General features: G+C 35.3%; 4 protein-coding genes and 1 long non-coding RNA gene across 7 annotated transcripts; 1 reads left to right on the forward strand and 4 right to left on the reverse strand.

Moving 5' to 3' along the window:
• Positions 1-4158: 4158 nt before the first annotated feature.
• LOC108865950 lies at positions 4159-6961 on the reverse strand. Its single transcript, XR_007251183.1, has 3 exons — positions 6628-6961; positions 5079-6215; positions 4159-4547 (listed from the first exon to the last, which is right to left on the reverse strand). It is a non-coding gene; the product is annotated as an uncharacterized LOC108865950 (long non-coding RNA).
• Positions 6962-9619: 2658 nt separating this feature from the next.
• Positions 9620-11293, forward strand: LOC103932271. Its single transcript, XM_009341835.2, has 3 exons — positions 9620-9684; positions 9804-10052; positions 11206-11293. The coding sequence occupies exons 1-3, from the start codon at positions 9620-9622 to the stop codon at positions 11291-11293; spliced, it is 402 nt and encodes a 133-aa protein (XP_009340110.2).
• On the reverse strand, positions 10969-16784 carry LOC103932266. Of its 2 annotated transcripts, none has more exons than XM_009341827.3 (7): positions 15745-16784; positions 15346-15559; positions 15009-15075; positions 13160-14830; positions 12896-13044; positions 12240-12426; positions 10969-12147 (listed from the first exon to the last, which is right to left on the reverse strand). In XM_009341827.3, exons 4-7 carry the CDS (start codon positions 13854-13856, stop codon positions 11507-11509), a joined length of 1674 nt encoding a protein of 557 aa, XP_009340102.2. In that variant the 5' UTR covers positions 13857-14830; positions 15009-15075; positions 15346-15559; positions 15745-16784; the 3' UTR covers positions 10969-11506. The 2 variants fall into 2 exon arrangements, with proteins under 2 accessions (XP_009340102.2, XP_009340103.2); XM_009341828.3 differs by having other exon boundaries at positions 15346-15569.
• Positions 13877-15496, reverse strand: LOC125468823. Its single transcript, XM_048565282.1, has 3 exons — positions 15346-15496; positions 15017-15075; positions 13877-14851 (listed from the first exon to the last, which is right to left on the reverse strand). The coding sequence occupies exons 1-3, from the start codon at positions 15494-15496 to the stop codon at positions 13877-13879; spliced, it is 1185 nt and encodes a 394-aa protein (XP_048421239.1).
• Positions 16785-49924: 33140 nt separating the features above from the next.
• On the reverse strand, positions 49925-54202 carry LOC103932265 (putative recombination initiation defects 3). 2 transcript variants are annotated; one of them, XM_048565728.1, is made up of 12 exons: positions 54061-54202; positions 53044-53191; positions 52660-52813; positions 52320-52454; positions 51986-52038; positions 51693-51896; positions 51355-51426; positions 51210-51259; positions 50881-51034; positions 50525-50606; positions 50291-50393; positions 49925-50089 (listed from the first exon to the last, which is right to left on the reverse strand). In XM_048565728.1, the coding sequence occupies exons 1-11, from the start codon at positions 54123-54125 to the stop codon at positions 50293-50295; spliced, it is 1218 nt and encodes a 405-aa protein (XP_048421685.1). In that variant the 5' UTR covers positions 54126-54202; the 3' UTR covers positions 49925-50089; positions 50291-50292. The 2 variants fall into 2 exon arrangements, with proteins under 2 accessions (XP_048421685.1, XP_048421684.1); XM_048565727.1 differs by having other exon boundaries at positions 50881-51079.
• Between the last annotated feature and the right edge of the window lie 12984 nt (positions 54203-67186).

Below are 67186 nucleotides of genomic sequence, written 5' to 3' on the forward strand. Positions count from 1 at the left end.
CACGAGAACTTCCCAGTAGGTCATCCATCCTGAGATTGCTTTCGTGCGAACTTGCTTAACTTCGGAGTTCCTACAGAACCCAAAGCTAGTGAGCTCCCAAAAGGCCTCATGCTAGGTAAAGATGAGAATATACATATAAGGCTTACAATATCCACTCCCCTGGACGATGTGGGATGTTACATCTGGCAATTAGCTCTTTTTTATTTTATAATTTATTTTTAAAAATATATATATTTTTGAAAAATAATAAACTTACTAACCACGCACAATCTATTCTGTACTACTTTTTTGTGAATGTTTATTTATTTAAAGTCTTAATGCAATAAGAGAAATTTAGATATTATGAAAGTTTCACCATTTTTGTCTTCTCCCTTTAAATTCACTAGCCTCTCCGCACGAGCGAGAGGCGTTTTTGAATCATGGGTGTTGTGTGTCCCAAAGATGTGTTTCTTTAGATATTTTTATATTTCTTAAGTGATTATTTTATAAATTGTCTATTTGCATACATCATAACAATAGTATCTACATACTTTTATTGATGCAATCGTCAAACAATACGGGATTCTGCTATTCATGCAATCGTCAAACAATAAGAGATTCTGGATGCAAGTTTATGCTTGAAGTTCATGAACAATAGTATGTAGATGTAAATAATAATAATAAGTAGACGAAAAATATTAAGGTACTATCAAGATATGCATATCTCGAGAAGCCTTATCATGTACATATCTCCCTGTGTACAGTCCATCGCTTACAAGCATGCGAGAGGCCTTTCAATTTCAGTGTGAGATAAGGTTAAGGTGCATTCATATCCTTTAAAATCAAATTCTAATTGAATACACATAGTATGTTATAAATTTATTTAAAATCATGATTGAATACACATAGACTTTCAAAGAATAATTTAAAATCCTAATTGAATACCCCTAGATTTGTAAAAGGAATTGAAATTAAATCCAATTGAATACACCCCCTAAACTTTCATGTGTGCACTTCCAGTATCAACCACCACCCACATTAAAGCTCTGAAAGTATAAGTGTATTCAATCAGGATTTTATTTAGTTCCATAATTTTAGTTATTTAATTTGCATTGCTTTTCATATTTTTTTTAATTCTCGTTTTATAGACTGTTGGAACTTGATTGGCTCTAAAGTTCGACACCAAGCAAACTTTTTCTTTTTGTTGGTTTTATTTATGTTTCAAACTTTCAAATGCTCACTACTGAATTGCTTAATTATGAGCTCCAAGACCACGCTGACTTCTTCGTTTCAATGTTTTTCCCCATTTTTTTAGTAAGTCCAATCCATGACATCTTCCATAGCCAATGCATCTCACAAACATAGAGGAAGCAAAAAAGAAAAAGAAAAAAGATGAAGAGGAAAAAGAAAGAAAAATTTACAAAGAGGAAACTTTTTATAACACATACATGAAAACCAAAAAAACTTATAATATGATTAGAAGATAAATTTGTAGTTTCCAACGTTAAAAATTCATAAAAGACCCATCTTGATTTAGAGACACACAATATTACAAATTACAAACATAAACTCTTCTTCCAATATCAATGCCATGGTTGCCACCCATTTGTTTCCAATTTTCATTGTGAATTTACAAATAATATCATAAAATTAGAAGTTTAACTATATAGAAGCTTCATTGTGATAAGTAGAGAATAATAGTAATAATATAAGTACTCTTCAAATTAGATAGTTTTCCAATAGCAACACTTTTCCTCCAATTGCTCAAAGAAGACTGTAAGTTCAAGTATTTTTTTTCAAGTTCGAGTTAACTATTTGTGACCATGTTTATGAAATACATAAAATTGTGATATTGTACCTTAATCCTATGCTTTAACTTTTTCAGTTTGAGCGAGGTATGATGCTTGTAAAAATATTGACAAAATTAAGTTTTAGATCATTTGAAACTAATGTAATGGAATGTACTACATACTTAACTATGAAAAAAAAATTCATTATTATACCTTGTTTAGAAAAAATTGTATAGTTGAGATTAATCTTCTTTTTGCACCCACATTGTGACAACCTGTCCCTAATTTTACAATTTTATTAATTTTAAAAGAGAGAATTGACGAAAATGCCCCTAGATGTAAGGATTTTGACTTCCATTGACCATCATTTAGAGAGACGTATGACTCATTCTTTTAGCGTATTTGCGTAGTACGCAACGAACGTGTGGGCACAAGTAGAATCGAATTTGGAGCTACTATAGAGATTTTACAAATTTACAAACGTGAAGGGCAAATTGGTAATTTCATATTTAGAGATATTTTGTATGTTTTGTGAGACATTTGGGGCTCACACCCTACTCTTGCCCTATCCTGTATCCTCACTTCTAGAGATCTCAGTCTCTCTCTCATTATTTTTCTTGTTTCAAACTCTCTCTCCATTTCTCTCTCATATTTTTACTCCTCATTTCTCCCTCATTCCTCTGTTTTACAGAGACCAACAAAACTCAGCCACTCCGTCGAGGTCCTTTGTCATAGTGCCACCACTCACCATGATGGCGAGATGACACCCTCATCGTGTCTCCTTCTCTACCACTTGCTCCACCTCCCCTTACCTATTCTCGGCCCCACTTTGGTATGGTTTTGTTCCCCACATTTCTAGCTTCAAATTGGCTTTTGTATCATTGATTTTTGTGTTGAATTGAGCTAGATATGAGCTTTGGAAATCATCCCAAAAACCAGGCCAAACCTATGCTTCGCGAAGACGGCGAGTACATTTGTACTCGCATGAGCGTGGACGCGTGAGGGTGGTCGGCGCATGCTGCATGTGGCTGCCTGTGTAGCCACTTGTGGCTGCGCATCGAGGAACACAAGGTCCTTCATTAGGTTTCTTGATGTGCCAGACCCAAATTTGCCCTCTGTTTTTCAAAATTCGATCATTTTAAAATAGTTCATTTATTAGTCGTACTTTTGTACGAAAACGTGTTTATACGTTAATACGTTACGTATTTACATAAATGGTTTCGTTTCTAGGTGAAACGCATCGCAAGGATCTTCGATGCTTGCAAGGCGGGTTCGACTCAATGACATGATCTGTGAGTGGGTCTTTTCTTTGATATATACATTTAATTGTTTAGTTTCCATATATACTTCTAATAATGAATTTTCTTTATGACTGCCGTAAGTAAAGTAACAATTATAGGAAATGACATAACGATGAGAATTAGAAAATCATTATAAATCTTACAAAATGCCTTAGCTAAATTTATAGCTATGAATAATGTTATGTTGACTAGAATTATTGAATCACTGTGGCATGACTATATTTATGTTATCTGCTCATCGTTGCTGCACCGGTTTTAGTACTCACCTGGGCTAGGACCAGCCTTTCACGTGTATGTTCACATCTCACCGTACGCTCACTTTGATTCCATTGTAGATGTCAGTCTTGTCCTAGATTGCTAAGGCAATTAGGACTCGCATATGCTGCACATAGTGCCAATCTTCACGTGATTGTAGTACAAGAGCGTATATCATTGTTACACCCAGTTTTGTTCATGTCAGAATATCTCTGCATGAACTCATTTTTCAGAATGTGTCGATAAGCACTCGATATGATATGTTTGCGTGTGCGAGATTATGTGATTACGGACGTCATGTACTTATTTACGAAATATTGTGCTTTATTGAATTCTTGAGATTTTGTAGGCTATGGTAGGTATTTTCTTACTATACATAGTATGTATATTTTGAAAACTATACTTGTTTTACGGCGAGAGGTTATTATGTTTTCGAAAAGGTTTTTACAAAGATTTGTTTTTAGGCCCGCTCATCCTTATTTTTCGCCCCTCCAGTTTTAGTGCTGAGCTTTCATGTCGACGAGGATTCTTGGCAAATATTGATATTGGAGATTACGTTCGATGGTATAATTCTCATCCTACTTTACTGTACTTTACTTATGCTTTGACATCACGTGTGAAATGGGTTCATTCCCGCTCACAAGTGCACTCTTATATTTAGGCACCCTTTGGTTTAAATTTATTCACATTTTCCACATCACTACACTTTATGGTTTCGTCACCCTTCTGGTGTCGACCAGCACAACTCGATTCAGAGTCCAGATGGACAATCTGGGTCAGGGTGTGTCACATATATTTGTATAACTGTAAATAATTAATTGGCAAACATATCATAAAGAAATAATACTGTCAAAGATAGATATGCTTGACAATCAGGATTGTACCTAATTTGTTGAACCTCTTTGTAGGTTCGTATGAAGTGAGGAGTAGTAGCAGTTTTCATTTCTGTCAAAGCATTTTTCATGCACCACCTATATGAATAATCTATGTATAAGGCATGTTTCCTTCCTAATTTTAATTCATTAAAATAAAAAGATAGCTAAGGAATACATATTGTTCGTGCTTCTTCTTTTTGAACTCTTTGAGAATTAGTTTACTAAGATCAACAATTTTTACCCTAACGGAGATGCCCCAAGTAGGTGAAAAAATAGAAACATGTCTGCTAGGTGGCTCTTCTTTAGGTGGCGTCATCTTCACTTTTTGTTGCATTTCTTGTGGAATTCTGTAAACAAACAAAATCAATAAATTTTGAAACAACCAACATTGAAGAGCTAAAAGGTTAAACACGTGAAGGATGTCTTTGGTTGTTCAAACTATGAGTTCCGACAAGCATAAGTATATTGGTGTAAACTCCTTGTCATATCTAAGTGAGCATATTAAATCATTTTTTTTCAAATAAAAATACAGTTGAAACATAATAATGGCAACCTTCATTAGTGAAAAATGACTAAGAACTTAGCCATGTCTTTAAATATAAAAAGATGCAAAACTACCATACATCTGTTTGGTGGGATCCTGATTTTAAAATCTATGCATCTCTTAGTGCCATTATCTAACAAAGAGTATGAACATATAATTAAAAATTACAACATATTTTATCAACTTTACACGTCACAAATGTTTCATAGAATTTATAGTCAGCCATAATCCATCCCCCTATAACAATTCTAATTTTCATGGTGAATCATATAATCCGACAATAGCAAATAAGTGGATGGAAATGAAAGTCATATTTTAGTTATTTGTATGGTACCTCTCTTTCGAATAATGATCATGAGTTGTATTGTTCATACAGTAGTAGTCTTCTCCTCCACCAACTACCTCAATGAATACATTGAAACTGTGAAATGAAATAAAATTTCTTAAAAGAAGAAAAAAAACGCAGAGATGAATACCTAATGGTTCGCTTGGCCACATCAAATCTTTCCACCATAAACTCAATGGAAGTGTGTGAAGTCAATTCCGTATGTAGATTCACACTAACATTTAATATAACAACTTCTAAATGTTGAACCTGTAGAGTACTGGAATGATTTTAGTGAATTCGTCTACACTAATTAAAAGAATATCAAGCTTGGACCAGTTTAGTAAATAAAACAATTAGTCGATTTGTTCAAACAAATTAGAATGAAAAACACACCCGTGATTAAAAAAAGTCATCTCACTCTTGCACATGAATGTGTGCAGAGAGGCTAGTATATTTCATTTGAGTAGTGAACTTTTGTATAATAAAAAGATTTTTGTAATAAATTTGTATAGTAAATCTGAAAGCCAATCACGGGCGCTACTTTCATACGCATGAGAAAAGAATTCCTTTTGGAAACTAATCAGTTAGTACATCAACTGTATTACATAAATAATTAAAACCAAACTACTTTGGAAGTGAACACGTACACAGAGTGCCATCGTGAGATCTCCATTGATTTAGATGAAGTATGTGTAAATAGATAGATTTATACTCAATAAGAAATTAATTACACTTTTTAAACAAATCCACTAAAATAATATTGTTCAATACCAATTTAATTAAATTCGACTTGTGAAAAGACATATTTGATAAAATGTGCTAAATACATAACAGCTAACACCTAATATCAAAACAAAATTCAATCGACATCCAATAATAATGTTTTGTGGTCTTCAGTTTAATTGAGTCGCAAGGAAGTAGTATAAAGTCAAAACTGAGTAAAGTCAAACTCATGGGTTTTCTTACTAAGCTACAATTTTATGCTACTAAAGAAAAGTACTTAGCATAAGTTTGTTCGAATATTTGGAAATTGCATTAAATTTCAGAAGCTTACGTTTTCTATGAAACCAAGCAACTGTTTGTGATTGCAAAGGAAGCTTCTTGTTATGAATTGTAAATGATGATAGGATCCAACACAATAAACTGTAAACAAACAATTGAACTTTGCTTATTAGTTTTTTACAAGTTACAACCATCACGGATATTTATCACCAAAAATTACGATGCCAAAAAATATCCTTCATAAACAAAGAGAAACAAATGACGCCAAATTTTATACTCAATGCATGCAACTGATAACCACCGATTAAAATCATACAAATGAAAAAAATTGAATCCAAAAAAGAAAAAACCATATGGCAAATTGCAGCAATTACTTAAGTAACCAAGAAATTGAAGTGTTCATGCAATTTGCGAACTCTAAACAGACCCAAAAAAGTAAATAATCCACAACCAAATCAAATAAATGAAGCAAATAATCAATATTCTTCAATGTTCTAAGAAAGGTAATCGATTGTAAAGCAAAAAAAGCGAAGGAATTAGGAAAAAAAATCACCTGAAATCTTGTCTAAATCGAGTGTGGATGCAGAGGAGATTTTGAAAAAAACCACGCGGAAGAAAGGGGATCTGTGCAGAAGACAAAAGTGGGTTTGTTTCCTCTTTTGTATGCATAGGTGATGGAGTAACCCATTGTTCCTCTTTTGCAACCGCCGCAACTGTGACAGTGCTTAGTGTGCCAACGTGATAGAGAATTCAATCTTATCTAGAGTGTTTGTCAATTTTAATATTTTTTAATTGTGATTTTCATTTTTGGTGGAAGTGTAAATTGCGATTTATTGTGACCCTTATTTGTGGGATGACTAATCTAAGGGTCACAATGAATTTCAAATGTGGGTATTTAAATCTGGTGGTTGACAATGTCGGTGTTAAGGTGGGTGCATATGTTGTTCGCAGTGGAGCAATCCGCTTTTTGTATTTTGATTTTTAAGTTCCAAATAATTTTTAATAGTATAAAATTACAACTTTGGCCCTATTTTTTAGGCAATTATCCATCGGTTTTTTGTATGAAGAGGGGATATTTTAGGGATTTTATAATGTTTCACCTATTTGGGCTTTCTCTTTATATATATAGATAGATTACTAAAATTGTATTGTTCAGTTACATCGGTTTTGGTTCGGTTCATACCGATTTATGGTTTCAAATACTAAATCATTTGAATACCACATCAAAATGGTATTCAAGTTTTACATTTTTTCCCCTTGTTTTCTGCATGCTTGCATTCAAATACAACTTCTAATATGGTTATACAAAGTTACATATAAAGCATATCATTTCCACATAGTAAATCAAAATGCAATTGTCCTTGACACCAAGTGATGAGTCGATTTTATATTATATATAACCCTATTCTTGGTATGTTTTGGTATTTGGTGAAACTTGATACTTTGAATTATATTTTCCATGTAGGACATGCGACTTCTTCTTGAGCAAAAAGTGATCAAACGGTTTAATTTTGGAGTAATTCCAATTGGTGGACGTTCGTGAGTCTCTTAGCTTGATCGTATCAAAGTTTCATACTTTTCTACCAAATAGTAATTTTTTGGCAATGAAATAAAGGCCTAGTAAGCAGTGCAGCTAAAGTGATGTTTTTGGGCTTTATTAGGTTTTTTGGTGTCCAAGAATGTCTTTTGATGAAGAGCCCCTCTGGGAATGTGTTTGGGACAACTTTTAAGAAGAGTTATCTTGGGCCTAATTTGGAGCCCTGAAACTCCAGAAACGTGCGATTCCTTATGGTGAATGTATTTCCTAGGTATCTTATTATATTTTGTTTTCTAGTTTTTAAAGGACCTTTTCTAGAAAGAATTTTATTTTGTAGTAGTATAAATAAGACTATTTAGCCATTAGGGTTCTTTACGCATCAATTTGGAGAACTTGGTTAGGCTCTGAAGATTTTTATTCTTCTTTCAAGGTGTTCTCTATCTTTTTTCCATTTAAATAAAATTACTTTTGTTTTTTATGATTATTCGTAACTAATTTTCTTTTACTATGGCAACGTCATGAGCCTTAGCATGAATATATAGTCTTTTATTTAATTACTTATGATATTATTCATGCATACTTTGAATTATAAATCACTGTGTTTAAACTATCTCTATATCTTAAAGTTTAGCTACCATTAGGATGTTCAGATAAGTAATCGAATACAATTCGATTGGAATATCACCAGAGGATTGAGTATGGCTTCTAGTAATTGATAATTGTAAAACTACAAAGGATTGTTAAGATGATAGTGGAACCCTAATGCTTTTACAATTTAGTTTTCAAACCGTTTTCTTTAGTTTTTCTTACTTTGCCGATTTCTCTAATTTTTTTAATTAAATCTATTTTTAATATTTTAGGTTATAAAATCAACATTTTTCAAACTTTGTTTTTAAATAATTAATTAAGATTTGATTTTTACATAAATTATTCATTCAATCTCTGTGAAGAACGACTTTGCTAGAGTCAATTATATTATGATTACCTTGTACTCTTACAAGTATTTTTAAGTGTTTTTATCTCTACTTTTACAGGTGGTAAAAATCCTATTATCAAGCGTACAAATAAAGAAACACAATTCATATGTACATTACATATACATTCATAATACAAATATACATTCACACAGACAAATACATCCATTATGCAATAAGATTGTTAGTAGGAATACAATAATTTAAGCCGAGAAGTAACTTACCAACGCTCTTGTTCAGTTGAAGCCCGACAAAAGAAAACCTGTAAAAGCATCAATCTCTGTCTCTTTTTCAAATTCAGAAAACCCATTTATTTCTCTTTGAATCTCATACCCTCCTCGCCGTTGCAATCTCATTTTTTTACTTTTATTTTCGCAGTTCTTTCTCCCAAAGTCTTGGCCTTTGGCACGCCATTGCCATAAAAATACCCTAAAATCCTCACTCCTGCTCAGAACCCAATTCAAACCTTCCCAATACCTCGCCTTTTCTGGGAATTGGTACGTTCTTCAAAACCGTAGCTTTGTATCCGCTTCAGTTATGGTGTTTTCGTTGTTAGATTTTCTGATTTGATTTGGGTTTGCCAATATTTCAGTACCGTTAGGGAAGCTTTGATTTTAAAGTGCTTTGAAATTGTAGGCTCAGCACAGACTTTAGGTTTCAATCCACATTGTTGGTTCCATGCTTCAAACTGAAACGAATGATTGTAGCCAAAACCCTTTTGGCTATTTAACTGTTACTTGATGAATTGGGTTTTATCTTCCGCAGGCTGTGCAAGGAGTTGCAATGAGCATCGACTAGACGCCGCAGAAAAAGGAACGTCCCGGAATAGTTAAATTGGATAGAGCTTTGGATTTGGTGAGATGATTTTTCCCCATAGTGCTATGAACAATGTACTGATTTCTGGTTACTCCTAGCATGTCTGGTCTTATGAATGGGGTGTCGTGAATCGTGTTGTTTTAAGTATTATACAGTTCTTTGCAACGTTGTTGACGTTCAAAAAGCTAACTTTGATTAACTGATGTGCAGGCTAAAAAATGCTTAATACCGTGAATGAACCTGCAAAAGATGAGCCATTTGAAATACATGCTCGACCTGCTAGGCAAGTTGATTCATTTATTTATTTGGGTGGTTAAGAGAGTATAATTATCTTTAGTTTGTATACATCGGCTGTTACGTATCGTTGTTGACTTTCTGCAGAACTGTTATTGGATTTTGCAGGCTTGGACTAGGTGCTGTAGTTCCCCGGCCATCCAAATTTGTACCTTCAAATGATCCCCTTGAAAGGAAATTACATTACAAGTTGGATGCCGCAAGAAGAAATGCTGCCAAAGTTGCGGAGGAGTCTGCACTAGCTGCTAGAGATTATGACGATGATGATGATGAAGACGACAGCAGAACCAGTGCGTTTGCAAAGAAAAGACCGGCAGCTCCAGTAACCCCATCTCTACGGGCGAAGAAAAGGCAAAAGTAACCATTTCAACTTATATTAGGAAAAGAAAATTAGCCATCTCAAATTGTCGAAAGTGAATCTCTAGAGCTTTGGTTCTCTTTCACTCAACCTCATACAATTTTCGTGCATAGAGTTAATGTTCAACTACAATATTCATGAGAATGCTAATTTGTGTAGTATCTGTAAATTGTGTTATGGGAGGCAAATGAGCTGCTCTGCACAACATTCTTGTATTAATTTATTAGTCACTTTCTTAAGAAATAATTGCTTTGTTATTATTAAAGAGGCTTGTGTGGTAATAGTTATTACAGTTATTCAGTTCACAAGGAAAGATAAAAAGAATGGACTAAAGATTTATCTAAATTAGCAATATGAATTTCGTAGGATCGTTAAGAGCGCTAGTGAAATCCAACTTCGAAATTTCAATGTATTCAGGCAACTTGAAGAAATAGATCACAAAAAGTTAGATAAGAGGAAGGTAGTCATTTGCAAATTCCTGTATATGCCTTTTTAAATGCTTATGTGGTGCATTTTTAAACCCTCCTACTCCTATCAAAATCATTTTCTTCATCACCATGCTTAAATCCCTTAAAATTTGAAGGTTCCTTGCCCAAACATATCCGATATGGGCAAAAACGTCAAAGTATTGAATTCAATATTGTTAATTTCTGCAAACTTGAGCTTAACCAAGTTGGCTAGAGCAATATGCGCCCACCACTACATCAAGTTCGAACCTCCTCCTTCTAGTTTAGATGAATTTTGTCCACGTTATACCATCGTTTGTAAAAATAAAATAAAAAATTTGCTAATTTCTTAATTTAAATTTAAGATAGAAAAAAACTTGCATCAAATAACAGAATCTCCACTTCATATGTAATATAATTTTTTCAGAAATGCAAATTTACAATCCAACTTGTTAAATCCAATTCCACATAACAAACTTAGCATGAGCTTTTTATTTTCTTTGTAATTGCTAATTACAACACCAGTAATAGTCAGTCACAAAACAACCCTTTCAGGTTTCAAATGAAACAGTAAAATACAAAGAACACAGTTGACAATGAATGAAATCAACAACACCCTCTACTAAACACTCCAACCCTCTATAAATCCACACTTATAAGATCAACTCTCAAAATTACTTATCTGTCTTGTATAATCGACTTGCAGAGAGTTTCCGAGTTCTTGCAGACCGAATATTGGTTCCCAAGCTATCAAGGACTTTCAGGTGATGACTGCTGCTCCGGGCGCCCCGTGAGCCTTAGTTTTGACATGTGACAGATTATGTACTATCTACATGATTTCAGTTAACAAAGTTGCAAAGCCAATTCCTACCAGATCCATGGTGCTCCAAGAAAGCTAAAATGTTGCTTCTCACCCTTTGGATGCACATATATGACTTGCTTTCCAACTGCCACAGCGAGAAGGTGGCTTGGTATTCGGTATGGGCAAATCGAAGTCAGACTGAGTTTTATAAGATGAGAATGCTCTCTGTTTCATTTGACTCAGCCATAACTGAAGTATCTTCACTTCTGAGACTTCCTTCTACATAGCTTAATATGGCGTCTTCCATCAATTCTTGGAGAATGGCTTCACCCATGTCGACACCAATGATCTCAGCATCAAATCGAAGGTCCATCCACGTTCCAGTTCTTGACATGTCTTTTGTGACAATCTGGTCCAATGTTTGAGGCAATGGAAGTGGATGGAGATGCCAATAAACTTCTATCCAGACCTCATGTATAGCAGTTTTCAAATCTGGTATTGACCTTATACTAGGTTTCGCAGATGACACCCGAGGGAAGCAACCATAATAACGCCCACAGAACTCCAGCAGAACTTCATTAATACAGTCAAAAAGGAGCTTCGGCTCATAGCAAAGCTGGTTAGGAAAAAATTCTACCTCATCACACAATGATGGCTCAATAAGTTGGTCAGAGGAAAGCCACTTCATACAGAAGTCATCCCAATTGAAGCTGGAGGCTTGCATGACTGCTTTTACAAAATCAAACATTAGTTCCTTGCCTTCTGTACAGGTTTTTGCATTGTTAGCTTGCTCAGTGGCTGAAGGCTCATAATCTTCAAATTCGATCTTTAGTGGTTGTAGCTCTCCTGCAGATCAGTGAATGAATTAATATTAATGGAGAAATGCAAAAAGCATACTAGGATTTGAAGTCAATCAATTGTCTTAGTATGAAGCATACCAAATCGAGAAATCGTTTTCCCAGGGCTGATATCATCCTCTGTGAATAGTGGCTCAAGAACTGAGACAGGACTTGGACGCTCTTGTATATCAATAGCACTTTCTAAATCTTCAACATGCTTGGTGGTTGAAGAGCTGGAAGGGGATGCTAATGAAGAAGATTGCACTGGGTTTTCGTCATATGAATCCTAGAAGATAGGTAAAAATGATTGTCAGGATAGAGATGACGCATATAACCAGCAAGTTTACCAAAGAAAATGCACATGTAGATAAGACTAATACTTGGGTCTTGCCCAGTAATGCCCCTCTCATCCCGTCATCCTTATATGTTGACATAGACGAAAATCCAATAATACATCATTACAGATGACAGTTTTTCATAAGAGCTTGGTGTTTGGTTAGGGAGAGCAAAAGAAAGCATGTGTTTGGTCATTTGTTTAAAGATTTAGATATATACATTACATGAAATAGCTTTAGTAGATCTTGAAAGACCTTTAAATGTGTTTCAGAGCTTTAGAGAGAATAATATATTGATTTACCCAATAAAAATGTTGATTTCAAACTGATACTCATCTTAACACAGTTTTTCTTCACATGTGAAAATTTGAAAATAAAAGAAGAAAAAATCACATGCCCGATAAAGTAAGATAGTATTACCTGTTGTGAGCATTCCGAAAATCTTCTATCATTAAAAATCTCAGACATGTCCTCATTTTGGTCATTTATGGCAACTGAAGAACCAGTGCATTCAGAGAGAGCTTCTTCCCGAACAACAATTTCATTTTCTTTTTCAATCTTGACATCACCTACAAAAAATTTATAAAACGCTAAAATAACAAAGAATTTAAAAGCAAGCAGAGACACTAATCAAAGATTCAAAATGTTTGTCATTGTAAATTCAACAGCTGAGAGAATCAATACCTTCAGAGTTCTTCTCATCCATGATGAAAGGATGGATTTCTTCAACTTCATTATCATGAATCAGATTATCTGAGGTACTTGGTATTGAGTTAGTCGGCTGTACTTTACAATCAACGTTGTTGTCTGAAACAGATGGCAGACTCTCTAAGTTGTGTGCTACTGCTACCTCACCAAGAGGGCTGACATTCTTCTCTCGCTTAGGAGATCTTTTATTCTCATTGGCCTTCAAAAGTTTGTCATAGACTGATAATCTCATCTGTGCGGTAACAAAGCCGTGCTCCAAGTCCCTTCCAGGACTGTCAAAAGGAGAAACATTGTACTCTGGAAGAGAGAGAATCCTCCCCAAGGTTTTAGGAAACTGCTGTCTTGAGATATCTACACCTTCATCTCCATTACTCAGCATCTCACAGAGATGCTTCCTGGCCTCAATGTAGAGTTTAGATAGCCTTTCATCCGCAAGGCCATGATTTTCATGTTTCAAACTTATTTCAGATTCTTTCACTTTCCCAGTCTTTTCTGCCCTCTTGACACCACTAGAAGGTTTAGCAATTCTTTCAATGTAGAAATGTTCTTTACCAGAGGAACTTCCTAGTTTTTCCCTACCAGTTCCTTTGTCTCTACCTCCCGAATTTTGACGCCCATAAGGCAGTCTGTTTGAACTTCCAACAGTAGATGCCCCATGCTGTTGCTTTCCCATTGCATTCTTCAGTTTCCTTTTTATTTCCGAAAGAAAAAAGTGGGAACCAACTCTTCACTTGGTCCTCTGTTTCTTACAATGTTATGGGATTCTGGGGTTGTACTATCTTCAATTTCAGAATTTTGTAATGCTGGAGGCCCAGGCTTCAAAATGACGATCATCTTTGAAGCTTCAGAGTCCTCATTTTCCTTACTTGGGTTTCTTTCCTGAGGCTTGACCTTTCTACTGAAAAAGTACCGCCGTTTACGGTTGACAAGCTCCTCAGATTGTTTAACATCACCAAGCTTCTGTTCCGACAACTTGGACTCTGCAAAGGAAACGCATTCTTCATCCTTCTCTATCTGAGCATCCTTTAACTTTTGGACTTGTTTTGCCAGCAGCGAGTTTGGATCCTGCAAAAGTTTCAGACGCAATTCCTCATCTGAACTTAAGACCTCGAGCGCATCAAGTAGTTCTTTGAAGTGGTGGATTTTCTGATCTTCCGCAAGCTGTTTCCCATCAGTAAACTTATGATTCGTGAATTCCTTGATTGCCACGCATAATTTCTCTTCGAAATCAGAATGCTTGCAGTTTGGTTTTGCAGGAGTTTCACCATTCACATCATGATTCGCATCATTAATATATTTCTGATGGATCTGGCAACATACCTCTTCTATTATCTCATCCATGCCAACGTTACTTCTAGGTTTCTGCTCTCGATTCTGATTGCAAGAGCATCCAGATTCTGAGTTCTCAAAAGCATTCAAATTATGGTTGTCCATATCACGACTTTTCTTGCGAGTCGTCTTTGATCTTTTGTGGTCCTTTCTGCTCTGGCTTGAATCAGACTGTCTAGTTTCCACTACATCATTGCTTCTCTCGCTTCTCTCCTTTTTCATGTCCTGCTTACCGGACATTTCTTCTTCCATGAGTTTCTTCACACTAGGCTTGCAAGCATCTACTGCCACTATTGCTTTCGAGCTCTCATTGTCATCCTGAATCATTTTAGTAAGAGTCTATAAGTTACACAATCACTCAATTAGTGAATAACTACATAAACTCCCCAGCTTCGCCCTCCCCCCGCCTCACTCTTGCTTCTTGGGAGAAACTAGCATATAATTTCAAAGTACAAGCTCAGTTGGGTATATATGCATGTAAGTTAACAACACTTACAAGGGTGCCTTGAAATTTTCATCCAAATTGCTCAAACTCTTGAACTTATTCCTTGAAATTCCAGTACCTGCAGAAAGAGAATAGAAATTCAACGACAACACGAAATATTGCCCTTTTGATGATTCCAAATCAAATTTACTAAAGATCAACCTAATTTTAGGTCAGAGTAAGAAAAACCCATCAGATAAACATGTCAACTAAGTAAAATTGTCCAGAGAATGCCCAAAACACAGAGTGACTTCAATTCAGCATGAAAAAACTTGGCAACAAATAGCAGAAAAAAGCCTTGGATGTTGAAAATACCACTTCCAGTTAAAGGTGAATTCTTAGTTCTTACCAACAGCTTGCTTACTTCCATGCCTCTTATCAGAAATCAGCTTCCAGGTGGGGCGGCCGTGCCGGAAGTCAAAGATACTGATCAAACCCCACATGCAGCCCAACTGATCTTTTTCATACCGCACAGAGCGTTTCTGGGACTTCTTTGCCATAACTAAGGGATGAATATTTAACTTTAACAGGCTTTGTTCATCCAAAATCTGTCACTCTCCCGGCTACAAGAAACTCCCAACAAACAGCAAAACCAAAAACTCAACAAACAGCAGTTGAATGATACATAAAACTTCAAAGATAAAGAAATGTCTACCAAATCATGGCAAAATTTGACTCCAAGAAGGATCAAATACAAGATGCTGATGGTACTCTGATCATTAAAATTTGGCATGCATGAAGGAATTACCTCAAATTCAGAGGCTCGAATTCGATACAGCGAAAGAACAGAAATGCAGCTGGATAAAAAGTCCGTTGCATAAACCAAACAGATTCCAATTCCAATTCCTCAAGTTTTCTCACAGAGTGAAGCTTAAGATACCAAAAGCCTTCTTTTTTCACTCCTAAAAGCTCAAATTTACTGCAATTTGGCCTTAAAGACTTATCAAAGACAATTATGCCTCCTCAATTCTTATGATCATCACAAATGGGGTCAAAGGTAAAAATTTGACCCCTCAAATTTCAGGGAACAAAAGTAAGCAATGATGTTGGAGAATTGATCAGAAGCTTGAGATGCACAAAAGTTTGAGAGAAACCCAAATTCTCCTTTTCAGAAATTCGATCCAAAATTCATGAGCTCTGCACGATGGAATTGATAATTCAGAAAATTGCAGGCACGCGTCTGGTGATTTTTGTTTTTCTTATTAAAAAAACAACAGCACAGCATGAAAGTTTCAGCTCAGTGCAATGCAGCATTGAAAACGACCCTTTTGAAACACCCAAAATCCAGCCCAATATTTTTTTTTTTCTGCAGAATTATCTCCAGTGATGAAAATATGAGAAGTTTTGGAGAAAACCAAGATTAAATTCAAGAAAATTGAACCAAACAATGGTGAAAAAAACAAAGACTTCTCTAATTTTTTTGCTAAGTGGGCATCTTTTTTTACAGCCAAAAATGGGGTGGAAGTGGTAATCCAGCACCGACCCACTATTTTATAAGGAGCATAGTGAAATGGGCAGCCATTAAAGACTGAGAAAAGTGGAGGGAGAGAAGAGGGAAGTGGTGGTGGGAAAGGGAAAGACAAAAGCTTTACAATGTTTGCTGGTGGCGTTGGGTTAGAGAGAGAGAGAGAGAGAGAGAGAGAGAGAGTAGAAGAAGAGTACGTGACAGTTGGGGTTAGGATTGATTTTTGATGGGGTCCATTCCATTGAGGGGAGGCTTTGTATTGAAGAAAAGTTTGGGCTCTCTCTCTCTCTCCATTTTCTCTCCTCTGCTGTTCCAGACCATCATCAAAGTCGCCACTACTCACCCGTCGCCACCATCCCACGACCCACACTCTCTGACTTTCTCTTTCCCTAAAAACCTTTACTTTGGAGCTGTACGGGAAAATGTATGTACCAAGTTGTGTCGTGTACGCTTCTGAGAGAGAGTTTCTGAGCGTTGAGACAAACACACGGACACATTGATACAAACGAGACTTTTTTTTTTTTTTTTTTTTTTTTTTTTTTCATCCGAGAAAAGCAAGTAAGGTGATGTTAGTCACGGATATTGTTTTTTACCTTGTTTTTAATTTTTCTTAATCAGGTTGAATAAATTAAAGATGATTAAATAACAAAAATTTACAAAGTACGTTCAAAGCGAAAAAAAAATGTGTGTACAGCACCAACCAAATAAGTACTAAAAAGAGAAATTGGTGTATGAATTTTCGCTTGGCCAAAGACAAGGGACTGAAGCTTAAAGGATTTACCCAAAAAGAGCATTTTTATTCACCCAAAAAATGAGTGAGATGCTACCCCCATTGATTACTCTTAAATTTCGATATTCATAATCTTAGATCAATAAACAAAATTAATCTTACAGTAACTATGTGGGGTGAGCACTCCCCACTTTAAGGGATGAGCAAAAATGTGCCATTTACCAAAACAACATTACTTCATATTGTTACAAAATCAAACACTAATGCTCCTTAATTTTTAGTTTAAAAACCAAAGTTCAATTTAACTAAAATTCAATGACCAATGTTATAATTTTCTTTATTAAGAAAGATTAATGGAACTCAAAACCTCAAGTAAAGAAATCGTTCAAATTTAAAGGCAAATACTCTTAATCAAATCAAATACAATACAACTGAACATTGTTTTATACTATCCTTAGTAATTATTGTTATCAAATATTTCATCAATGTTTGACCAAATGAGAGACAAAACCTTGCAGAAGTAATGTCTGAGGGCGGCATAGTCCGTGATGACATCCAATTTTTTTTTCTCTGATTGATAGTTTGATAGCAGCTTCCTCTATTCTTTTAGTCCAATGTCGATATTCCATTGTTCTTTATTGTACATCATGAGTTCAGCATAAACATATTCTCACTTATAGTACTCAATTTTATTCAACTTTGAGAGCGTTTATTTGTTGACATGGTTGATTATTATTTAATTAGAGTATAAAATAAACCTCGAGTTTAGACTTCTTTTATTGGTTACTCAAAACCTAAAACATATAATGATTAACCGATTCGACACTGGGGCATATTACATATGGAGTTTAATGGAATAAAGACTTTTTATGATCTCTAAAAAGTTTATGAAATTCTTGTGGTATTCAATCATGACTTTTTTGTGAGTCTACAAAACTTCAGGTGTGTTCAAAATTTCATTTACTTTAAACGACCTTCAAAACTCATGGATTTTGATGGACTTTGAGTACTTTTATAGTAAGTTATTTTTTTTAATATTAAGGTTCTGATGAATTTCATTTTTCTCAATTTTTTTAGGATATACTTCACCACCCATCATAATGCAATGACTATCTCACCACTTCCACCGCATGTAAACCACTATCTTACCTTAACCATATTCTCCATCCCAACCACCACCATTGTCACCATTGTCGTTGCCGCCATAATTACCATAAATATTATCGCCACCCCTATTACGAACACCACCAACACATCACAATGAACTTCACCTTTACCACCACCATCACAACCTCATCACCACTGCCCCATCCTTAGTCGTCCACCACTCGAACATCACCCGCCGCCACAAGCACCACCCATGCTATTATTGCAGCCACCAAAAACACCAACTTTACCATCACCTTCTTGCCAACAATCAACACGTGACGCTTCCATCACCTTGTAAGACTATTTTGTCATGGTCATGATCACCATTTTGATAATGAAAACTAAAATATAATAATGTTTATTAATAAATTGGTCATTAAAAAATTCATGACAATCCACAAAATTCTAAAATATAGCATAGAACTTTATAGAATTCTGCAAAAGTTTATCATTTAACTTTGTTACCTTTCATAAAAGTATATATATTAAAAGTCGATGAAATTTTATGGAGTTAAGAGTAGTAAAGTTTACTAAATCCATGAAGATCTATCACTTAAAAACTCAACAAAAATCTGCATAAATCTTTAATACACTACAGCTCTAAGATCTAATAAGTAAATATTGTACAAAAGAAAATGTAAATTTTGGTTATAGTCTAAGTAATCAAACCATAGAAATAAGTTATTAACACAATCAACGCTAAAGAAAATTGAGTACACACGAGAGCTTCTGGACACGAGTCGAATAACTCTAATACAAATCCACAAAGTTTTGTATATATTGCGCATTATCTATACCGAAACACAGTTTTGCATGCAAATTTAACGGTGTTACATATTTTCCTATGAAAAAAAAAAAAGAAAAGAAAAGAGAAAGGTACTTTAGAATAAAACAGTGAATGAATATTAAAAGCTGGGTCAGTGGTTTGGTGGTAAAACGTTCCAGTCATCCTTCGTATCATTAGTATATGGATGGATTCAAGTCGTTATAATGGAAGTCAGCAGTGAGGCATGAACAAACTAACTGTCTGGCTTCAATCTGAAAGATATATTAATTAGAATGGTGGGATTATATAATCTTTCAAACAAACCAGATAGACAGTTTGTTCATGTCTCACTACAGCCTTCTTTTATAACGACTTGAATCCATCCATATATTAAAGAGAGGGAAGGAAGCAATGGTAGAGATTCTGAGGAGGATTTTTTTCTTTTTTTTTTTTTTTTTTTTTTAGTTTGGTCATTTTTAGTTTTTCAATCTTAAAAAAAAAAAAAAAAATTATGATGAATCTACATGGCGACATACAATTGAATAAGTGAGATTCATTCATATTTTACCTCATCAACACACTAACAGAAAAATTGACGAAAAGCTAACATAAATTACCATATTAATTTCCAAGAACCATTTTTAGTGACCAAATTGATAGATTTTCTCTTTCGAGGACCATTTTAATTGAAATGTCTAATTTTAGAGACCAACATTGATAAAAACCCTACACATTATTATTTGCATATCCTATCAATTGGTATTTGGTATATTCATGGATAATGGCTTGATCATATACCTCAAAATATTTTATATTTCTACTAACATAAAGTGAATGATAGAGGTCGAAACTAATTTGAATTAAGACAATATAAGTATCTTTGACCCAATTTTAAAGCTTTGTCAAGTAATTATATCAAATGAAGGCTAAAATTTGAATTTTAATTGAAGGTGTCTGGCTCTGAAGAAAGTACCACCCCCTGACCCTCAGAAAAGTTCTGTCTTTTCTTTTTGTTGAAAGAAGCGAAGTTAATAATAACTTTAAGAACTTAAGCAATATACAACATAAAAAAAGTATCTGTAATAATACTAAGAGAAACATCAATATGAAAAACAAAATTTACACCAAATTATCACCAAGGAAAATTTTAGGTTTTGTTACATACATGTGAAAGTGTTGTAGATTTTTGTGTAAACTTTGGCGATAGTCAATACATAGACCTGTAAACGGGTCGAATTTATTGGATTTGGATCGGGTTCAACCCGACCCATTAATTTAACTGGTCATCCAAACCTAATTTGTTAAGTTAACGAATCATCTAAACTCAATCCGTTAATCTCATAAGTCACTTGTTTTACATTATTTCTTTTTTAAATGTCGAAAAAGATTACATGTCGAAACATCCCTCCTAATGAAGAAAAACAACCACATATGCACTTACTTTGTTTGACCAAAAATAATAGTTTTAATTAGCAACCGATTGACTTATGAAATTGTCTGAATATAAGATACATCTTGTATTTGTCATGAATATGAATATAAGTATTTTAATATTGAACTACAAATCTAATTAATTCTTTTTCTTTCGATATTGAACTACAAATCTAATTAATTATGTTGGTGCAGGATACTCTTTTTCTTTCAATCATGTTGAAAACCTTGACAAGATTTTTATCGAGGTCCAGTGGCGAAGCCAGGAATTGACGAGGGGAGGGGCAAAGTTAAAAGAGTGTGAGGTTTAAAAGAATAGCAACAACCAAATCATTTTATATAATAATATCTTCCATAATTTATCAATACAAACAAATTATAATTGTTACCGACGAGGTTTCATATCATGAAAACATCGCATAATAGGCTTATTATCAATAGCAAATATATCTCTCCCAAGGTAAACCAACATGCTATCACTCAACCATTGATCTTACATTTTGTTACGCAATGGTGTTTTCACAATCTTCATAGCAGAAAAAACTCTATCCACCGAAACGATTGCAACTGGTAACATCTAAACCAATGTAAGAAGCTTATACACTAACATATAGATTGCACACCTCCCAGTCTTCACCAACTTCTTTGCAAGATCACCAATTCCTCTCAATGATGAAAACTTGATGTGAAAATTAACTTGACACACAAATTAAACCCTATTGTTAACAATTGTAGTATATATGTAAGTAGGGATCGTTCTAGACCGGGGATTAACTATGGATGCTAATCAACACAAATAAGACTTAAAAATACTAAATTAGACTCTATAGACTCAAAACTGACTCAAAACACTCAAAACAGCAACAAACAATCAAAAAGACTCAATTCTAGACCTAACAAGTGATTTTGACGAAAATAAAACTTAACTTGACTCAAAAGACTAAAAGAAAATAGATTAACTCAAATAACAAGACTCAATGAAAGGGGGAATGTTTTGGACAATTTAAAACTTAAAACAGAAACTTTGCATAAAACACTTTGTAAAAACGAATTTGGGTGAAGGCTAGTTAGAGCGCCCTTCTCCACACACGATATATGCATACAAACCAATTTCCAGTATTATTCCTTTAGACTATGAATGACAATGCCCCAAATTAACCATGAAAAGCAAAAATTAACTTTCAGATTTTCCTTAACTCATTGAATTAGACGGGATACACATCACAACCAAATTATCCTTATCAAGTTCCCTAACTATGAAAAGCATGATAGAAAGACATATCAAAGGTCATTAAGTTCTTTGAAAACCATAAGCATTGACGAGGCACTCGTAACTATGAAAAGCATGATACTCATACTAAGGATTTACTTAACACAATCATGATTAGTGACTTCCATTACTTGTAAATATAAGTTCATAACGATTAGGTGAAACTCCCTTATAGTCTAGCATCAAATTCATGCATGCAAATTAAGTGTCGACCCTCAACCAACATACATAAACAAGTTTTGATAACCCAGATAAGCAAATCACATTCAAGACTCAAGAAACAATAACTGGATGTAATCAATTGATATAAAACATATAATCATAGCTTCGAATTCATCTCCAACTATAAAGAAATTAGTTCCACATGTTCATCATAATTGAAAACCAAATTAAAATAAACATTGAACTAAAACTAAGGATAGAAAAAACCCAGAAACGCTCCACACTCCAATGGCAAGCTTGCGGCACTCCCTTTGGATGGTGGTAGATTGCACAAGTCCTCTTCTCCTTCTTTCCTTACTGCGGCACTAGGGTGAATTAGGTGTTTGATGGCTGAATGTATGAATGAATGTATGAGTGAATGGATGATTGATATATGCGTCAAAGACATGTATTTATAGGCTAGGGTTTTGCACAATTTCTGAAGGGAAAATGATTGCACAATCCTAGGGGAAAAGGATTAGGGTTACACTGGCAAAGACCAAGGAGGAAAGGGAAAAAGATTGCAGGTTCTAGAGCTTTTAGAAGAGGGAGAAGGCGCCACTGTTCTAAAGATTCTAGAAACAATGTGTTTTGTGGCAGAAATTAGGACTTCTAGAAGGGATAAAGGGGAAAGGTGCGGCACCCTTTTAGGAGCAGATAAGACTCCTAGAAATCAGGGTTTTAGGTCCCCTTGCAGCTAGAAATAAGGTAGAACAAGATTAGGTTAGGATAAGGTTTGGATAAGATAAGGTTGTTTGGATAATGTTCCATGTTTCTTGCTCTTTTCTTATCTTCTTTGTCTTGAACTTATTTTTCTAGATTTGTAGCATGCTCCTTGCCTCTTTTGACTTGAATTTCATCCATCCACCTTACTCCGTATGCAAGCCATCCATAATAAGCCCACTGCTCCAATATGCACCAAAATGCACTTTCCTGCCTCTTTTGCCATTAGAACTTACAAATACACGAAAATAGCTTAAATCACTATAACAAATGGAAATTAGCTAAGTAAATGCAAGGAAATAGGCTAACAAAGTCGCATAAATATGCTCCTATCAAATTCCCCACACTTAGCTTTTGCTAGTCCCCGAGCAAAACGAAGAAAACAAAACAAACCCTAAACCTTCCAACAATTGCCTCAGGACTTCCAATGCAACATGACATGTTAAAAATCACTACTCCCACAGATTTTAGGTATCCTTACCCTCAAGCATATACTTCACCAGTAGTAACCACTCACTAGCTGGCATTTAATCAATTAAAACAATATTTTGAATGTAGTAACATGCCTTAGAGAATCCCTCAATTTCTCACTGGATATACTCTCTATTTTCACACATATTTTCTGACTACACTCCCTACACTAGGTATATGTGAGAAGATTGATGTAAACATGTAGACTAATACTCACATATGTATAATCAAATAAGACACTTTCTGGATTATTAACATGTATATGATCTCATGAATGGAATGTGACTACTTAGACGTGAGAACCAGGGATACCATATGCTCAAACCAATTTTAAACTCCACATATTGAAACACATAACAATCAAGATAGAATTCAAAGGGTTGTAACGGGGCTAGGGTATTGGCTAACAAAGAAAGGTAAGGATAAACAAAAAGTTCTTAAAGCAATAGTAAGCAACGTAATGAAATAAACACTTAGAATTCACTTTTGAATGTAGAAATCAACTTTGAACACAAAGGGAAACTTCACACAATGAATAAGGTCAGATTCAAACTTTTGGACTCTTTCTTCAACAACCAATAGTTGTGAGTTCATTCTCACTTATTTTCAACTCTTTTTCTTTCTTTTCTTCAACTTTCTTCTTCTTTTTCTTCTTTTTCACGTTTTTTTTTCTTTCTTTTTTTTTCCTTTCGTGCCCTTTTTTTTTTTCTTTGGCACATCAATCATACATCCTCCTAGATTTCCACGAAAAACACCTTCCCCCACACTTGTTTTTCTACAAATTGTAGATTAAAAGGGATTCCCTCTAAGTCATGCTTCACTATACTTTAAGAACAAGGGTATGGATATTCCTATTCTAGGCTAGGTAAGGATAATGTGGTTAACAAAGAAAATAAGCTAACTAAGGCTCAAAGGGGTTAAACCTACAATACATATGCAAAGGGTAAGGCTTTTTGGCTTTGGTTTTAACTAAACAACTTCATCTTATTGTATGTTATGCAATCAATATCATGCTTTGAATGAAACGGGCATGAGTTCTAGTATTTAGAACAATAGTGATGAAACGCATTCTAAGTAGCAACCAAGCAAAGAATAATGAGATCATGCAACGACTTTAGAAAACAAAAACATCATGATTAATAACTCTCCAAATAAAGTTTAGGCTCAAGTCTCTCAAGGTTGTAGTGTTAGTTTGAGTTCCTTCCTTCAAACATGTTAAAAAAACTGATTTTTTTCTTTTTGTGGTTATATGTGAATTCGTAATTGTCAACTACAAGTAAGCATAAACCAAAGAGCATATCAAAGTTCCATCCATGTTTGTAACTTTCTTTAACAGTCATGCAATTAAAAACCAAATCCTCATCATTGTGTTGGAAGGTACCCTAAGACACAAACACACAAAAAATGACTCTAAAAACAACTCTTTTGGGTTTTTCAAAACTCTTTTTCGACTTTTTTTTTTTCAAATTTTCGGATTTTCTGTTTAAGACACATAAAAACACTTCAAAACACACTAAAAACACTTAAAAATAGTGAGAAACAACATTAGAAGTGATAGGTGATAAAATCCCACAAAAATCATGCAAAAATAGCTTGTTTACCCCCCCCCCCCCCAACACTTAAACCAAACATTGTCCTCAATGTTTCAAACATAGACTCATAAACAAACAAACAAACAACATAATTAACAAAAATGACAATTATGGCAAAGTAAAAGCAATAAAGAGTAGGGTTTAGGAACTGCAAATCTGGTTGTGGAGCCGGAGATTCCTAGGTCTTCTTTATTTACGTGGGTTGCCTCCCAAGAAGCGCTTGCTTTAACATCTTCTAGCCGGACTGATACCTCCTTTTAAGCTTCATTGGAGCCCATGACGTGGAAGGGTATATCCTCCACGACATGCTCCTCAAAGTGCTCATAGTATGGCTTCAAACGATGTCCATTCACTTTGAAATTGTTTCCGATCTTTAAACTTTGAATTTGGACTGCACCATAAGGAAAGATATTAGCAATAACAAAAGGACCAATCCATTTAGAACATAACTTACTTGGAAACAATCAAAGGCGAGAATTGAAAAGTAACACTTTTTGCCCTTTAGAGAACGTCTTGCTACGAATCATCTTGTCATGGAAAACCTTTGTTTTCTCTTTGTAAATGCGAGCGTTCTCATAAGCCTCATTCCTTGTCTCCTCAAGTTCATTCAATTGAAGCTTCCTATGAATTCCAGCGGCATCTATGTCCATATTGAATGTTTTGACCGCCCAATGTGCTTTGTGCTCTAATTCAACTGGAATATGACATGGATTCCCATAGATGAGCCGAAATGGGGACATCTTAATTGGTGTTTTGTAGGCCATACGATATGCCCACAATGCATCATTTAAACGCAAGCTCCAATCCTTCTAGTTTGGCCCCATAATTTTCTCCAAAATCTGTTTGATTTCCTGATTAGAAACTTCGGCTTGCCCACTTGTTTAAGGATGATAAGGTGTTGCCACCTTATGCGTAACATTATACTTTTTGAGCAGCGCCTCAATGGTTCGATTGCAAAAATGGGAACCCCCATCACTTATAAGAACCCTTGGCATTCCAAATCTTGGAAATATGTTAGTTTTCACAAATAGTGCAACCACTTTGGAATCATTAGTAAGGGTGGCTTTTGCTTCCACCCATTTCGAAACATAATCAACCGCAAGTAAAATATAAACAAAACCATAAGATGAAGGAATGTGACCCATAAAATCAATACCCCAAACATCAAAACTTTCGAAAACAAAGATGGGATTTTGCGGCATTTGGTCCTTTGCACATATATTGCATATTCTTTGACAACGATCACAAGTCACACAAAAAGTTCTAGCATCCTTAAATATAGTAGGCCAATAAAATCCACATTCTAAAACTTTATGTGTTGTTCTTTGAGTGCTAAAATGACTCCCACATGCATAAATGTGACAAAAAGTTAAAATTGAATTAAACTCCGATTCATGCACACACCTACGTAGAATCTGATCAGGGCAATATTTCCATAAATATAGGTCATCCCATACATAAAACCGAGCATCCTTTTTTAATTTATCACGGTGGTGCTTAGTTAGGTTGCTTGGAACTTGTTTAGGCACTAAATAATTCACTAAATCAGCATACCATGGCACACTTACCTCGATGGACAGCAACTGCTCATCTGGGATTGTCTCTGGGATAGGCACGGCATCCTCTTCATGCATCATACGGCTCAAGTGGTCAACCACTACGTTTTCACTTCCTTTCTTGTCTCGGATTTCGATATCGAACTCTTGGAGAAGAAGCATCCAACGAATAAGCCTTGGCTTGGCCTCATTCTTCGTAAGTAAGTACTTCAACGCTGCATGATCAAAATAAATTATAACTTTAGTGCCAAGTAAATAAGAACGAAACTTATCTAAAGCAAAAACAACAGCAAAAAGTTCTTTTTCCGTTGTGGAGTAGTTCAATTGAGCATCATTTAAGGTTTGGGATGCATAAAACAGCTCCAAATGCATAATTTGAGGCATCACACATAAGCTAAAAAGGAAGACTCCAATCTGGTGGAACAATGATGGGGGCCGAAGTGAGCATCTCCTTGAGGTGTTTGAAGGCTTTCTCACATGCATCATCAATCTTGAAAGGTACACCCTTTTGGAGAAGTCGGCATAGGGGTTGGGAAATCTTTGAAAAATCCTTGATGAATCGCCTATAGAATCCTGCATGTCCAAGAAAAGAACGAACCTCTCTCACCGAAGTAGGAGAGGGTAAGTAGCGTACAAGATCTATTTTCGATTATCAACTTCAATACCCTTGGTCGAAACAATGTGACCTAAAACTATGCCTTGTTTTACCATGAAATGACATTTTTCCCAATTTAAAACAAGGTTAGTTTCAATGCATCGTTTCAAGATTAAAGTGAGATTATGCAAACAATCATCAAATGAATCACCAAAAACACTAAAATCATCCATGAAAACTTCAATAATCTTCTCGACAAAATATGAAAAGATACTTACCATGCATCTTTGAAAGGTGGCTAGTGCATTACATAAACCGAATGGCATTCGACGATAAGCAAAAGTACCAAATGGACAAGTAAAAGTAGTATTTTCTTGATCATTTAGAGCTATGACAATTTGATTATATCCCAAATAACCATCAAGAAAACAACAAAAAGAATGACCGGCTAACCTTTCAAGCATTTGATCAATGAACGGCAAAGGGAAGTAATCTTTCCTAGTGGTGGCGTTGAGCTTCTTATAATCAATGCAAACTCTCCAACCTGTTTGGATACGGATTGGCAGAAGCTCATTCTCAACATTCTTCACCACTGTAACTCCTGATTTCTTTGGAACAACTTGAACTGGCGAAACCCAATGGCTATCTGAGATAGGATAAATCACTCCACAATCGAGAAGCTTTATAATTTCCTTCTTCACAACTTCCATCATTGGAGGGTTAAGTTGGCGTTGAGCCTCTCGAGTTGGTTTAGCCCCCTCCTCTAGAAGTATGTGATGCATGCAAGTTGTAGGGCTAATACCCCTAATGTCGACCAAGGTCCACCCTATGGCTGTTTTATGCTCTTTCAACATCCGTATCAATTTCTCATCCTCCATTGCCGTGAAGGATGAAGAAACAATGACCGAAAACGTCTCTTTTTCTCCCAAATAGACATACTTCAAATGATTCGGCAATGGTTTAAGCTCAAGAATGGGTGCTTGGATCACCGAAGGTAACAACCTGTTAGTAGAAACGGGAATTGGAATTAGGATTGGAGGCTTACCAAGGTGTTGTGGCAATGACTCAAGTGCAGCAACCATCTCAGCCTTTTCTTCACATGTAGGCATGGCAAGGACTTCCTCATGCATGTCGTGAGTATGGTCCTTTCCTGACCCTTTGTTTTTGAGTCTCATTCTTTTTGTAATGGTCGTCTCAAAGGAATCCCTCTCCAAAGAGTCAAGATAATCCTACGTCAATGAATCAAATACAACAATAGAAAAACAAGAATGATCATCTTTAGGATATTTTATAGTTTCAGAAAGATTGAAATCAATAACTTCCACATCAAATTCCATTGTTAACGTTCCCTTGAACACATCTATCTTGGTGCGGGCTGCTTTCATGAAAGGTCTACCAAAGAGGATTAGCAGTGGGGTAGAATGGGCTGAATCTTCCATATCAAGCACATAAAAGTCTGCAGGAAAGATCAAATTGTTAACCTGCACCAAAACATCTTCCAAAACTCCTTTCGAAATATGCATTAGAACAATCAGCCAATTGAATAATCACACCATCATTTTTAAGCTCTCCTAAGTTCATAGATGCATAAATTGAGTAAGGCATGACATTAATTGAAGCTCCTAAGTCTAACATAGCATGTTCAAACTTAGTATTGCCAATAACACAAGGAATTGTAAAACTACCCGGATCTTTGCATTTAGGTGGTAGTTTCCTTTGTAACACCACAGAAACATTCTCACTTACTTGGACCACCTCCTTGTTCGAAATCCTCTTCCTTGTTGTGCAAAGCTCTTTCAAGAATTTGGAATACTTAGGAACTTGCTTGATTGCATCAAAGAGCGGAATATTGACTTGAACTTTCCTAAAGGTCTCCAGAATGTCTTTTTCATTCTCTTCTTTATTTGATTGCTTAAACATGCTAGGAAAGGGCACATTTAGTGGAATAGAACTAGAAGAATTCGAATTTGGACTCACCTTGGTGGTTTGGGACGGTTTTAAGGCTTTAGGGGGCTGCAGCAAAGTTTGATTTTCCCTTGCCGTGGCCCTTGCTTCCTGTTCCTCTTCTTCCAGCAGTTTTTCCTCCTCGTTAAGGCCTTGTTTGGATGGTTTTCGTTGATTTCCAAGCTCCTTACCACTTCTCAACGTAATGGCCTTGGCGGTTTCAAAACCTCCATTTGGATTCACAACGGTTGAACTAGGAAGTTTGCCTTGTTCTCGAAACTGCCCAAGGAACTCTGAAATCTGCCCCAATTCATCCACCTTTTTGGCTTGATTTTGCACTCCCTACGCCAAAATGGTTAATAATTGAATAATTTGATCATTATCTATGGCCGAACCTATTTTTGGTTGGGCTGATTGTGGTTGGTTTTGAATTGGTGCGTATGGCCTTGGAAACATCCCAGGGGGTGGTGGACGAAATCCCCCTTGTTGTTGAAGTTGTTGAGGCTTCTTCCACTTGAAATTTGGGCGATCTCTCTATCCCGGATTGTATGTATTTGAGTATGGATCATTCCTTTGCTGATTTTGGCCTTGATAACCTATGGTATTGGCAGATTCCCATTCTCCATTCTCAATCAATTGAGGGCATTGCTCAGAGGGGTGTCCTTGCATGGTGCACACGCCACATACACTATGTTTTTGCACTTTGGATTCATCGACAACCTAAGATACAAGCATAATGAGATTAGCTAAGTGAGATTGAATTTCAGAAATTGCACTTACCTCATTCACTTGTTGTTGCTGTGGGGGGTCTCTTTGTCCAACTCCTTCGTATTGTTGTGCATTCAAGGCTCGATTTGCAATTAAGCTCTTGGTAGCCACCGGTGTTTTGTCAACCAAAGCACCCCCTGCCGAGGCATCTAGCATTTGTCTCTCAATTGGAAAGAGTCCCTCGTTGAAATATTGAATCAAAAGTTCTTCCTTCATTTGATATTGAGGGCATGATGCAACTAGAGTCTTGAAACGCTCATAGTACGCTGGAAAAGTCTCCTCATGGTCTTGTTAAATGCCAATAATCTTTTTCCTCAAGAGAATGACTCTTGAAGTTGGGAAAAACTTCTCTAAGAATGCTCGCTTCATGCTTTCCCAAGAAGTGACGGTCCCAGGTGCCAATTCGTATAGCCAATCTTTAGCCGTTTCCAAAAGAGAGAATAGAAAGACTTTCATCTTCAAAATGTTCCCATTGACATTGATGGGTGTCATGCTTGAACGTACCACTTCAAACTCCTTAAGATGCTTGTTTGGATTTTCCATGGACAACCCATGGTGTTTGGGAATATGATGCAACAAGCTAGACTTCAATTCGAACTCATTAGTCTTGCCTTGAGCTGCCATAGGATATAGAATGCATAAGGGCACAACATTGTCTAATCCAGAGCCTAAAAGTTCCTTGATTGTTCGATTATCTACAGCCATGGCTTGTTCTTCCTCTTCGACTTCTTCTTCTTCAGATTCAGCCTCAGAACTAGGTGGACTAGGTTTTAGATGCCTCATCTTTCTTTTCAACGTTCGTTCAAAGTCATTGTCAAACTCCAATATATGCTCACGAACAGGTTGAGAACTACGAGTCATAAACTAGTACCTATAACGAAGCAAACAAACAAGATAAAATCAGAAAACAAAGAAAGACACACGGTCAAAAATAAAGACGGATTAGCAATTTTGTCAATCCTCAGCAACGGCGCCAAAATTTGATGTAAAAATTAACTTGACGCACAAATTAAACCCTATTGTTGACAATTATAGTATATATGTAAGTAGGGATCGTTCTAGACCGGGGATTAACTAGGGATGCTAATCAACACAAATAAGACTTAAAAACACTAAACTAGACTCTATAGACTCAAAACTGACTCAAAACACTCAAAACAACAACAAACAATCAAAAAGACTCAATTCTAGACCTAACAAGTGTTTTGACGAAAATAAAACTTAACTTGACTCAAAAGACTAAAAAAAAACAGATTTTAACTCAAATAACAAGACTCAATGAAAGGGGGAATGTTTTGGACAAATTTAAAACTTAAAACAGAAACTTTGCATAAAACACTTTGTAAAAACGAATTTGGGTGAATTGAATGGGTGAAAGGCTAGTTAGAGGGTCCTTCTCCACACATGATATATGCATACAAACCAATTTCCAGTATTATTCCTTTAGACTATGAATGACAATGCCCCAAATTAACCATGAAAAGCACAAATTAACTTTCAGATTTTCCTTAACTCATTAAATTAGACAGGATACGCATCACAACCAAATTATCCTTATCAAGTTCCCTAACTATGAAAAGCATGATAGAAAGACATATTAAAGGTCATTAAGTTCTTTGAAAACCATAAGCATTGACGAGGCACTCGTATGAAAAGCACTCATACCAAGGATTTACTTAACACAATCATGACTAGTGACTTCCACTACTTATGAATATAAGTTCATAACGATTAGGTGAAACTTCCTTATACTCTAGCATCAAATTCATGCATGCAAATTAAGTGTTGACCCTCAACCAACATACATAAACAAGTTTTGATAACCCAGATAAGCAAATCACATTCAAGACTCAAGAAACAATAACTTGATGTAATTAATTCATATAAAACATATAATCATGGCTTCGAATTCACCTCCAACTATAAAGAAATTAGTTCCACATGTTCATCATAATTAAAAACCAAATTAAAATAAACATTGAACTAAAACTAAGGATAGAAAGAACCTAGAAACACTCCACACTCTAATGGCAAGCTTGCGGCACTCCCTTTGGATGATGGCAGATTGCACAAGTCCTCTTCTCCTTCTTTCCTTGCTGCGGCACTAGGGTGAATTAGGTGTTTGATGGTTGAATGTATGAATGAATGTATGAGTGAATGGATGATTGATATATACGGCAAAGACATGTATTTATAGGCTAGGGTTTTGCACAATTTCTAAAGGGAAAAGGATTGCACAATCCAAGGGGAAAAGGACTAGGGTTACACGGTAAAGACGAAGGAGGAAAGGGAAAAAGATTGCAGGTTCTAGAGCTTTTAGAAGAGGGAGAAGGCACCACCTTTCTAGGGATTCTAGAAACAATGTGTTTTGTGGCAGAAATTGTGACTTCTAGAAGGGATAAAGGGGAAGGGTGCAGCACCCTGTTAGGAGCAGATAAGACTCCTAGAAATCAAGTTTTGAGGTCCCCTTGCAGCTAGAAATAAGGTAGTACAATATTAGGTTAGGATAAGATTTGGATAAGATAAAGTTGTTTAGATAATGTTCCATGTTTCTTACTCTTTTCTTATCTTCTTTCTCTTGAACTTGTATTTCCAGATTTGTAGCATGTTCCTCGCCTCTTTTGACTTGAATTTCGTCCATCCACCTTGCTTCATATGCAAGCCATCCATAATAAGCCTAAAACTGCTCCAATATGCACCAAAATGTACTTTCTTGCCTCTTTTGCCATTAGGACCTACAAACACACGAAAACAGCTTAAATCACTATAACAAATGGAAATTAGCTAAGTAAATGCAAGGAAATAGGCTAACAAAGTCGCATAAATATGTTACTATCAAAACTCACTATGCATCTTCACATCGTGAATGTAATTGTCAAGTTGAATTGGAAGATTCATGAGGTTCATACGATCAAAATCTTGAGGATAAAGTTGGGCTAGACTAACAATTTTTGCTTTGTCAAAAGATGCAAAATTATTCACCGAACTCAAACAAGCCATACAAAGAACCAACTCGGTGTTACCTCATTGAAGCGATCATTCAATTTCTTTAGTTGCATATCAAGGACTTGAAAATAGAGGTCTACATGATAGTAATGGAAGTTTGTGAGTCTTGGAGTTTTATGCCTTGATTTTCGGGTACAAAATGCAAATCCTCAATGTTAGGAACGATAATATCATGCTCTTCACAAAACTTTTGTACATCATCAAGCAAGTCCCCAAAGTCCTTATCTCTCAAGGATTGTAGTATTTGCTTGCATACTCCTACTAATGCCATCGTATTCACAATATCTTGATTTTTCTTTTGTAATGCTTGTGATAACTCATTTATAATTCTCAATATGAGTCATAAAAAAAAGGTGAAAAACAAAATCAAAAGTTTGAATGCCATGGAATAACTTACTTGCTTCATCGAAATTGTCTTGGTTGGTATCATCTTTAGAGCAACTCCAGCGTTGGAGCCCTCCCCCTGGCAATGCACTATTCAATCCACCTAATGAACAGTAACTGCCCTTAATGAACAGTAAATAGCCCTGGCAATAGAATTTGCATCTCCACCGTTACACTTCAATAGCCCTGGCAATAGGCAATAAAATATTAGTATTTTTTTTATTTATAAAATAATACAAAATAATTTTAATTGTAATATCGGATAAGATTTTTAATCGTTCTCGTTGTGCCACGTGTCATTATTCGAAGTATTATTAAATAATACAAAATAATTTTATTTGTAATTTCGGATAAGATTTTTAATCGTTGTCGTTACGCCACTTGTCATAAAATCTGAAAACACAATTATTGGGGATGGATTTCCGATAAATTTTTTAATTGTACTCGTTATGCCACGTGTCATTATCTGAAAATACAATTATTGGTGATGGATTTCTGATAAGATTATTAACCAATCACGTCGCGCCACGTGTCATAATCTGTTCACAATCTTTGAGGATAGATTTCCATCAGATTTTTAACGAATGACGGCATGCCACGTGTCATAATCTGTTCACAATCTTTGAGGATAGATTTCCATCAGATTTGTAACGAATGACAGCATGCCACGTGGCATTATGTACAACCTAATCCTTTCTGAATCCTCTATATAATCCACTATCCATCCTCACAAATCTCACACCAATTTTCTCAAGATCTCTATCATTATTCATAGTTTCTGCTTCGTTATTCACAAAAATCTGTATCATTCATAGTTTCTGTTTCTTTCTTACAATGTTTTCTTCTTCTTCTCAAGGATGATGTGGGAATTCAATCAGGAAGAGGAAGAATTGTTTATCGAATCAGAAGCAATGTTCAATCACTAGGGGGTAAGAAATGAGAGGGAAGAGGATGAGGAGCGTCAAAGGAGAGATGACGAAGTAAGAAAGGGCAGAGCCTCACATTCCCGTCGAGTCATCCAAGCTGCGGCTCAGATCTGCAGGCTCAGCCGTTCCGGAAACCTTGATAGAAGCAGGCAACGACGAGGTATGGAACTCTTGGATGATTATTTTGTTCCTAATAGTGCATTCCCTGATACGTATTTTAGACGTCGTTTTAGAATGGAACGACATTTGTTCAACAAAATCATGATTGTTGTTTGCAACCATGATTCTTATTTTATGCAAAAGAAAGATGCTTTTGTTGCTATGGGTCTACTGCCTGAGCAAAAAATTACTGCTGCCTTGCGGATGCTTGCATATGGAGCATCTGCAGACCAAGTGGATGAGATAACGAGGATGGGGAAATCAACCATTCTTGAGTCCCTAATGAGGTTTTGCAGAGCAATTGAATCTATCTACACCGCTGAGTACCTCCGCAAACCTACACACATGGACTTAGAGCGGCTGTTGAAGAAGGCGGAGATGTGTGGCTTTCCTGGGCTGATTGGAAGCATTGATTATATGCACTGGACGTGGAAAAACTGTCCAAGTGCATGGCAAGGCACTTACGGGGACAGAAAAGGAGCAAAAAGTATCATTCTGGAGGCGGTGGCATCTTTTGATACATGGATTTGGCACGCCTTTTGGGGTCCCGGGAGCTCAAAATGACATCAACGTCCTTGCCCAATCCCCAGTGTTCAATGATGTCCTGCAAGGAAAGGCACCAAAAGTTACGTATGAGGTCAACGGACGTATGTACGACGGGCCATACTACCTAGCTGACGGCATTTACCCGCGATGGTCAACATTTGTCAAAACAGTGCCACGTCCGCGGAGTGCAAAGGAAAAACACTTTGCAAGCTGTCAAGAAGGGTGCAGGAAGGATGTGGAACGTTGTTTCGGTATCCTCCAAGCTCGCTGGGCGATCGTCAGGAGTGCTGCCAGATTGTTTGATATAGAGTCGCTTCGATCCATCATGATGACGTGCATCATTCTTCACAACATGATTGTGGAAGATGAGTACGATTATGAAGCTGTTGATGAATATGAGCCAGACCCGATGAACAATTCAAGAACACGTATATATTGTGCTCATGACGCCACCGACGAGCCCGTGCAACATGAGCCATTACAAAGGGATGGACGTTACAATGAAAGGCTCATTCAACGATATACTGCATTTCAAATGCCAGACATGCACAATGCTCGACAAATTGACTTGATAGAGCATCAGTGGGCATTGAAACAAGCTGAAGATAATTAAGTTCATTTAGTGTGTTTTTTTGAATTTGGTATGTTTATGTTATTTTATTTGGTGTGTCTTATTATTTGGTATGTTTATGTAATTTTTTTATGTTTATGTTTATGTAATTCTTAGTATGCTTATGTTTATGTTTATATAATTTTTTTATGTTTATGTTTATGTAATTCTTTAGTATATGTAATTCTTAGTATGTTTATGTTTATGTTTATGTAATTTTTTAATGTTTATGTTTATGTAATTCTTAGTATATGTAATTCTTAGTATGTTTATGTTTATGTTTATGTAATTTTTTTATGTTTATGTTTATGTAATTCTTAGTATATGTAATTCTTAGTATGTTTATGTTTATGTTTATGTAATTTTTTTATGTTTATGTTTATGTTTATGTAATTCTTTGTATAAATAACTTACCAAATTAATTTGAATAAATATTCAAGAAATTGGAAACAACATAAATAATACAAACAATAAATAATAAATTACAACCCAAAGTGATTGGAAAATTATGGGCTCCGATTACAAAAAGTACTCTATTCATCATCACTTAACCAATTTGTGGTGCTAGGATGATCTTCTCTTGCGGTGCTAGAACCACCTTGGCTTGCTATCGTTTCTCTTGCACACCTCCTTCGCACCACGTCCGCTTTCTCTGACTTCCAAAAAAATTTAGAATTTAGAGACTTCCCTTCTAAAGACATGTTCATAATCTCACGATCTTGTTGAGCCCGTCTTTCTTCTCTAACATGTTCCCTTTCTTGCCTAAGTAGCTCTCTTTCTCTCTCATTAGCATAAAATTCTCTCTCAACAGCTGCTGCTTTTGCTGCCTCTCTAGCCTTATCAGCCTCATCTTTCACCATTTCCCTCGCCAAAGTCAATTCACCTTGGCGAGTAAGTTCTTCCATGAACTTTGCATAATCATTCTTGGAAGCACCCCCTTTTCTCTTTGAAGCCTTCTTACCTTAAGGCCTAATTAGATAACGGGTCGAACCCGACGCTTGTTCAGGGAGGGGCGTTTCGGGCACTTCTTCTGCATCATCTTCATGAGCATCATCAGGTGTAGAGTGTAGAGGGGTGTTGTTCATGTGCACTTCTGGACCGACTGGCACAACTCTAAATTTAGGACAATCTTTGACAATATTCCAACATTCCCACCGGTTGAATGATTTATTTTTGCTTTTGGTTTTGGCAGCGTACCAAGCTTGTGCTTGAAGTTTCTACACAATAAAAATAAGTAACAAATAAATAATTATAATGAAAATAAGTAACAAATAAATAATACAAACAACATAATTATAATATAACAAATAAATGTAACAAATAAGTAACAATAACATAATTATAATGTAACAAACAACATAATTATAATGTAACAAACAAATAAATAATACAAACAACATAATTATAATGTAACAAACAACATAATTATAATGTAACAAACAAATAAATAATACAAACAACATAATTATAATGTAACAAACAACATAATTATAATGTAACAAATAAGTAACAATAAATAATAAATTTTGTACGTAACAAATAATAATACAAACAATAATAATAAATTATGTAGATAACAAATAAATAATACAAACAAATAATTATAATGTAAATTTGTAACAAATAAGTAACAATAAATAATAAATTTTGTTACCTGATCCGAGTAATTTTCCCCACTTCGAATATTACTACTAGCTTGTGCCAAGGCGTCTCTCCACGTACTAAACGATTGGCTAAGTAATTTCCAACGACTGGACATCGATTCTTTGGTTCTTTTCCCACCAATTTTCTCAAGAAAATTGGTATGAATAAGACTCCACATTTCTCGCAATTGCATCTCATTACCCGTAAGCGAACTATGAGTAACTTCAACCCAGCTAGTACACAACGCAACATCTTCAATAAGCGACCAATTCGTACCAGCACCAGTGGTCATTTTGTTGAAAAAAAATGGATTCAAACTTTGAGACAAAGAAAGGAATGTGATTGAAAGTAGTTGAGAAAATATGAAATTGTTGTGTAAGGTAGATGATAATGAGAAGGTATTTATAGAAAAGTAAAAACAATTTTTTTTACAATTTTTTTCAGATATTTTTTTGAATTTTTTTGAATTTTTTACAATTTTTTTTTAATTTTTATTCAATTAATTAATCTCTGCCGTTGGATATAAAAAAATTTGAATTTCAACACTCCAAATTGTGCCACGTGTCACAACGTTAACTTTTCAGATTTTTAAAACTATTTTTTCATTTATTTTTTAATTTATAAAGCATTTTAATATCCACCGTTGATCTCAGATCGAATGGTGGATATTAAATCTGACTTAATTTTTTTTTTTTACCGTTGAGATCGAACGGTCCAAGTTAAAGAGCCGTTGAGATCTAACGCACTGTGGGAAGCCACGTGGCTTCCCAACGGTAACTGACGAATTCTTTTTTTTTCTGATTTTTGTGTCGGCGACGCGCCCCCACGGGCGGGTGGGGTGCACGCTCCTGACACAAAAACAATTAAATATTGCGCTGACGTCACGCCCACCTCGGGCTCTCGGGCTGGCAATCCCCCACGGGCCCGGAGCTCAGGCCTCCCCCTTCCATTGGGCTACCCTACGCTGGAGGCCTCCCACCGGCCCTCGAGCCCTTGTTTTGGACCCTGTCCCCCGAGCAAAACCCAACGGTGGGAATGTTCTTAATCCATTCAAGCACCTCAATCAGGGCTTCAAACATAACAATGATACTAACTATAGTACCATAATGTGAGTTTCAACATGTATCACAAGGATGCATGAGACTACTCTCTTGATTTAACCCTCTACCCATTTCAAGATCACCAATATCAAGAGCTTTTTTAATTTGTTCTAGTTGTTTCTCTCTAAATGCATCACAACGCTTACACGATGATTCAATAGTATTGACCAAAATACTAGCATTGTTGAAAAAGATGGCGACACCCTCACTTCCCTTTGCAACGGCTACAAGAGCCAGTTGAAGTTGGTGTACAAAACAATGAACATAAAATGGTTGAGGATACTTATTCAAAATATTTGTTTTAAGGTCATTTAGCTCACCTTTCATATTACTAGCTCCATCATAGCCTTGTCCCCGTAAATTGGACATACTCAAATTTATTATAGCAAAGAATCTCTCAATAACCTCTTCAAGCGAGCTACTAGTTGTAGATGAGATATGTTTTATACCCAAAAACTTTTCAATTGATTATCCTTTTTTGTTCACATAACACAATACCAATGCCATTTGCTCTTTAGTTGAAACATCACGTGATCCATCAACCAAAAGAGAAAAAAATGCACATTCCATATCTTTAGTGATTGCATCTATAGTTTCAATGGCACAAGCACGGACAAGATCTTTTTGAATATCGGAAGAAGTATACTTAAGATTTTTGGGAGCATTCTCAAACACAATGTTCCTAACTTTCTCATTATGCTTGGAAAAAAATTGCATAAACTCCATATAATTACCTTTATTACTTGATTTCAACGATTCATCATGGCCACGAAAAGGCAAACCTTGTCCTAACAACCATCTTGTGCACTCAAGTGAGGCACTCAATAAAGTATGATAATTAATGCGAGCTTCATCGGTGTGCTTAATCACAAATGTTTCAATGTGTTATTTTATGTCATCAAATCTCTAGCTTGTTGTACAGCTTTATTATGAAGATTTCCAACACCTCCCTCACGGACTCGAAGATTTTCGGGTCCTTTCTTCCAATTTGTAAACCCTTTCTTAGTGAAGACATCACTTCCAGTGCTACCCATTTCATCGAAATCACATTTGAAAAGATAGTAATAACAGCAAAATGCAACATGCTTTGATATAATATACTCCAACAACTTAAACTTAGCAAACCAACCGATGATAAAACATCGATTGTTGCTAATTTTTCTTGGCATGATCATTTTGAAGATAGTGTCTACGGATTGCTTCACGATAATTAGATGGATAATCAAGCATTAGACATCTATGTCTAGGGTTTGCAGGAAAATTAGCCAATATTTCATCCAACTCAATGGCCTCACTTTGTTGTGAACTACTCAGAATATTCGAAGGAGGACTTCTTGGAATATTTGAAGGAGGAGGGGGATTACTCTGAATATTTGAAGGAGAATGACTATTTGAAATGTTTAAAGGAGCATTTAAGCATTATTTCTTATAGTATCGTTCCATTATGTAATTGTAAAACGGAAAAAAAAAAAAAAATTCTTAGACTCTTAATCCTAGAGTAGACTATACTAATATGCATAATAACTAATCCAACCAACAATTCAATTAATCAATACCAATAAGCATACAAATTATTCAATAAATAAAAATTCAATTTAACTAATCATATGAATAATTGTATACATTATGTAATAATTCAATTAATTAATCAATAGTCAAGAATTCAAATTTTAATTTTTACCCTAAAAAATAATTTCATATTAATAATCATATAATCATATCAATAACCAATAACCATATTAGTGAATACTATATCATTCTATACCAATTAAACAAAAATTCGTATTAAATAATTAATTAGGGTTAGGGATTATAAATTTAGGAATTAAAAATTTTACCTAAAAAGTGGCTTTGAAGGCTGGACGCTGGCGGCTGGAGAGTGGCTGGCAGCAGCAAAAAGCCAAACAGGATTGAGTGGTTTTCAGTTCTGTTGTTGGGAATTTGGGGGGGCAGTGCTGCAGCTTTGCTCTCTGATTGGCAAAGGTTGAAAAAGAAAAGGATTTAAAGAAAGACTAAGAGGGAACGGGGGACACGTGGTCCCCCTATATTTTTTTTCAAACATATACAAAATGGTGTCGTTTTGTTTGATTTTTTTTTTTACCAGGACCAAAACGACGTCGTTTCGGTCTGGATGTTAAAAAAAAAAAAAAAAAAAAAAGGCAATCATCTCTGCTACCCAACAGCAGAACCAAATCATTGAACAGGGAGGGGTTGAATGTGACATCCCACATCGTCCAGGGGAGTGATCCTTAAATGTATATTCACATCCCTACCTAGCACGAGGCCTTTTGGGAGCTTACTGGCTTCGGGTTCCGTAGGAACTCCGAAGTTAAGCGAGAAGGGGGCTAGAGCAATCCCATGATGGGTGACCCACTAGGAAGTTGCTCGTGAGTTCCCAAAAACAAAACCGTGAAGGAATGGTAAGCCCAAAGCGGACAATATCGTGCTATGGTGGTGGAGCGAGCCCGGGAAGTGATCCTCCCCGGGCCGGGATGTGATAATTTGGTATCAGAGCCTAACCTTGGTCACGAGTGTGCCGACGAGGACGTCGGGCCCGTAAAGGGGGTGGATTGTGACATCCCACATCGCCCAGGGGAGTGATCCTTAAATGTATATTCCCATCCCTACCTAGCATGAGGCCTTTTGGGAGCTCACTGGCTTCGGGTTTCGTAGGAACTCTGAAGTTAAGCGAGAAGGGGGCTAGAGCAATCCCATGATGGGTGACCCACTGGGAAGTTGCTCGTGAGTTCCCAAAAACAAAACCGTGAGGGAATGGTAAGCCCAAAGCGGACAATATCGTGCTACGGTGGTGGAGCGAGCCCGGAAAGTGATCCGCCCTGGGCTGGGATGTGACATTGAACCAGTCTGGTTTTTCGAGAAGGGGAAGGGCGGCCGCCACTCTTCACCCTCACATAGCTTCACCACTGTCGAGGCCCTTTATTTGCACCATATTCTCATTGATGTACGTATTCCATTTGTTATTAATGAATATCGTACCTTATTTCAAAAAAGGTATATTAGAACTGCAAATCATCATGTCACTTACCTCAGCTGTAAATTTACTGCATGTAAAGTAACCTCAGTTTACAATTACAACCCTTAATTATTAACAAAAACAAGGACAAGAATTTGCATGGGAAAATGCATATTAATGTGAGGAGCAATTGGGCCTCAAGGCAGTTCAATTAGGCCATATTGCATTGAAAAACATTTGGGTCCACCAAAACCACGCACACTTTACCAACTTCAATGTTGATTTATTGTTGGGTTTTTATCACAAATGGTTCATGATATTGATCAAATTCATTATTTTGGTCCCTCAATTTCAAAATCAATCAATGTCGTCCCTGACATACACTAACCCATATCAATTTGGTCATTCTGTTAAGATTCCATCAACTATTCTGTTAGTTTGTATGTGGGACCCACAAATGTCACATCCCGGCGTGGGTGGATCACTTCCCGGGCCCGCTCCACCACCGTAGCACGATATTGTCCGCTTTGGGCTTACCATTCCCTCACGGTTTTGTTTTTAGGAACTCATGAGCAACTTCCCAGTGGGTCACCCATCATGGGATTGCTCTAGCCCCTTCTCGCTTAACTTCGGAGTTTCTACGAACCCGAAGCCAGTGAGCTCCCAAAAGGCCTCGTGCTAAGTAGGGATAGGAATATACATATAAGGATCACTCCCCTGGGCGATGTGGGATGTCACAACAAATCCAATGAAATGGTGACACGTGAGTTATACAAAATAAGGGTTTTTATTGTAAATCGTCCCTGACATTGATCCACTCCTTATTTTGGTCCCTAAGTTTCAAATATCGATAAATTTGGTCCCTTACTTTCACTACTACACATCAATTTAGTCATTCTATTAAAATTTCATCAATATTTTTCGTTTATGTGCCAATGTCCCACTAATCCAATCATATGGCTCCACATAGATTAAATATAAGAAACTTTTTTTTTTTAAGAGAGAACCAATGAACGAGTATTCTGCACTAACATCGCATCCCACAACTGCAATTGGAAAAAAATTCAATCTAAATTCGATAAAATCGAATCCAAATTCAATTCTAATTTGATAGGATTATAACCAACTAGAGAGAATGAGGAGTGAGTTCAGGAGGCCAAGTACTTTAGTGGTGTCAAAGTGCCTTCCTTTTCTTTTTGAGTATACTCTAATGAAGACGACGATGACTTTTTTTTCTTTAAGTTTTGGTTTTTAGTTTCTTATTTTGCTTTTAGTTTTAAATCTTAAAAAAATAAAAAAATAAAAAAAGTTTCTTATAGTTAATCCAAACGGTGCCATATGATTGAATTAGTGGGACAAAAGATGCGGACGAAACTTTAACAAAAAGATTAGATTGACGTGCGGTATTGAAAGTCAAGTACCAAATTTATCGATTTTTAAAACTCAAGGACCAAAATGAGGAGTTGGATCAATGTCAAGGGACCATTGGCAATAAAAATCCTTTTTTTGTATAATCCATGTGTCACCATTTCATTGGATTTGTGAGTAGTTAACGGAATCTTAACAGAATTACCAAATTGATGTTCGATAGTGAATGTCAGGGACGGCATTAATTGATTTTGAAAGTAAGGGACCAAAATGATAAGTTTGATCAATCTTAAGGACTATTTGTGATAAAAACGCTTTATTGTTGAATCAAAAGCCCATATGAGCTACTCAGTATTTCAGTTTGGTCTGGTAGTATTCATCTTAATTTGTAAATTAGAGGTCTTATGTTTGAATCTTGTGAATGACGAATTCGATACTAAATTAGGTTGCTTATTGTGTGGCTTAACCAAACTCCTCATTTCTCTTGGTGTAAAAATATATTGTTTTACCCAAAAATAAAAATAAAATAAAAGGTCCATATGAGACAAGCTAGTACCTTGCTCCTCTCCCCTAATGTCCATTGAATCATTTCACACGTCACGTATATTTATAAAAATTTATGGAAAAAAAAAAAATTCTACCCTAGTGTATGGCTTGCATCCAAACAATGGATTGAAATCATTTATTTATTTATTTATTTTAATTTGATCAAGGAAACTAAAGAATCTAACGGCCGGCCTAAAATCTCGAAATTTTGTAAGAACAATTAGAACTTAAGTACAACGAGTTGAGCTCACTTCTCTAACCAACTTGATTACAGCCATAATAAAAAAAGTTGGGGGTAGCACAAATCGATTAAAAAATTAATCAAGTGGAATTTTGTTGTTTAGAAAAGGGATGGACAATTGTAAAAGGACAAGAACTTGGAGTTGAAATGTTTCTTTTTATTATTATAATTTCATCCCAAAGTCATCTTATTAGGTGTTGGGGTGGGTAAAATTTACAAATTATAAATTTAGACTTGCAGTGCTACTTAATATTACGGTCTAGTGATATTTTTCTTTACTTATAAATGAGAGGTTTTAGATTTAATTCTTGCTAAAGGCAAATTTAAACCACATTATTGCTACCCATTGTGAGGCTAAGCTCACCACTCTCCCCCTTTAGTGTAGATAATATCGTTTGTTCAAAAAATTTAGACTTACAGTGTGGCAAAGACCTCTTTATCTGATCACACAATAACAATGACACATTGACTATGCCAAATTGCCAACTAACACACAAGTGGAAAACAAGTTGTTTATTGTTTGGACAAAGGAAATTGCCCATTAAGGACAATGTCCAAGTTTTGGATCATGTTGGGAATTGTTTTTGTTTTAAGGAAACACTACTAGCTAGCTAACATGAATTATATCACCAAATCTGTTCATAACTTTTATAATTCATCTTAATATTGTTATTAATTTACATATTATAATATAATTGAGGTGACATATTTATATTGTAAAGTACAATACTCGTTTTTATTTACAACTTTAGAAGTTTTACAACCATACCAACAAAATTTTATTTGATTAGCGATCACATTTCCTTATAGTGTTATCAATGTAATCATATATAGTATATAACGTATATCTATTAATTTAATTATTAGCATTATTACTATAGAAACATGAAATATTAACAATATCGTCCATCTCATTTTTTTTCCTTCAAATGTATAATTATTAAGGGGAAGGAAAAGAGTTTGAAACTATTACAATAATTTAAGGGAAAGGGGAATGAATCAAAACGCATGAGTAGAAACCCAACACCCTGAACTATAGATATCAAACCATATGCAAAAATACAACCAAATAAATTAATAATATTACGTGACTGCATGATCGACAATATTCATCTCATATTATAACACTTAAATTAATAATATTACGTGATTGTATGATCGACAATGTCCAGTAAGTTTTCCAACTTTTTTCACGAAGGTGACGATGATGGGGATTGATTTATTTATGATTGTTTGAGTCTTGAATGACACATATAACCAAAAAATTAACAAAAATTAGTTTAGTATTAATATATAAAAGAGTCAAATAGAAGAAGGCTAGAGAAGGGAGAGTGACAGGGAGAGCAAACAATGACGCAGCTTTGTCTTGCTTGCAAGTTGAAGATGCACAAGGGTTAGTGGAATTTCAAGGACCACAAGAACCACTCATCAAATACAATCATTTCCAACCAACTTTGCATGCAAATGGAGACAATTGGTACTTTTGGATTTACCATTCAACTTTCCTTCTTGCTTGTAACATTTTCTATTGATTTGGAGGGAAAATAGATGCACATTAGGATATGTTTCATACATAGGATTAGCTTAGTTTTTTTTTTTTTTTCGATATTATCTACACTAGAGGGTAGAAGAGTGGGCTAAGCCTCACAATGGACGAGCCATATTAATGTGGTTCAAATTCACCTTCTGACGAGAATCGTATATAAGACTTCTCACTTAAAGAAATATCATTAGATCATAGTACTAAGTGGCAAGATTAGCTTAGTTTCGTCTATTTTGTTTAGCTTGAATTGATTTGGCTTGAGTTGGGTTAGTTCTATTTAGGCTCCTCATTATAAATGGTGTAAAATAAGCCAACATAAATAACGTATAATCCCAGCTTATTCTGTTGTTAATTAATCTCATGTTTCGTCCAAACTAAAATTGGTGTTAAATAATTCAATTTAATTCTGGTCTGATCAATCAAATGCTCCACAAGAGTTTTCATTTTAACCCTTCCAAAAAAAAAAAAAAAAAAAGGGGTTTCGATTCATAAATGTTGCATGGTTGCTTAAAGACGTAACGGGTTATTTGGTGCAACTTATTTATTTGTTTGGTTGGTTATTTTGGTGCAAATTTAAGATAATTTGGGTTTCATTAGGTGTCTATAAAATTGTTGAGCTTGGACTATCAAATTTGGCCATTATTCCTATCATCTTATTAGAATTACGTTTGTGTTAAGGTTATAATGTAAAGCTCGTACCAAATGATGTCACTTGGTTTACCCTAAAGGTTCCATCGTCAATTAAAAAAATAGTATAAAATTCAAAGATATTTATTTTTGTCAAGAAAGGATACCAAGGCACACAATCCGGACCTTTGAAATTTGATCCAATAACTAAAGTTATTATAATTTTTAAAGTGGACTCTTATTTGTAACCGTTACATCAAATTTCAAAGATCCGGATTATGTGCCTTGATGGACTTGGTGGGAACAATCCATTGTCATTGTTTAAGAGGTTATGGGATGTTGATGTTTTAATAGAAAAAATTGGAGTTAAACTTGAAAACAGATTTAGGAAATATTCGACCTTTAGGGATTTTATATTTGGTGAGAGTATCCCATGTTGTAAGTAGAAGTGTGGCCTAAATAAGTTGCTTGCTATTCATTGCCAATTAGTTTTGCATTAGTTGTTTATATTCTAACATATATAGTGTTATAGTAAACTATTCACGTGTCAGATTTAACAGTTATACGTGCTTACACGTTATTCTCAATATAAATTGAACACGTGTTAATCTAAAGTAACACCACACGTTAAGGGTGTGTTTGAATCTCTCTAAAATTCTAACCACCACGAGTGGTTTAATGATTGGGGACAAATTCAGGGTCTGTATTTCACACAGTACGTCATGTGTTTGAATACTGACGATAATGAATCATACGATGGTGGTCAGGGGAGGCTGAAATGCCTCTGTGAGTTTTCTCGGCCCCTAAAAAAATGGACTGCCATGACAAAGTCACCAGCTGGTCTTAAAAAAAAATAAAAAAAAAAAAAAAAAACCTCTCTAAAATTCTGAAAGCCAAACAACACGTCCTGAGTTTGAATACTAATGATAATGAATCATACAATGGTAGTCAGGGAGGCTGAAATGCCTCTGTGAGTTTTCTCGGCCCCAAAAAAATGGACTGCCATAACAAAGTCACCAGGGTCTTAAAAATAAAAAAATAAAAATTAAAATAAAAATAAAACCTCTCTAAAATTCTGAAAGCCAAATTCTAGATCCTTTATTTAATATGTTGCGTCATTACCCCAACTTACTCATATCATCTACCTATTTTAAAAGAACCCAGATCCTCTCCAGATATTAAAAAACTGAGTCTAAGGATCAAATGATCTGGACTGTTGAAATTTGATTTAACGGCTACAAACAAAGGGCCCCTCTAAAAGTTATAATAATTGTAGCTGTTGAATCAAATTTCAATAGCCCGAATCCTTTGATCCCTAAGCTCAGATTTTTTAGATCCGGAAAGGATCTGGTTCATTTTAAAACTGACAATAAGAATAAAAAAAATGATGAATCACATTAGTCACTATAGGTGGTAGTACTGGTATGATTCATATTTAGAAGTTCATGACAATATATGATCATGGTCCCCAAAGTTTATTTTATTTTATTTAATGTCCTTTAAAGTAGTTTCATATGGCGTAGATTTCAAATATAGTCCTTTTCCAAAATGGTGGGTGAAGTGAGCAAACGACCATGGAAGAACAAAGAATGAACCTTGAGTGGCCAAATAGTTATTAACATTGTAAAGAAATAAAACTTTAGTATCTTTTTGTTATCAGTTTTGTGATATCACTTTTTATTTATAAGCGTACGTTTTCATATTTGATTCATTTGATTGATAACTTTGAACATAATTGTTATGACTTAACATATTATGTAATTAGCTCAAATCTCTCATAACTTAGTGTAAAAGATTATTGTTAAAAAGAATGTATCAATAAAAAACTTATGACTCTAGTAATTAAAAACATTTTATCTTTGCAACTGAGTTACGTGATCGATTCCTCTTGGCTCGATAACCTCGTAAAATAAAATAAAAAACACCATACTTGTAATTTTGCCTCCTTGTAAGTATTTTGACACAAATTTGGGGATCCCGACATTACTCTTTGTTTACGCATTGGGTGCTCTCCTCCATCTTTTGAGAATCCAATGCCTTGACAGTAAAATTTTCATGATTCGTTTGCATGACACGTATACTCGACAAGTAATGAAAGATTTGGCGGCAAAATATAACAGGAGAATCCTCGCCGGATCCTCTTTGTGATGATCTTAGAGATTTTCCAATCACATTCGTTCATCGTATATCGTGCAGTCAGAAATCATTGTAAATTTTTTTATTTAAAATTAAATATAAATAGTACTTGACAAAAAATGATCGCATGATGTATAATGAACGGATGTAATTAGAGGATTTCCACGATCCTCACAAAAAGGATCCGGCAAAGATCCTCACTTCTTTATTCAATATGATATGTACGAGGGGAGTGGTGATCCAGAGGAAGTATCGGAGTCCTGCCCATAATATAACTTTGACAACTACAAATTTCATGGAAACGTTCGCCACGATTTTGATGTTTGTTTCGATGATTGACCACCACCATAGGATCTTTTGTTTGGGAAATGTTTACATCTCAAGAGTATTCCCTTGGTGATGAAGGTTGAGTGAACTTGTCACAAGAAGACAGAGACGGAGTCAAAATTTTATCAAAGTAGCCAAGTCAGAATTTCTAAACCTAAAATTTATTGCCGTTTAATTTAACTTTTTTAACTCCTAGCTCCGTTTTCCACCCAAAAAAAAAAAAAAAAAAAAAAAAAAAAAAAAAAAACCATGAAACCGTTATGAAAGAAATTTAGGCAGAGACTTCCTTACCACATCATTCATACGTTCAAAATAGAAATAGAACCACCTTGCAAATGAGTCCTCCAAAACAAATTCATGTTGATTGTCAAACTCAGTTGTAGAGAGTCCTCTTCTATATGTCTTGAGTTTACGAAAAAGATATGGTACAGAAGCACCTGTCTAATAATCCTTCGTTTTTATGGTGGTTAGATGTGACGAGCATCACAATGGGTAGCTTTCTCGTTGCATCATGAAATTGATAAAAATAAGATTGAAGAGTATGGAGGATAGCATTTGAAAGATTCTTATAATGGCATCATATATACTAGAAATCTAACTTTGTAAACTATTTAAACATAGAACCAACCAAATAAGACAAGTTATATGTCGTATTAGAGAAACAAAACAAAAGCAACTTGTCTTATAAACAACATTTTAGAATTCTAAATCACCTTTCCTTTCAACACATTTGAATAAAAAAGAACCTTATAATAATCCGTTAAAGTAATCCATACACTAAGCAGTTCCTTTTGAAATTCGTTAGGAAGATAAGGATCTATCACAATGATGTGCTTTCTGATGGAAAAAGGACTGGGAAATTGCAGCGTGACACCTAGCTTGTTGGAGGGCCCTATGTTTAGGGGATTTTTAAGAGTAGTGATACATGTACTTTTTTTTTTTTTTTTTATTTTTATTTTTTTAATTTTGATTGTCAAATTAAATGAATTAAAAAAATAATAATAATAATAATAAATTATGAGAAATACAAAATTTGTGTGAATAATACGATCCTTTCTCAAATGATAATGATGATTTACTTATTTTATTTGATTATTTGTTTGTAAAACAAAAATATCTTGTCCTTATTCTCGAAAAATTAAAAGAGGTTGTACTTAGTTTGGTCGCACGTGTTGGTTCTGGACAGTCGTCCGCCGAGGGTAAAAATTGGGGCAGTTTCTAGTTGATGCTACGGGTTGTGTCGAGCTGGATAGGGACCATCGTAGGCAGCTAAGCATCTTTTGTCAAGCATGTGTTAGGTAAGGGACGTTAGGGCTCAGAGGTAGGGGATTTGACTTTTATTCATCTTTTAATATTAGTCAATTGCAATAACAGTGAAGTCAGAGAACTCGTAGATTTATTTATAATTTTCAAGTAACAAATATAAGATATTGCTATTCACAAACTTATTTTTTCTTCTTACACGTTTTTAACATTTATTTTAGTTTCTCACACGTCTTTTAACATTTAATCGTCGAATTGAATAAATTTAATAAAATCGAAGGCCAAAAATTAAAGAGTAGTAAGAAGTGAAATGGGTGTAAATAGCACCATCGTAAATACATAGCCACTTACTGTCAATTCAAGACGTTAAACAAATTTGTTTATTCTCCTCCGTTCTTATCAGATGTAAAAGTAAGAGACCTTAAATTTATAATCACCAAATGACAAAAGAGAATGAGACTTACAAAGCTTCAAGTGTTTTTTCACTATAAAATGATGTCTTAAGAAGCTTATTCACGAAGAACCTTTTTACCACGTTTTTGCCACTTCCGTTTAACTTATGACGCTTCGAATTGATTGATTAAAAAACACACTTCCAAATTGAGTATTTTATTTACACACTCGACATGTGTGCGCCAAAAACTAAACTGAAAGTACTAAAATCCTACCCTTACGAAATTGAAATAGACAAAACTGTGGGCTCTAAAATAACACAGAGCCCAAGTTTAGTATTTTAAGAACCCAAACGCATCAAAAATATATGGGCCTGCATATAACCAAGAACTGCCAGATAACATTGTGTAATTTGTGAAGTGCTTTGACCATTTTTCGAATTTCTGCAACTATGTGGGTCCCAAGGAACATCAATTGGTTAATTTTATTCACGTTGTAAGATCTGGAGTGGAAGGTACAAAGTATAGAAAAGGGGAAAGAAAAAGAAGGTGAACAATGGGACATACCAAAAGCGATCCAACCACCTAATGTTGCAGTTATGGATTATGCCCCCAGCACATGGGAGGAGACATCCACTGCCTGTACAGATAGCAAAAGGCACAATAAATCAGCTGAGAAAGTGAGGAGAATCCAACTGTGAGTTGTCCGTGTGTAACTGACAAGCGTTGATTAGTTTACGCCTTGCAATGAGTCCCGATTTAATCCATGAATTTCAGTCAATCAAACAATGCGTGGACAACGGTGTTTAGAATATTTTTTATACAAGATGTAACAGTGTACCTTCAGATAATAATTATAGTGTTGCTGCATTTTCTCTTTCGCCTTCTTGCCCTCCTCAAGATCCTATCGGTCTCTTCCATTACCTCCTTAGCCATATCTACGCCTTTCCAGAGGAAACGAATATGATTACACTTACACTTTGAGCAGATCGATTGTATACATACATGCGCATACAAGTACAAATACAACATGCAAGAAGAGGTACAGTTTTTACCCTCTACTTTGAAAAAGTACCTGTTTCCTTCTCACCAAACAAGCAGGAAAAAGCTTCATCAATCTCCTCATCTGATTCAATGATAACTCGGCATTCTCTTTCCTGCATCATGAATTGTCATCTGTTACGGGCCACAGAACTAGATATGGCAACTAAACTGTAACTTATATCCCAAATGAGCAATCAAACAGGTTTTTAAGCAGCATATATGATAAAAGGGCAACTTTGCTTCTAGTGCATTAGTAGAATGAATCAAACACACACCTATGATATTAAGTCAATCACCTTAACGCCAGAAACATATCTAAATCAGATAAAATATTCTATATAATCAGCACAAAAGACAGGTAAAGCGAGAAACAAAACTACGGGCTACCTGTTGAATGGAAGTAAATCTGCTAGGCTTTTGTGCTTTCCGCAACCCATTATCACTCACAGTGGATCTTTTTACCTTTACAGACTTCCAGCCTCCTGTTTCAATCTTTGGAACTACAACTGCTTGTACACCAACCTTCGGAGGCACAGCTGAACTGGAATCAAGACGAGGCTTTTTAAATTTCCCAGAGGGCCAAACACTACAATGACACAATATACCCTGTTATGGTGCTACTGGTGATCAATGCACCTATATTTCAAAGAAACGGTATAAAGAACAGAATACTCTTTCGTATCAAATAAACAATTGAAATACACTTCCTCTCATACCCTTTATTAGGCTGTGGATTTCCTTGTGCAATGGCACAATAGGCAGCGCCCTGCAATTTCCAGATATAAAAAACTTCCCAGTAAGGTACCATAGTCCGTGCTTGCTTGACTAAGTTAATGTGGTGTAAATGGAAATGTAGGTCACCTTTGGTGGAACTATAGAGGGTGCTTCACATATTTGAATGGAGGTACTCTGATTCTGGCTGCAAGGAAATTTCTGCAAGCAAACAAAGATGAGAAAAAAAGGATTTAATAATCTCCTAGGCATCGAAAGTTTTATAACCGAAAGTTCAATGGGTCGATAGAAAATGTCTGGAAACCCAGATCAGCATTTCTTGCGTCAGAAAGAAAAAAAAAAGTTGCAATTTATTAAAGAGTTGCTCAATGTTATCTCAATGAAAATGTGATATTTCAAAATTGATGATCTCAAAGCCTTAAATGTTTGCATGTGTCACAGAGCTGTCCATTGTACATCATACAGACCTGCATTTCCTTGACAAAGGATTCGTGCAGCTTGTTTTGTGATTTCAGTAAAGTTGCTTCAGTGACTCCTATCTTTTCTGGTAAGGCTGAAAGCGCCAAGGAAATCTCCTGTAATTTGTCTTGATAGGTAATTTTGCTCACTTCTTCAGAAATAGACTTGATGCCTCCGTCAAGGCTAGTTTTGAAATCTTCTTGCCCCTTAATCTGCTTCACCACAAATCAGTTTGGTTAGAAAGTCCAGAACCATGGACGCATGAAGGAACTAAGCAGAGACTTTATGTGGGTGCTATTACCATTAACTGCAATAAGTGATCCTGAGCCATCAACTTCTGCCGCATTACTTCCACTGAAATAAAATTGAAATGGAAAATAATATTCAAATTAATTATGATCTGAAACTTTTGACAATGTGTGCAGTCGAGATCAGTTTTTCTTCCCCTTAACAAGTAATGTATAAGTCCTATCGGTCAGAATGAAGTTCTTTATTTAAAAATGGTGGTAAGTTAGAATAATTTAACACTTGGATTAATGAGAAAATGGAACAAACAAGTTAAATTTATGCTTAGTAATTCAACTTCAAAGCCACTCCTATATATTCAGTAGTATGTAGAGAAATAGATTACTCACTCTCCATAGAAACATCCTTCATCCCTTTGTTTACTTGCATGACATCACTCTGGACAGAATCCAAGATCATTCCGAACTTATTTAATGAAGTTTCCATCACTCCAATCCGGTGTTCAAATTCCTCACTATTCAGACCTGCTCAGGCATGTAATACATTAGGTTTCCAATTAATAGGCACGGTATACATAAAGAGCAAGAATTTAATTGGCCTGCTATGCCTACCCAGTTACAAATTAATCTTAACAACCTTCCGTAGTACTTAACAAAAAAGACATTACCAATATACTTTAAAGCCTTTCTGGACACTATATATTCCTGTCCAACTTTGGATAAAACTTACATTCACGATCTAAAACTGAAGCGGAACTCCACTTGCGCATGAGGTTGGTGGATGATCTTGAGATCTGCACTTGACTCTCATCACGTGCATGACTACTTAGGGGTAAGTAAGCAACTTTCTTAGCAGAATTCGCTCGTTCTTGAGAACCAAACCTCTGCAGAGATTATAAAAACAGAAACAAAACCTTGAATGAGAACGAATTCTAATAATCAATCCAACAAAGTTCTGAGTAAAAGAAATGACAATGAATGCTATCTACTTCTTTGACTTGTCTGTTCATCAAAATAAAATGACGAAGACACAAATTAAGCTTTCTTTTTCTCCACTTCAATAACAAGCATATAAGAGCTTAACACTTGGCTCGAAGCTGAAACGAGATTTAACCTGATCGTTTGTGAGAATGTCACATTGGGAGTTCTGAGACAGTTGAGAAAACATGTTATGCTGAGATGAGAGTCCCTGAGAGTATGACTGGTCTGATGGTTGAGATCGAAGCTGTGATGCTTGTCCATTTGGTACAGCATTTGGTCTCCTACATAACAATTTAAAAGAAAATATATATTAGAATATCGAAAACAAGAGATTTCAGGAAAATCCACGGTATTAGCCTAATCACAGTTAATACTTGAAATCATATTTGATTTGTTACGCTTTTGCAAGAACTTCACATAAACAGCCGCAAGTTGAAAAGAACAAGAAACAAAGAAACAGAAGCAAATTTGAACAATCAAATTCCCATAGGCTAGTTGCTGTGAGTATCATGGAAAGAAAATGAAATGCTAAGACTTCCTTTTCCTATCAGAAAGTGAAATCGGTACCTACAATGAGTTACAAAACTCTTACTGAAACAAAATCTGTGAATCCAATCATTTTAATCTCTTTTTTTATGTTTTCTCAGAGATCGAACAGAACCAATTAGAGGCAGAAGCGATTGAGATCCATGTGCTTCACAGGTCAAAAATTTATTTCCCTAGGCGTACTTCCATACAAATCAAACGAAAGATACTGTGAATTTCAAATCGAACCTGAAATTCATAAGAATAAAATCAAATTCGAGCTCATAGTTTACTCAAATAAGTGAAAATCTGAGATGATAAGACGCTTCAGATTCAAAACTCGATTTTCTCAGCATTTTCCCTATATTCTCGCGAGCCAAACATAACTCTTGTGCATGAAAGGATGCAGAACTGAGATCGAACCTAGATAATTTGTCATCTAAATACAAGAAGTAGAAAGAAAAAAATCAAATAACAAGCTAGATTAAGTGAAAACTTCCTGAAACAGTGAAATTAGAGATTTCAACAACTTCGACGTTTTTGTGAATCATTTTCCTGCGTTTTCTCGAGAACCAAACAGCACATTGCGATTGAATAATGAAAATTCAGAAAGAAATTACCGAACCTTGTGTGAGGAGGAAGGACGGAGATGGAGCTGAGATCGCAGACCTTGTTGATCTTCAACTTCATTTGCTCGAATCAGTACGACTTTGAGGTCGTTTGGGCTCTACGGAAAATGCGGAGTGGAAAACTACGAGATTAGAAGAGAGATCGACCTTTGATTTTAAAAAAGTACTCTAGATATCCTTTATATATGAAGCCTGGCGGGAAAGGGGTTTTAGAATTGCTTAGATTGGTTTAATGGGCCGGACTATAGTAAACAATTTTGTTAGTGAGGCCCATTATTCATCCAATATTTTGGGCTTATGAGTTTGGAAGCCTTTTAAGTGTAAGCGGGGGAGACTGGCGCATAAGATGCTTGTATTGCAAGTTTCCAAATCGGAACCATTGATTATGTTGGTTCTAGTCTCTGAATATGTAATTCAAAATTTTAATTCACAAGTGAAATTTAGGGCATGAGTAGCACTTGATCCCTTTTGAGCCCTCCAATTCCATGCTTGAACTCCCCCTAGATTCACAATTGAATTTTGAAATATCACTCGAGACCTACATCGAGTAGCAGTTGAATGCTCTCGATGAGTGCTTGAACACCTCCTAGATTCATAAGTTAATTTTGAAACGTTATCACTCCTGACCCACCTCAAGTAGCAGTTGAGTTCTCTCGATACTCGTAAAATTCTTCAACATGTTCAAATGTGATTGATATTTAAAATTTTCTAATTCACAATTTAGTGAGGTAAATGTTTATCCGACAATAGAACATTTTGACAATTTATTATGTGTGAGTTTTTCATTTTCTTTGGGGCCTCAATTTCATTACAGCATTGCAGTGAATCATAAGCAAGGGATGAGACAATGTCAAAATCCATCGTAGTAGATTCCTCACTCCTTCAGGGCATCTTTGGTGGGTTGACATGATTGGTCATGGCCAATTAAATTGAATTTGTAATCCAACTGTGAGACTATGATTTTTGAGGGCCGAAGTGAGGTTGATCAAAATAGTTACTGATGAGTCAATATTATATTATATATTACCCTAATTTTAGTTTATTTTGGTTATTATTTTGAAAGAATTTTGATACTTTAATTTATATTCTTAATGTAAGACTTTCGACTTCCTCTCAAGCATAAAGTAACCAAACATACGAATTTTGGAGTGATTCTAATTGGAGGATGTTCATGAGTCTTTCAAGATGATTGTATCAAAGTTTCAGATTTTTCTATTTAGCCGTTTGACCGTGGCAATGAAATAAAGGCCCAACGCGCAGCTTTCCCAGATTAACGTTTTTGGACGTTTTGGATATTTTGGAGGTCAAGATGACATATTTTGAGGAAGATTTTCCTTTTGAGGATTTGTAGGGGATGACTTAAGCTTTCAAAAGAGACCTTTTGAGACCAAATCGGAGTTGATTTGGTCAGTCAAAAGTCTGATTTTATGAGAAATCCGAATTTTAGTTTAAATAGAAAACCTTTTATTTTCTTTTTTATAATTTATTATGTTTCCTAGTTTTATTCTAAGACATTTTCTAGGTAGGGTTTTATTTTGTAATAGTATAAATAAGGCTATTTAGCCATTAGAGAGGGAGAAGGGGAGGAGAACACACGCACTACTTTAGAGAGCTTTTGAAGTTTATTTTCAAGGTGTTTTTTTTCCTTGTTTTTAATAATATTTTGTTTTATGATTGTTCATAACTAATTTCTTTTAATAGGGCAAGGCCATGAGCCTTTACAAGAATATGTAGTTTCTTTTCAATTTACTTATGATATTATGCATGCATGTTTTGAATTATTAATCATCATTTTAAACTATCTAAATGTCTTAGTGATTCGCGACCATTATGATATTTAAAAAGTAATTTGATGCAATTTTGGGTCGGAAGGTTCCTTGAAATTGGCACTAGCTTTTTGTGAGAATATGTAGTTTCTTTCCAATTTACTTATGATATTATGCATGCATGTTTTGAATTATTAATCACCATTTTAAACTATCTAAGTGTCTTAGTGATTTGCGACCATTATGATATTTAAAAAGTAATTTGATGCAATTTTGGGTCGGAAGGTTCCTTGAAATTAGCACTAGCTTATTGTGGTTATCTACACTAAAGGGGAGGAGGGTGGGGCTTAGCCTCACAATAGGCTAACAATAATGCGGTTCAAATTCGCCTTTGGCGAGAATTGAACCTAAGAATGTGGTTCAATTCTCGCCAAAGAATGTGGTTCAAATTAGCCTTTGGCGAAAATTGAACCTAAGATTTCTTAGAAGAGGAATATCACTAAACCGTAGTACTAAGTGGCATAAAAAGGTTGGTTAAGACGAAACAAACATAATACTCAATCCATTTTCTATGCATTTATTATCCTCAATTGTTAATGCTCTAATTACTAATTAGTATATTAATTTCATATATTAAATCCATTTTCAAAGCGTTTGTATAACACTTAAAACGATTTAGTTTTGAACATATACATTGTATCATCAACACAGAAAAATGTGGACTCGGTTGAGACATGGGCTGGGCAGTTTCAAGCATGCTAGAATTTCATAGGGGTGTATATATATTTACAGGGATAGGTTGAAGGGACAAATAATTTGACAAATATATTTACACTCCTTTTTAGTCATTAGATTTTATAACACTTACAATGGTCTTGATTAAGAGTAATGTTGAAAATTTTAAACGTTAAGTGACATGGATGACAACATGGATTATAATTAATAAATAAACAGTGGGTTATATATTATGAATAAGAATCAACTAATAGATTTAAACTCAAAAAAAAAAAAAAAATCAAAACAACGTTGAAATCCAAGAATAGTGACTGGCCACGAACGTAAGAAGGAGAGGAGAGAATCCATCGTCTTCACTCCATGTTGATTTGATTCAATTGATATAAAAATAAGAATCACACAAAGCGTATCAAGCTATCATTCGATCTTTTGAATCATTTTGTTAGGTAAACAAAACTAAACCCGAAACCCTAATTCTTTTTTTCTGATATCTTTGAGTGATAAATTAGATTGTAGAAAACGATTTTTTCCCTCATTGGCCAAGCGTAAGAACAATCTGAACGGGAAAACATGTCCCCCGATAAATGGTAATAACGCATGGGCTTGTAGAGTAAAGAGATCAGGAAGGGTTTTTTTTTTTTTTTTTTTTTTTTTTTACCAAAGATCAGGAAAAAAAAGACCAGTTGAAGATCCATATGTGGCAAAGCAATGGAGGCCTCTTACCCTCCCCTTAAATTTGAAGTTCGAACGCTTACGGTTCTTTCTTATTTTTTTTCTTCCAGTTTTTATTATTTTTAGTTTTATTTATTATTTATATTATTAATTATAATCCACGTCATTTAATGTTCAAAATCCTTCACATCACTCTTAATCAAGACCCTTGGATATTATAAAATCTAATAGCTAAAAAGAAGTATAAAAATATTTGTCCCTCGATCTTATCCCATATTTATATAGTATATATATGCAATTATATCTGCTGATTAAAATTTTGCGAAATATCAAAACATATGTTTTAGCAAAAAATTAAGATAATCAATATTAAATTCATTTAACCCACTGAAAATGAGAATCAAATTTGGGTGTAGAAGAAGGAGCTCACTACTATTATCAATTTGGCTAGGTTGATGTCTGCGGGTATCATAGCATGTTGGTATTACTATTGGTATAATGGTATAAGAAAATTGTTTTCACATATTATTGATGAATTTAGGGTTTTTTTTTTTAATCAACCATATACTTACACTAAAGAGTAAGAAAAAAAAATGATCGAACTTGTTATTTACGAGATTTTAACGTAAGCTTTATTTGTTAATCAAGATACATACAAGTGGAATCAATCTGTGTGGTAGCAAAAATCCGCCGTCTTCAATCTTGACGAATTTGTACCTACAAAACAATCAACCTTTTTAATCAAAGACCAAAGCCTTACACGCCCAAGAATTTGGGCAATGGGTCTCTATACCTAAGTTAGTTTCTCTAAGAACAGTGAGTGTTTTAATTAGGAGATAATATCTTAGGATAATGAGGTAAGTATCCTTGATTGATGGTGATGAGGATTCCTTACTTGTTTGAGTTGTTCTTTAATCACGAATGTATTAAATATAAGATTTGGTGATTAATCCTATCTTTAATGTCTTTGACTTTTCCATGCCACGAGTAGGAGAATCTTGAGCAGTCGTAGTCAGCTGCTTGAATCTTCAGGATGTTGAGCTGGGCATTGGAGTATTTGAGAACCATGCCCATTCAATGAGGACAATCCTGTCTTTCTTGATATAAAATCCACGCGTCGCCTCCAGAATTTTTGAAAAATATTTTTGGCTCCTTCTCTGTGCTACTAGCTTACTACTTTTTCTTTTAAATTCTTCAGTATGCAACCCAACAAGATCCTCTCCGGATCCTTTTGGTGAGGATAGTGGAGATCCATGAATCGTGTTCCTTCATCATATATCGTGCGGTCAGTTTTTGTCAAGTATTATTTATGTTTATTTTTAAATAAAAATATTTAAAATAATTTATGACCTCAAAATGTAGAATAAACAGACACGATTCATGAATCCTCCGGATCCTCACAACCGGATCCGGACTCGTATGTAACTCTCTCTATGTGCATATGGGCATGGTGATGGACCAACTGTACTTTATGTGGATTATGCACTCGTTCTGGAATCTGCACATACTTTCTGCAACATCCAATATCTTATAATTTTAATGATTTATAACTATAATTTATATTTCACAAACCACGGTTTGTTTATGTTTAGTTTATCCTTAAATCAGTTTTATTTATTTATTTATTTATATTTTTTATCAACCTTTACTCTAAGCTTAATGATGGTGACGAATTAAGGTAATTAATTAATTAAGTTTCATCACCAGACGAATTGATCAACAAATGGTAATGCTTACGTCCCTTTCTTTGGCTATTTATGTATATATATTTTTTTACTTTTCTCTCTTTACTTTTGCCTTCATGAGTCAGTTTATCACCAATTAGTCAACTTGTACAGGAATCCAAACCCTTATTGGAAGATATTTTGGTCGATTAACTCTGATTAAAGAGTAAATCATATATCTAAGATTTTTTCCGTTAGCGGGGCACCGTGTCTTTCATCTCAAAGACTTCACCTAAGTCACTGATAACAGATTGTGGAATATTCTCATCATAACCAATAATTATAATGGTATCAACATACAGTAAGTCGATTAACTCTGATTAAAGAGTAAATCATATATCTAAGATTTTTTTTCTTAACAGAGAATGAAGTATTATCAGGTTAGAAGTAAAGGTCCTCGCTAGACGTATCTGATTGTTTTTGCGTATTTATGCTTTCTTAGATTGTGTTGCATTTATAAACGGAGTATTAGTATTAGTAATTACGTTGGTGAATGAGGTCTTCTCTTTAACCCACTACATTATGAAAAACTTTACTAGTTCTTTTTAGTGTAACTTAAAGTAGTGATATCGTTTATAATTAAAAAAAAAAAAATGTTGTGTTGTGCTAATGACTGGCAGCCTTACCCTCCCGGCATGAGATGTACTGGTCTTCTAATTATCAATGAAAGTTTGCTGCCGTTGCTTTAAAAAAAATGCAATAGGCTAATGACTATAGTAATATATTATGCAAATTTTTTATTTACAAGTGATATTGTACACTAATCTATACTACAAAACGAGAGTTTGAACCTGTTCGCAATAAATTGAAAAAAAAGACTCTAACCACCAGAGAAATTCACCACTTGTGTATTCCAAAGCAATTTCAGTGGTCTATTTTTTTTCTATTATACCATACAATTTAAGTCTATTCTAGCTACATGGAGAAAAAGAAAAAAAAAAAGAGGCTATGTTGGAAAGGTATATAAGCTCTTGGACCAAAAGGATTAGGAAAAGAAAATTACAAATCAAAGGAAGGGAGATAAACATGGAGACCAGAATGTCCAAAAAAATTCAATGTAGAAACAAAAGAGTCTCTAATGCTAAAGCCACATGTCAAACAGGTGAAGACGAAAGTAACCTTAAATTAATCGACGACTAAAATAGTCGATAATAAAAGAGTGAATTAAACTTAAAACATTTCATAATCAGTTGAACGGTATACAAGTTCATTGGATTTGGTCTTTTAATACTAGTAGGATGATTGACACATAATACCATCCACAAACCGATTGGTCCATGTGTTTACTTATCAAATGAAGAAGTACGTAACTTGGGAAGGTATCCATCGAGTGCATGAATTTCAAACTCACTCAATGACATCAAACAAACAAGGTGAAAACAAAATCCAATTTGGCAGCTGTGAGTTTTTCTTTTTCCTTTTTTTCTTTCCTTCTTATTATACCTACGGTCTTTGTCATGTCAAAAACATTTTTTATTTTTTTTAACAAACTGATATTATACTAAAGGGATGGAGGGGTTTAACCTTACATGGGCTAGTAATAATGTAGTTCAAACTCGTCTTAAATAATAATCGAACATAAGACTTCTCACTTACTAGTAAAGAGGAATAATTAAAAATCATAATCAATCTTCATGAAGTTTCTTGGTTATTTCACCAAAGTAATTGATTCATTTGATTGCCACTCGTACTACGGTTTAGTAGTATTCTTCTTTACTTGTAATTGAGAGGTTTTAGGTTCAATTTTTGCCAAAGGCGAATTTGAACCACGTTATTCCTAGTTCATTGAGAACATTAGCGCATTTCTCTACCCCCTTAGTGTATGGAAGGAATATCATTTGTTAGAAAAAAAAGAAAATTGATTCATTTGACGTGATGAAATGGGTTTTGACATATGACGTCCAAATCAATAAAACTATTTCCACCACATTTTAAGCAACAATGCACCCTTATACTAGAAGTTCCTAAACTAATTCTCCCTTTAAAATAGTTCAACTTTCCTCAAGCACGAGGATATGAGGAATTCTGCTGAACACATTTTGTGCTCAATTCATAAAATTTCTATTTATAATTGGATCGTCATATTATAAGGGAAGTGTTATTAGCACTCATAAAATCTCATTTTACACTACTTACAAATGTTTTTTTCTTTCTAATTATAGAAAATTTGGAGTATAAAATGAGATTTTTGGAGTGCCAATAACAATTCCCTATTATAAACAAAATAAAAAAAGATAAAATCATAGATAGACAATATAATGTGCTCTCACTTTGTACCCAAGTGTAAAATTTCTTGTAATGTAATTTAGATTAAGTTAGGTTTCATGTCCCCACCTCTTTTCCTTATATCTTTGTTTTGGAGCCTAAAATAATCTCAAAAATTCTAGAGACAACATGTGAACTTTTGCTCAAGAAAGACAATATTGTCTTCATTAAATGGGCAGACTCCTTAGATACTCCCACGCGCAGCTCAACACCCCTGAAGGTTTATGCAGCTGAATACGATTGCTCACAGCTCACTTGCCCTTGGCAAGGAAAAGTCAAAACATTAAAGATAAGAATTAAACACCTAAGTCCTATATTTAATACATCTCTCCGTACACATTGGCCAATAAGATGCCTCTATGTATATGGTAAAAACCTTACACCATGGTCGGCCCTCTACCCATAAATTCTACCAAATTTCAGTAAGCTTTTGCTACCCCTAAAAAGCCCTAAACACTTCCTTGTTTTTTTAGAGAAACTACTTAGGCATTGGAGATCCATTGGCCTAACCCTTCACCTCGTGGGCTTGTGAGGCTTAGGTCTTTGATAAAGGGTGTGGATTGTTTTGCAGGTGCATTTTCATCAAAGCAAGAGACGACGGAAATTTGCATTGACATTTGTTATTTTTGTTTCTAGAGGGGTCAGGTTTGCAGGCCATTTATGCAAAGGGATCTAGATTATTTGTGGGACCCATTCCATATCAACCTTCAATGATCCGAACCGTCTATTTTGTATGTCTTGATTCATAGATCATCTTTCAAAAATTCAATTAAATCCGAAAATATTTACCTATTTAATTATCACGAAGAAATTTCTTTATTTCTTATTGAACAAAGTATTCGCTAATTTCTTTGAACCCAATTAGATATCTCAAATATTTTTGATTTGGCTAATATTTTGCAAGGATCTTGAAAGATATACAGTCTGAATCATTGAGGTTCAATGTGGGGGGAGGGGGGCCCACAACTAATCCTTATTTTTAAAAATAAATGAGAACCCCTTCCTTGAAAGACCTCCTTCAAACATGTTTTACTTCGGGGAGGCATCAAACGTTCTAGTTGTTACACTCAAGTAATGTGCAAACTAGTTAAATAGTTACGTACCTTTTAGTTCTCGGTTTTTTGTGTTTGTCAAGAATCAAGTAACCCGCGAACTAGGTGAACATGTACTTTCTAGTTTGGAGTTTTTGGCATGGGGGGAAGCAGAAGAAGAACCCGGCATGGATGGATCTCTTCAGTCTTGATCAATGATGGATTATTGTCTTATTGTTAATTAACAAGCAAAAGAAGATAGTGAAGATGTTAGCGCAGTAAAACACAAGTGCATAAGGACAATCCACGATCAATATTTTTAATTTGTAGCGTTGAATAATTGTTTTTCAATTATAATTTATTCTAATATTTTAAGATGGGCAGCGTAGGTCTTACGGTGCAAAAACAATTATTAAATTATCAAAGAAACGTGCCAAAAATTCATTACCAACAATACTGATATTGTCTCAAACTTAGTAATTAAACAATTCGTCATGTTTGGCAAAAGATCTCGATATTAATTACAGCAGAAATAAGATATTTAAACTATTCTTTAAAAAATAAAAATAATTGGTGTGCGATATTTCAACAATAATTAGGGAGGAGGGACTGTCGAGCAGAAGAGTCAAAATGGCGGTGAAACTGAAGGCGTGGCAGCTGTTGCTCCAAATGGCGCGGACAAAAGCCGTCCGTGACGTTTTCAAGGGAAGGGATCACAAACATGCGACACGATATTCCATATTTGTACCTTTGCAATATGTCTTACGTTTCGTCCATACATATGTTGACTTTGACTATTTTATTGATTTATTTTTAACTATGTTATTTGAAACTTGATTTCGATCTTATTTTGTCTTTTGAAACTCAAAACTCAAAAGTCTTTATTTTGCTCTCTAGAGCTCGATTTTAATCTCATTTTGCCCCATAAAACTTCAAAGTCGTCACTTTACTCTCAAAAACTTCGAATTCGATCTCACTTTCCCCTTGACTCTCCAAAGTTGTCGCTTTACTCTCTGAAACTCAATATTAACTCCATTTTGGTTTGTTTCTATGTATGTTGTTAAATAACAGTTAAGTTTACTTATGTAGCATAATTAAGGCACACTTATGACTGACATGGCACAAGTATAAAGCTCACATATCTAATCAAATGGTGTCACATATACTGTAAAAATTTTAATTTCCAAACATTGTATAACATATTAACAAAAATAAGAAGTAAGAAAAATAGCAATAACAATTTCTAGGTTTCATCTCTCCGAGCCCTCTCTCATTTCTCTCTAATTGTTGCCCATACATTCATCTCTTCTCCCTCCATCTTCAACACCTTATCATTAGTTTCATTGAAAAATAGAAACAATGAGTCACTTAGTGCTATTGACACACCCCGATCGAGATCAGGGCATGCTGGCCGTCATGTGGAATTGACGTAACCATGTGCACAGTGCGGAAGCAAAATAAAATAGTAATATAAATAGTACAGATAAATAAAACTAGCTTACATAGAGTAATAAAAACAAGTGCAAGCGTAAGTGCGACACTTATTTCAGAGCATAAAGCCTAAAGCAATCCGGGAGAAAATGACGCAACAAAAGTACACCCGAAGGTGGTCCTACGCTGGTGATCGTCTGTCAGATATGCCGGGGAAATCCTCAGGGAAACCACCACACGTGCTAGCCAACTAGAACCTGGAGGGGCGCAAAACAAAAGCGTGACTGGGCAAAAACAAAGCTTTTCGAAAACCATTTAATAAATAAGTTCTAACCCCTCGCCGTAAAACCTATATACTTCCCATAAAATAGAGTATATAAATATATAAATCATGCTCAAGAATACGCCATGCCAAAATCTCAAGGTAAAATGCAAGTGCTCAGGTAAAATCGAATCAATATCATCTAATCTGTCAACCGGAGTCACCTAACGTGACCTGTACGGCTGAATCTAGAGCTCAAATCTCAATCTCACTATCTATACCTGCACACGAGTTGGAACCACCTAAGGTCGTCTATACGACAGGCTTGGGTGTAAAATAAGTACGCTTTAGTGCTACGATCACGTGAAGGCTGGGCGAATAATCGCGGGTTACCTACGAGTCGGAACCACCTAAAGTGGTCTGTACGACAGGATTGTGCACCTAACTTGGATCTAAGCTGAGCATGTGGTGCGGGAGGTGAACAACACGTGAAGGACTGTGCCTAACTCAGGGCGGGAGCACTGACACCGGGGGTGCAGGTTATGAGCTCTCTATGTATCACAAATCACCACTAAATGTAAACATAAATCACAACTCACCTGGCACTTACCTGTGCGTCCGCAACACCAATACACACACATATACAAATGCAAGTAACTATGCATAACAAACGGCAATATAATATATGGCATTTAACGAATAAACATTTCAAATCATTTTCTGGGAAAATATAAGTATATAGGTATATACGGAAAACCAAAAGCCCACTCACTGATATGTGGAAGGGTCGTAACCCCCCTACCTTGAGTGACCACGCTCGTCCTCGGGATAGGTATCACCTATATGCGAAACAACTATAAAAACGTTAATTTTAAAGCACATAACCCAACTTAAGGAATAACTTTTCATACAATGCTCAAATGGGGTGTATGAATACACCAACGTGATCTACTCAACCTCAGGAACATCCCCATATTTTTAAAATAATTTTTCACCGTCGCACGCGCCGGCCACGCGCAGGCACGTGCCTGGCACGCTAACGGCATCAACTGACGCCGTCAGGTATATTCCGTTATCTCTAACGGTTTCCGTCAACGGCGTCAGGAATATTCCGTCAGATTTGACGGAATATTCTGTCATCTTCTCCGGCGAGGCTCCAGCGCCGTCGCCGGCGCTGGAAAATCGGGAAAATTTCAAACCTTTGTAACTTCTTCGTTTTTCACCCAAATTTCACAAAATTGGTACCAAAATGAAGCTTACAACGAAAGGAACACAACCATACCATTTTCAAGTGCTAAAATCCACAAAATCTCACCTGAAAAATCACCCCAACTCCGGCCAACCTCGAAACTCGTCATCCCGACGTCCAAAACCTTCAAACGAACCACCCCGAGCCTCCTAGGGACCTCACCAAGCTCCCTACAAGCTTGAAATTCCCAAAAACATGAGAAATTACGTGTGCATGAACAGTACCAAAATCGGGCAACCTCAGTTCAACGTGAAAACGAAGGTATTCTTACCTGAAATGGGTATGGTTGGACTCCCACGAGCCTCACGAGCATGAATATGTACTTTATACCTTCGTTCTGTGAAGGTTTGATAGGTTTATGTGTGTGTCCGTACGATGGAGGAGGAAATGGGAAGGGAACTGGGCACGGGATAGGGTGTGGGTGTAGGTTAGTGTGTGTGTGGCCCAAAAACATGCCAACAAGGAACCCAAAACAACCAATAAACATAAAGAAATCGCACTAGGGGTAAAATTGTCTAATGATCACTAGTGCTATGGTGTAGTGGTATTCAAGTTTGAGGTTCAATTATCCCTAAAGGTGGAGTTGAGCCACATTAGTGCTAGCTTATTATGAGGCTTAGCCTACTCATTTACCCCTTAGTATAGACAATATCGTTTGTTAAAAAAAAAAAAAAATAGAAACAAGGCAGTGTAAAGCGAATTTTGAGTTTCAAGGAGTAAACTAGTGAGTTATGAGTTTTAGGAAGCAAATTGAGATCAAAATCGAGTTCTAAAGAGTAAAGTGACGATTTTAACATTTCAAGAGGCAAAATGGCAGCAAGTGTAGCTAAAAATAAGCCTATTTTATTTGGGCGATGGGCTGCTAGTTACATTTTCATGATGTTTGCTAGTATTTCAAAACAAGACATGACAAAAAATTGTGCATTATTGATAAATTTGTTATTTAAAAACGTGTTAAATAATGTGTATTAAATGTGAAATGTACAAATGTACGTGCATCATATGTTCGTATTTACAAAAAAATTGTGCAATTTAACGAATTACTAAAACATGTATAGAAAATGAAAGTATTTTAAAAAAAATACATACATGTATAATTACTAACTATGGAAGGCAGTTGAGGTTTCACCATAAAATCAAATGAGAACATCTTCTATAGGTTGCCTAATTGAGATCCTAAATTACAGAGTATGATAGGAACTATTCTTTTATGAAAAACTTATTTTTTATGGGTTGAAAATTATATTAACTTCCTAAATTAGAGAGTATGATTGGAGTAAAATTTAGAAGGAGCTCCTAAAATAATTTTGTAGATTTTAACTAAATTTGATTTTAAAACAGAACATAATTGGAGAATCTTTGACAAGAATAGCTCAACAATGAGAACTACTATGGAGTTAATCTAAAAAATAGTACTCTTTATGAATTTTCTGTCATCTCATGTTTTTGATGTAATATTTTATGACGTTGGCACTTAAATTAATGTTAAACTGTGAATGTCACTTTGAGAGTCTCCGTAATAGTTATCGCCCAACAATTTACAAACATGTACAAAACTAATGACTTTGATGGATAGACATTTATTTTTAACTCATACCATCCTGAATTTTTTTTGAGATACCATCCTGAATTAGGGTAGCTTAAAACGGTAAAATAGGCATTCAACTTTCAAGTGGTATTTTGGTCCAAATACACTGAAAAATTAGTACCTACCGGGAATGACAGCTCATTTGTGGTCCCACTCCAAAACAGTGGATTCCGTCTCTTCAACCTCAAGAAGCTATGCGAGCAGAGTCAGCAGAAAGAGAGAGAGAGAGAGAGAGAGAGAGAGAGGGGCTGAGCCGCCGAGAGCCGAGGCAGTGAGTGGACTCGAGCAAAACTGGAGCCTGCCATGGAATTGTTAAAGTAACTTCCTTGAATCCCATCTTTAATATACTGTCTCTAATGTAGGAGCCTGTTTCAACGGACAATTAAGACAAGCAATCTA

Source organism: the organism of the source record quoted next, unplaced genomic scaffold (assembly GCF_019419815.1).
Source record: "Pyrus x bretschneideri cultivar Hongxiangsu unplaced genomic scaffold, Pyrus_bretschneideri_v1 Contig4, whole genome shotgun sequence".
NCBI lineage: Eukaryota > Viridiplantae > Streptophyta > Magnoliopsida > Rosales > Rosaceae > Pyrus > Pyrus x bretschneideri.

Bases quoted from the DNA above. Each gene is read 5' to 3' on its own strand.
- LOC103932271 (XM_009341835.2), top strand. From the start codon at position 9,620: ATGCTTAATACCGTGAATGAACCTGCAAAAGATGAGCCATTTGAAATA. The intron at 9,685-9,803 runs GCAAGTTGATTC...TGGATTTTGCAG, and splicing joins ATACATGCTCGACCTGCTAG to GCTTGGACTAGGTGCTGTAG. The intron at 10,053-11,205 runs GTAACCATTTCA...ATCGACTTGCAG, and splicing joins CGGGCGAAGAAAAGGCAAAA to AGAGTTTCCGAGTTCTTGCA.
- LOC103932266 (XM_009341827.3), bottom strand. From the start codon at position 13,856: ATGGGAAAGCAACAGCATGGGGCATCTACTGTTGGAAGTTCAAACAGA. The intron at 13,045-13,159 runs GTATTGATTCTC...AATTTTTTGTAG, and splicing joins GGATGAGAAGAACTCTGAAG to GTGATGTCAAGATTGAAAAA. The intron at 12,148-12,239 runs GTATGCTTCATA...ACTGATCTGCAG, and splicing joins GAAAACGATTTCTCGATTTG to GAGAGCTACAACCACTAAAG.
- LOC125468823 (XM_048565282.1), bottom strand. From the start codon at position 15,496: ATGGCAAAGAAGTCCCAGAAACGCTCTGTGCGGTATGAAAAAGATCAG. The intron at 15,076-15,345 runs GTAAGAACTAAG...CTCTTTCTGCAG, and splicing joins TGGAAGTAAGCAAGCTGTTG to GTACTGGAATTTCAAGGAAT. The intron at 14,852-15,016 runs GCACCCTTGTAA...TGTAACTTATAG, and splicing joins ATTTGGATGAAAATTTCAAG to ACTCTTACTAAAATGATTCA.
- LOC103932265 (XM_048565727.1), bottom strand. From the start codon at position 54,125: ATGAAGTTGAAGATCAACAAGGTCTGCGATCTCAGCTCCATCTCCGTC. The intron at 52,455-52,659 runs GTAAGTTTTATC...ATGCCTGAGCAG, and splicing joins TTCAGTTTTAGATCGTGAAT to GTCTGAATAGTGAGGAATTT. The intron at 50,607-50,880 runs GTAGCCCGTAGT...TTCATGATGCAG, and splicing joins GATTTACTTCCATTCAACAG to GAAAGAGAATGCCGAGTTAT.